The sequence below is a fragment of the Mercenaria mercenaria genome, chromosome 8 (genome assembly GCF_021730395.1).
Source record: "Mercenaria mercenaria strain notata chromosome 8, MADL_Memer_1, whole genome shotgun sequence".
Classification (NCBI taxonomy): domain Eukaryota; kingdom Metazoa; phylum Mollusca; class Bivalvia; order Venerida; family Veneridae; genus Mercenaria; species Mercenaria mercenaria.
This window is the reverse complement of record NC_069368.1, coordinates 61247058-61319146: the sequence shown is the minus strand read 5'-3', so window position 1 is coordinate 61319146 and position 72089 is coordinate 61247058. Positions and strand designations below refer to the sequence as shown.

Below are 72089 nucleotides of genomic sequence, written 5' to 3'. Positions count from 1 at the left end.
AAATTTCTATATTTATCATCAAAATAATTATTTAACTAATAGTCTTAACCTCAGTCAATATTTTTCTTATGGTTTAGTAAAATAATATTTAGAAGATAAAGCAGTTAATAATTTCTTATTTATATTTTTGATGTCAGCAAAATAAATAACAAAAAGTGCCAGTAATTGTTTATGATAATATCCATTTGTACATTACTTCCCTCTATTAGATATTTGTTATTTACACTCTTTTAAATTTTATTTTTGTATGTTTTGTGTTGCTATATTTCTCAATAATATTCAGTAAATTATTTAATAAGTCTATATTAATTGCTTTAAAGTTCTCTATTAGTATTTTCATCAAATGCTTGATATATTATTAATTCAGTTAAAATGTATGGAAAGTTTTATTACACAATGATTTTTCTTCATTAGAATTCTTCCTTTCCAAACTATTTCTTAAAACGTTTCTGTAAGAGATTCTCAAATTAATGTCTAAATAAAAGAGTCTACTCATAGTCCTAGTTTATATTCCATCTTAAAGAGAATTCCTATAGTTTTTTTTTCGTTCATAGAATTTTTTTAAATTCATATATATGATAGGAAAATTTGTGCTGAAAACAATGAACAAATAAAAACAATAGGTCACCAGGCTTGTTTTTGTGAAAAATTGTTTTGAACACACCCACTGTTGCTGAAACTGCCAGCGATTTTTCAACATTTTCATAATTTTCTGCTTTTTGTAAATACCAACCAAATATACATCCAGGCAGCACAATACAGTTTTTTTTCTTTTTACAGATTTTATTATATACATATTTGATACCATAGTCATATTTGTAATACTCTATCCTTACAATAATGGGAACAAATGAAAAAAAATATTGTTTCATATTTACTTTTGTGAACTTTTTTCAATGAAAAATACCCATAGTGAAGAATATTTTTTTTTAAATTTTGAAAAAACTCTTTCATAGAATTTTTTTCTTTTTCTTCTTGTTGAGCTAAAATACTTGGTTGTATACATGACAGTAAAATGATTTTTACTGTTGATGTGAGAAGTTTTATATATTTATATGTAATTCATTTTCCGTTGTAGTCTTCTTCCTTAAAACCTACCATATTTTCTCTTTGGCACACATTTCTCGAAAGGTATATTATATGTAAACATTTTGATAGTCAAAGCTTAAATTTAGATTTTATTGCTGCCTGAAGTACAATAAATGCATTTGCAGTGTCATTTTATAACCATTTACTCAACAATTTTTCTAACTCCTCACCTGACATTTGTTTTTATCTCTGTCACATTTTGACAGATTTGAATGAAAATTGGACATATTATAAAATGGCCATTTCAATTAAATAAACGCAATAGCGATATCAACTGCGCGTACATTCGTTGAGCCATGACAGTTCGAATACGGCAATCCAAAAATAAAAAGTCATGGAATGAATACAACATCGTGCTGGTCTCTTTGCGGCAAGTACTGCCATCTGCGTTATTAAAAAATGTCATTAATGTGGTGCCATTAATGACGTCACAAACCTGATATAAAATTAACATGTTCATAATGAAAATATTGACGAATTTTCCATTTAAACTCAACATAGTTGAAAGTCAATATATAAGAGTTTGTATTTCATTTAATTCAAAGGATTTAAGAGTACTTCTGTGATTTTGAATTTACTAATTATGTGAAATTTAATTTAAGGGTTACATTATTGTTACCCTTACGGTTAAATGAATTTAAAACAGGCTATGGTCGTTTTATGCTTTATCATAATAAAATAATCACTAAACATTGTGTAAAACATTCATTCAAGTCTGTCAAAATTTGGCGATAAATAGAAAAGAAGACAGGTGTGGAGTTACAAAAGTTGTTGAGTATATTATTATATATATCTCAGTTTGATACTATATATTATCAGTTTGATACAAATATCCAAGCATTAAAAATATACCATCTGAAGTCACATTTTCCTAAGATATTAGCAGACTAAATCTAACATTTAGACATTAAGTCAGTAAAAATGATCATTACTGGCAGTTACTAATACAGGAAATGCAACACAGACACAAAAGGAGAAAAACTGGCGGCCTTTTGGGTTTGCATTCCCGTAGGCTGAGAATTATTTTGAAAATCGTCAGAATTTATAGGCCAATGTATACAGATTGATTCTCAGCAAAAACCGTTTAGTCGAATTCCTTTGATTCCGACTAAACCAACATTTACAACAAACACAGTTTTTGCCTTCAAACTAAAAATGGGTAAAACAATTAAAAGTTAAAATACTTGGTTTGTCTTCGGTCGAAATAATTTGATAAATACAGAATGTAGAATATTGAATTTAGTCTACTGTATTCGGCCTGGGAAATATTTAGTCTGTTGTCAAGGAAACTATTATTGTGTCGCGTTGAACTCCACCAAAAGAAACAGTGATATCCAGTATTAAAATTATTCTTTCCAGCGGATACCTTTCTCTTTATTTCACAATCAAATCATAAAACGACGAGAAGTTAAATGATATGTTGTAAAAATAATTTAAGTTTTAAGAATCACATAAGAAAGAAAGAAAAAAAGAACAACATTATTGAATATTACCGAACTGCTATTTAAAATTACTTAATGATGCACAAGAGACCTTTAACTAATATGAAAAAAGTCTATAATTTGTAACATGGTTGAACGTTTGCTGTGTCTGCAAAAGGTCATGTGTTCGATTCCCAGCAAGAACTGGTTTTACTAATTTAAATGTATGTTTGTTTATTTAGTCTGTTACAAACATAAAAATAAAATGCATGCAACGGAATTACTTATAATCGTAAAAGTACATGTTACACATTTTTTTCATTAAAAAATACGTCAATAAATTGGATATTCGGTTTATGGTAAATTTGCGCATACAATTTTCTTATACCATAAACTTTATTATTTTCTAGATGGGTTTGCCCTAAAACCAATAATCAGTAATCTCTTTACGTTTAAACACTTTTACATACATGTTTGCATATTTCTGTAGTCACCAAATTAGGCCGCATTTATCATATATTATGACCATTCAAATAAAAAACAGTTCTATATTTCCTAATGAAGAAATGTGTTCATGTCCTCAGCTCTTTTGATGGTCATCTTCTAGTTTGTTGCATTGCCCACATCGTGTTTCTCCTGATGCTCTGTGTTTTCTTTCTTTTTGTTATCTTTTTTGCAAAGTCATTGGTAACATTACATATTGCTTACATGCGTAAGATTTATATGCGTTATAATGATATTCACAGGACGAGAATTTGTTTTGCCTATACTTGAAACATGAAGAGAGCGAACTTTGTACACACAAACGCATAAAGCTCGCGAGTGGTGTTATGCACTGATAAATCTGCTGGTTTTCTTTAATATGATACCTTTTATTATATTATATCTTTATACTTTTTTATCTTATCTTTGCATTTTATATAAATGTTATTCACCCATACATACTTACAACATTGCTTCAAGGTAATTGTGTTTTCCTATATGGAATGTGTCACCAATAATGATTTCGAATTAGTTACATTAATTTTGTTTAGAACATTTGTAAAATTTTTAAAGGAAGAAAAAGACAACTGCGTATTTGACAACAAACATCCTAGCCTGAGTAGTATATGGAATGAGGGTTTTGACGCAGTTTGACCTCACTTGACCCCTCACCCTCTTCTTAAAAATCCAAAGCCGGCCAATTCAAATTTAAAAAATCCAAAGCCAGCCAGTCTTAAAATACTAACTTGGTACCCTGAAAATCTTTGATGGACGTAAGGTTGGAGGGTCAATCTGACCTTATCTAACCTATAGTCCTTGGTAGGTACTGACCAATACCAAACAGTTCAAAAACCACAGGTTTTACTAAACTTTTAAAAAAGTTTTAAACACATATAATATAATGAGTTTACAGAATAAAATATATTGTTTGAAAGAAAGAAGATTTACTGATAATATAAACCCTCATTATGCTACAGCAAAACGGGAGAAAAATGATAATGTCTACCTGTTCATCTTGTGGAAAAATGAAATCAAAGTTTGTTAAAAGTACTATCACAGCAGGTAATTTAGATATCCATAAAACAATGTTACCTTTATTACCTAAAAAAGGTTTAACACTTCCAGGATATAACTATTGTGGGCCAGGAAATCCTTTAGATAATGGACCTCCTGTCAACGAACTAGACGCAGTATGTATGGATCATGACTTTTGCTATGACAACAGTGTAAAAAAAGTACATGTGACAGACAAATGCTTTCCAACTTAAATAACACTAAATCAAAAACATTTAGGGAAAAAATTGCAAAACATTTAGTTGTGAAACCTATAATTAAAACGAAATACAAACTTGGGCTGGGACAAAAGTCAAAAAACGGGAAAATGGGGTAGGGTACACCCCCGAAATAACTGTACCAAGCTACCGCTGGAGTGATGAATTAGCAGAAGAATTACACAAACCAATTAAACGAAAACTTAGGAAACGAAGAGTGATTGTTAATGATATTGATGATACTTGGTCTGCTGATTAAGTTGACTTGCAAGCTTTTTCAAAATACAATAAAGGTGTAAAGTACTCGTTAACCATTATTGATATATTCAGTAAATATGCTTGGGTTATTCTATTAAAGAATAAAACTGGAGAATCTGTTACTGAAGCATTTGAAAAAAAAACAATTTCTGAAGGTAGAACACCAACAAATTTATGGGTAGATGAAGGAAAAGAATTTTATGATAAAAAGTTTGAATCATTTTTGAATAAAAATAAGATTAACATGTATCATACATTTAATGAAGGAAAGACCGTGGTAATCGAAAGATTTAATAGAAGTTTAAAAAGAATAATGTGGAAATATTTTACAGCAAATAATACTTATACTTATTTAGATAATTTGCAGGATATGGTTGATAAATATAACAAAACAAAACACTCTAGTTTAAAAATGGCACCAACCAAAGCCAGTAAAAACTTAAATAAAGGTACTGTTTACTTTAACTTATATGGTAATTTAAAGGTACCAAAAAGTAAAGCAAAATTTAAAATTGGTGATCGTGTTCGCTTAAGCAAACTAAAAAGACATTTTGAAAAAGGATATACACCAAACTGGACAGAGGAGATATTTATAATTCATGGAATTAATAATACAAATCCCAGAACATACACTATTAAAGATTTAAGTAATGAAATAATTCGAGGTTCATTTTATGAACAAGAACTTTTGCATACTAAACAAGAGGTTTTTAGAATAGAAAAAGTTATTAGACGAGACTATAAGAAAAAACAAGCTTTAGTAAAATGGAAAAGTTACAATGAAAAATTTAATAGTTGGGTACCATTTAGCGAGTTGGAAGAAATTTAAATTGAAAATATGTTATATAAATGAATAATAAAAATCTAATTTCTAATAATGGAATAGAAACAATAGATCAATGAATTATTCACTTAACTAAACTAGCTGCCGCTTACAGAAAAAGTTATAAGTTTTGCGGAAGAGTAAATACAGGATTACAGATTACAGCAGGCATCTTTGGTTGCTCAGCTGCATTAGCACTTGTTCCAGCCATTCCTATATTTATAGCAGTTGCTGGTGTTGCTCCATCAATAATTACTATACTTATTAATAGACTAAAAGTTGAAGACAAAAAAACTATTTTAAAATTGCATCACCACAAAATAAAACAACTAATAACAAAAGCACATATCGGAAAAGTAAATAAAGAAGAAGAGACAAAAGTTATTCAGGATATTTTTACAATACTGTTAGAAATGCAGAAAGAAAAAAAAAATATTCAATGCCTTTTGAAACATATATGAAGGAATTTAAACTTAACGGATATAAAAGTAAAAAAGAAGAAGAGTTATATTAAAGACTTTTTCTATAAGTATTTTATATAAATGAGAAAAATTATATCAGTTGACGGTAATATTGCATCAGGAAAAAGTACGTTTTTAGATATTATTAAAGAATATAATCCTAATTTTAATATAATTCCAGAACCAATTCATGAATGGCAAAATGTTATGAACCCAAGCGGAAATTCATATAATCTTTTTGAACTTGCTGCTCAAGAACCTCTAAAATATTCATTTCCTTTTCAATTAGCAACTTTAAACAGTCACATAAAAATGTTAAATTCTGCTAAAAACTTTGATGTTGTTTCTTTTCTTGAATGATATTATTTAACTAACAGCAATGTTTTTACAAAACAATATCACGACAACGATGATATAAATGACCCCAAGTGGTCAGTATACAATCTTTTCTTAATTGATCATGTTATTAAAATACATGGAAAAACCCCAATTGATGCTTTTATTTATGTTAACACCGATCCTAAAATATGTTTCCAAAGACTTCAAGAAAGAAACAGAACTGAAGAAAACAAAGTTGGTTTAGATTATTTAGAAAAACTACGCAAATTACACGAAGAATGGTTAAACAGAATGTTTCAAGAAGGTATTAAAATTTTAACAGCTGATAACAATTTAGAAAATATAACTTTAAAATCTTATTCAAAAGATATAGATACTATTACCTTGTTTTTAAACGTTCTTTAGGTGTGTTTAAGAGATTTTTTTCTATAAGTATATTATATATAGATGGTTAATAGAAAGGTAGATAGAATGATTATGTCAAAATTATCTAGCACTTTAGGAGAAATAATGAATCCAGACAAAAGTTAATATAAAAAGGTTCTTAAAAGAAGAAATGTTATTAAATCAAAACTTGATCAAATAGTTAGCGATGAATATAAAAATCATGTCATTGATAATTTACAAAATGTTATAGATCCTTATCTATTAGAAAGGAATGTATTTGAATGGAACTGTGGTTGTCTATTAACTGAAGAAGAAAATGTTGAAAAGTTATGTGATTGTCCCAGACCAAATAATTATCGAAACAATCCTAAAAATGTTATTGCAACCGATTGTGATACTAATGAAGAAAAAACATATAAAAGCACTTACAAAGCCTTTAAAGACCTCGGTATTAATTCAGGGTTAATAAAAATGTGCTCTGAAGGGAAAAACAGAGTAAAAAGTGGAATATCAAAAACTAATGGAAAAAGATATAAATTTAAATATTTTATTTATTCTTAAACTTTATTTATTTTATTATTTTTTTTAATCCCTTTTTGCTTAACGAATTTTATTTTCTAAATATAATATATAGATGGAAATCGAGAGATCTACAAAGCAATATTATAAGAAATTTGAAATTAAGATTGAATATAGACAATATCCAAAGAATCAATGATATTTAACTATAAAAAACTCATTTGGTATTCTTAAATCCGAACTTAAATCTTTAAAAGGTATAAAAATAAATATCGTACTAAAAATAACTTTTGTAAAAATGGATAAAACTGATACAATATATAAATCAGCTTATTTTCAATCAAAGGCTTTCGAAATTATTAACACAAACGAAATAAAAAAAAAACACTTTACGTCAAGCTTTTGATGAAATAATAAATAGAATTGGTAATTGCATTTCAGAAGGAAGTGGCTGGAGAATAGAATCAGTTGATGCTCATTGTACAAATAGATATAACTATGCACCACTGGTTGCTTCAAGTTATTTAGAATTACCAAAATTATTACAAAATCCGAAGAAAGGATTAATAAATATTAAGAATGATGATAATGAATGTTTTAGATGGTGTCATTTAGCTTACAAATTTCCTGTTGAAAAAGATCCTCAAAGAGTTTCAAAATATGAAGAACATATAAACGATATTGATTATACTGGAATTAAATTTCCTGTTACATTAAATCAAATACCTAAAATAGAAGTTTTAAATGAAATATCATTTAATATATTTGGTTATGAAGAACCTATTGGAATTTATCCATTGTACATATCATAATATCAATACGAATAACACTGTGACATGTTATTAATCAATAAAGATAAGATAAATCACGACTGTAAATCACCAGGGACCTCGGTCCATCATTATGTTTGGATAAAAGACTTTAATAGATTAATGTTTAACAAAACAAAATGTAAAAATAAAAAACATTTTTGCAAATCATGCTTACAAAGTTGTTCTCAAGAAAGAATATTAAATGAACATATTCCAAATTGTTTAGCTATTAAATGCCAAAAGAGGGAAGTTAAGTACAATTTAAAAATTACCATAAAGGTTTAGCAGTACCTTTTGTAATTTATGCTGATTTTGAATCAATAACTATGAAAGTTTTAACTGCTTTACCATCACCTGAATCTTCATTTACTGAACCATATCAAAATCATATAGATTGTGGTTAAGGCTATAAAGTTGTTTGTTGTTATGATAACAGTTGTACTAAACTAACCCCGATTTACAGAGGCCCCGGCGCCGTCTACAAATTTATTGAGAAAATGCTTGAGGAAGAGGAATATTGTAAAGAAATATTTAAAGAGCACTTTAACAAAGAACTAAGAATGTCTAAAAAAGACGAAATTGAATTTAAAAAACAAAAATTTTGTCATATCTGTGAAAAAGAATATATAGAAGATTCAATCAAAGTACGTGACCACTGTCATATAACAGGAAAATTCAGAGGAAGTGCTCACTCAGAATGTAATATTAATTTTGGACTAACACACAAAATTCCTGTTATTTTTCATAATTTAAGAGGTTATGACGGTCATTTTATTATGCAACAAATAGGAAAAGTCAAAAAAGAAATTAATGTTATTTCTAACAATATGGAAAGATATATGGCATTTATGATTTCCAACTTGATCTTTATTGATTCATTTCAATTTATGTCCCAATCATTGGATAACTTAGTAAAAAATATTCCAGAATTTAAATATGTATCACAGGAATTTGATAAAAATATTGAATTATTAAAAACAAAAGGTATTTATCCATATGATAACATGGGTTCATTTACAAAAATCAAAGAAACAAAATTACCCCCTAAAGAAGAGTTGTATTCAATTTTAAACGAAAAACACATATTTAATGAAGAATATGAACATCCTAAAAATGTTTGGAATAAATTTAAAATTAAAACAATGGAAGAATATCGTGATCTATATTTTTCATGGTCATCACCTCTTTGTGAAGCTGTCTTTTCCAGTTCAGATTTATATTCTGCAAATTTATTTAAAAATGTATCGAGTAAATCTGGATGCTTTTTTGTAAAGTCAGTATTTAGTTTATTTATTTCTGTTCTGATTTCTAACTGATACATATTTTGTAACTTTTTCTCGGCTTCAATAATCTTGTCTTTTAGTTCTTCGTGTTTAATCATACTATCTTTTAATTCTTGAATTTGAGTGAATAAAATGTTTAAATTAACCCGAAATACTTCTTTTATGTGTTCATCTGTCAAATCAGATTTCTCTTCAAGTTCTTTAATAGAATCAACCATAGCTTTCATTTCTTCTTCAATTTTACCTTGTAATTGAACTATTAATAATGAATTCTTTTTAAAATCTTTTGTTAAGTCTTCAATATTCTTTACTTTTGCTTCTAGTGTCTGTTTTATACGTTTGATATCTTCAAGATTATAGTCATCTATTACACCTTGAACTTTTTTATACATAAACCGTCTTGAAACTGCATCGTTGGGTTTATCTGGATTTCCTAGGTTAATTATTTCATTACCTCCCATATCTAATGCTCTGTTCATTGTGTTATCAAGTTCCTTATTTCTGTGAAGATACGATTCCGGTTCTTTTTTTTTAAGTTTTTTGAATTGTTTTTTAGTAGCATAATCACTTAAATCAATATCAAATTTAACTTTACTTATACTGTCAGGTTCACTTATTTGTTTCACATCATTAAAAACTCCCATCTATATATTACCATTAAAGTTTTTTCTTAAAAACTTCCTTGGTTTGTCAATATATAAGAAATCATATTTTTGTTTTGTTGCATTAGCAAAAGAGTTAGGGTTAATATTTTGTTCATTACAAATCATATCATTTTCTCGTTTACTTGGACTTTCAATTAAAATATAATGTGAACAGTTAATCCAAAATTCTTTTGGTGTTTTATAGTAAGACTGACTTAAATAAATTACACAACAGTTTTTGTGACGTCCTTGGATAAAGTATTTTGTTATTTTATTTTGAACCTTTTTATCTTCACATACAAAATCATCAAATATTACTACTTTTTGTTTTTCTGATTCAAGATCATCACAGGGTTCAATTTGGTCGGAATCAGCTGAATATTCAAGTATTTCATTTGGATCTACTTTAATTCTTTTTGCAATTTCATTTAAGAAATTAATTAAATCCTGATATTTAGATTGTTCTAGGTTTTTAGCATATAGGTATAATTTATCATAATATATAAGAGGTTTTCGTATCATATGCATTAATGTATTTGTTTTTCCAGATCCAGAAGATCCACATATTAACATTCTAAATCATGAATCTGGCATAAAAGGATAATGTTGTTTAAAGTTATTATGCTTGGTATTACTTTTTGTATCATAACTTGGAATTTCCATTATATAATAATATTACATTATCTTGCATTATTTTACATTATCTAACATTATTATATAAATGCATTCAAAACTTAATGAAATAAGAATAAGAAAAAATTAAGTCGGACAAAAGATGAGAAATTTAAAAGAAGAAATAATGAGAGAAAAAATTAAAAATGGTACAAGTCGGGATATCTACACTGAAATTTATAAACCAATTTCTGAAGGAATAGAAAGTCAAAAAGAAAAATTAACAAGTCAGTTAAAAGCATTACCTGGAATCAAAGAACAATTAGCGTTACTTCCAAAAGAGTTTGTTAATAAATTAAAGGAAGTAGAACAACAACAAAAATTAGCAGAGTTATTTGAAGAACCACCCCCGGAGGAACTAGAACAACCATTATTACAGCCATTACTACAAACACTAGACGACAAAGAGATTGATAAAATACTGGAAGATTAGGAAAGATACAGAGAATTTTCACCAAATAAATATGAGGATTATCTTAGAAAAAAAGAATATGAGGATTATCCTAGAGAATTAGAATATGAGGTTTATAGTAGAGAAAAGGAATTTCCTGATGAATTGGGGGCAAGACCAAAAGAATTTACAGTTGATCTTAATAAAGACATTGATTTAGAACTTTTAGATAAAGAAAAATATAACACACCACAAGAAGTGTTTGACTTTTTTCACGCTGAATCTGAAAATCCTGCTGAAAAAATGACTAAGAAAGAAGTAGAGAAGGTCATAAAAAGAGTATCAAAGGATATAAGAAAATTGGGTAATGACTCTGGTACAATAACTAGAAAGAAAAACCCCACAGATCTTGATCTAAAGCAACAGGAAGCAATTATAGCTAAGTCGAATAATTAAAAAAAATATAGAGAAACGATCTATGATATTCTTAGCCAAGGAAAATATATGGGAAAAGGAATAAGATATCATAACCCATATAAAGTGTCACCAAATGGTCAATATGGAAATTTAATTATTAACTTAAATAAACTTTATGGTCAAAATAAATTAATTGCTAAAGATAGAATTACTTGAAAAGAAGTAATTAACACTAAAGTAGATAATGATTTGATTGATCTAATTAATAAAAGATATAACAATAATAAAAAACATTCAATCCATTCTAGAAAAATATTTAAAGAATTAACAGAAAATTAGGATTACCTATCAATAAAAGATCTATGAAATTTAAAAAAAGTAATTAGGGGACAGGGCTATGACGTTTGTTCATGTAATCCAGAAGAATTGGTTAATGACTTGGAGTTAATTTGTGGTTTATTTGATGCTGGAAATAATAATGAAGAACTAAAAAATGAAGGTATTAGTATAATTGATGAATTATTTAAAATGAATAAATTGTTTCCAGAACAACATGAAATGTTATATAAAAAAATATTTTTCTTGAATATATAAATGGAACAAAAAATAGTATTCTGAAACAGTTAAAGATGATGATAAAAATACTCCGAGTGATTTTACAATTAGATTTAGTCGCCCTTTAATTTTAGATAAAAAATAAAATTTATGCTGTTGGTTTGGATAGTATTAACACTATGACTTACTCTTGGCATAATATTAGTGACGAATACGATAATAAAAGAATTCGTTATAATAATGGTAAAGAATGGAAAGATATTATATTTACAAATGGTTTTTATAGTTACTCTGATATTAATGATTACATAAGAGAAACATTAATAAGTAATGATGATTTTGAATTTGATAAATCAGACATTGCTCCAATAAGTTTGGAATTTGATTTAAGTAGTTTTAAGATTTTGGTTTCAATTCATGATAATTTTATGTTGGATTTAAGAATGTCAAATTTTCATACATTGCTTGGATTTGAGAAAAAAGCATTAAGAAATACTGAATTGGGAACTACAACACCAAATATAACTAACTCTGTGGATACAATTTACATTCACTGTGATCTTATTGATAATTCACTTGTTGATGGTAATTTTAGTGATATTATCTATGCTTTAAGTACTGCAGATTTAACAAGAGCTTATCATTTTACAAAAGAACCAAACAGAGTTGGATATTCTGAAATTAATAAAAATATTATAAATTCAATAAGAATATATATTACAGATGTATTTGGTAGAATAATTAATTTTAATTAGGCTGAAACAAGTTTTACATTAATATTAAAAGAAATTAATTAAAATCTAGTTTTATATAATGTACAAGAAAGTTTATGACAAAAATAAAGGAATATTTATTTATGTTGATGCTCACACATGAGAAGAAAGTATACATGGTAGACCTGAGTTCTCCGAGGACGCAGTCCTTGGTACAGGTATCTTTGACACTTTAACAAAATTGTTTTCAAGTGGAGTTGCATCTGCTGGAAAAACAGCTCTGAAAATTGCAGGAAAAGCTGCGTTAGAAAGTGGAACAAAAAAAGGTTGGAATGGAAGTTGGAAATTTAGCTGATAATAAAATTGTTGAAAAATTTAAAAAGAAACCTGCTCCGGCAGTTGGTAATTTAATTGCTAAGGAATTACAAGAAAAGAATAACAGTAAAAATAATGAAGAGGATATTAATATGAGAATATATAGAATATTGTCAGGATCGGGGACGCGTAAACGTATTAACAGATTAATTTATAAAAAATAAAATAATATATAATATACATGTTTAGAACAAAACAATATTGTGAAAGATATGAATTAACTCCTATTCAATTAGATACTGCTTTAATATCTGTCTTGGGAAATAATGTTAAGCAACAAAAAACGGATATCACTTTACAATTAATGATAGAAGCTCATATTTTGATTGGTTTAATGGTTATTTTGAAGTATGTTTTACAGTTAATAAACTTGCTGATGGTGCTAATTATCTTGAAGCAGATCATGTTGCTTTAATTAATAATGCAACCTCAATAATTGATCAGTTAGTGGTTAACAAAATGGAAAAAAATTGTATATGATTGTAATAATTTATACAAAGTAATCAATGTAAAAAATTTAGTTGAACTATCTAAGGATTATGCAGAAACAACTGGAACAAATGAATTTATTTATTTAGACGTTAATGAAAATGCTGAAGATAGAAAAGATAATGCCAATTATAATCCGGGGTTTGCTATTAGAAAGGGATTAATCCAAGGTGGTAATGAGGTAAATGTTAAAATTCCATTAAATAATTATGCTTTTTTCGGGGTTTAGAAACTAATATTATACCTCCAAGTCAAATTCAAATAACACTGCAGCTGACGGATGATGATGAATTAATTTTTAGAGCTGGTGGAGATCCAGGTAGGGTAATTGTAACTAAATTAATTCTATGGGTTTCACGTTTAATTTTCAATGAATTTGGACTTAGTCTAATTGCTGAAAGATTTACAAAAGCAAGATGGTCATACCTTCGGGAAATGGTGACACAATCAACTGATACACAACAAAATAATATAACCTTTAGAATAACAGCTGTTATAACAAAACCACAACATGTGTTTGTTTATTTACAACGACCTGACAAAAGTAATTTACAAGAACATAACCCACATTTATTAGATACATTTAAAGTTAATGCAGCAAATGATAATTGCATTTTGAGCTCTTGTCGTCTTGAAGTTGGTAATGGTGTTTTTTATCCAGAAACAGAATACACAAGTATATCAAGAATATATGACGATGTAATTAATTATTATTATAAACAAAATAATAAGACTACTTGAAGTCTGTTAAATAGATCAAACTTTTATAGTTTATTTGGATTTGTTCATTTTAACTTGGAATATAAAAAGGAAGAAATAACAGAAGATCCTAAGCATATTACATTAACAGCTAAGTTAAATGCTGCACCAGCAGCTAATATTCGTGTTTATGCAATTGTATTGTATGAAGAAACAGTTGAAATAAATACTATTGGAAATGAACTTGTTATTGATTAAATAAAATTAAATCAAAATAAAGTAAAAATTAAAATAAATATAAAGTATGTAATGTCATCAAATTATATTGAATATAAGGTTAGCCTAACAGATGGGCAAAAGAAACATATAGCACAGGCTTATAATAATGAAATTCCACATACGTTTAGATTAAATCATGAACAATTACGTGGAAACATCCCTTTACTTTTAACAAAAACACAAATTAATCAAACTGAAAAGTCTATTAGAAATAATAAGGGATTAGAAATTACAATTTCAAAAAAAAACAAATGTCCAGTCAAGATCAAAATGGTGGATATTTAGGAGCTTTGGCTGGTCTATTAGATCGAACAGTACTTCCAATGGCAGCAAAAATAGCTCCAAAATTATTAGCTCCTCTAGATATCGGTGCTTTATCAGGACTTGCCAGTACTGGTGTCAGTAAGTTACTTGGAAATGGTATGATTTCAGTAGCTAATAATAAGAGAAACATGATATCATCATATATTACACCTAATCAAAGAAAGCAACTAGTAGGATCTGGAGTGATTAAATAAACACAAAAACAGAGACAAAATGGTGGGTTTTTAGATATGTTGGCTGCTAGTCTTGGAATACCTTTGATTACATCTTTGTTAAGTGGTAAGGGACATGGTCAGGGTATACAGACTGATTCTCAACGGAGACCTTACAGACGAATTCCTATAGTAAAAAAAAAAAAAAATTATAAACAAACCTATTTCTAACTTTAAAATTGAACAATGGGTTAAACAACTCGGTATAACAAACTTTAGGGGTGTATTTAGTAGAAATAATTTACCAAAATCAAAGTTCAATAATGAATGTGGAATTATAAATTTGGACGACTCTGTTGGGTCTGGAACACATTGGGTATGTTATGTAATTAAAATATATTTTGACCCGTTCGGACTTCCTCCATCAAAAGAAGTAATTAAATATATACCCGGAGTCAAGTATAACAACATACAATATCAAGACAAAACAAGTACACTTTGTGGATATTATTATTTATTTTTCATAAAAATGTTTCAAGACAAAGTACCGTTGTATGATTTACTGTATAAAATACTAAAAAATAACAGTCAAAGAGTAAATGAACAAACAATTATAAATTATTTTAATTAATAAGGACATGTTCTTCCGCTTTTTCTGTTTAATTGTTGTTTTTAATTTGAGTGGACCTTGGATTTCATTTTATCCCTTCAACCTTACGTCCATCAAAGATTTTCAGGGTACCAAGTTAGTATTTTAAGACTGGCTGGCTTTGGATTTTTTAAATTTGAATTGGCCGGCTTTGGATCTTTTAGAAGAGGGTGAGGGGTCAAGTGAGGTCAAACTGCGCCAGAACCCTCATTCCTTGTACTACTAGCCTGCTTGCATCAGCTTATGTACATCTTTTTCTTGCAACAAAATCAAATTGCTTTTCAGGTTGTACTCAAGCACACATATTTTTTCAATATCATGCTTTTATTTCAATTCCTACATGCTTATGTGAGATTAACTCCAAGACATTCATAAGATACGCATAAAAATGGCTTTGAAAATTTTTGACAGCTAGCAATGTTTTCAATGTAAATATGTTAAATTATGCTTCTTTGAAGATTATTTGACTCCATCCAATGCACATATTTACACTTGGTAAATATCTTCTTCAAGTAAAAGCTATAAAAATATAAAACATATTAGAAATTTATATCAGATCACTATCTGGATCCTTTCCATATGTCTCTACAACAAAAAACAAATTATACATTGGTTAAGACGCCTACTTTGAGGTTTTTTTTCTAAAAATCTCCTAGGAGTTCGATATCTTGAAAGTTGGATGAAAATCTTATCCAACGTTTATATTGTTCCTTGTTAATTACTTGCCCTCAGCTACTATCTGAAAAAATTAAAAAAATCCTATGAAAACACAGAATGGAACTTAGAAAAATAACAGCAGACTCGGCTTGATTGAGTCTGTTATTGAGAGGTATTGTATACATTATCAATCAATAACTGAAGAGTGTGACATAAAAATACCGTAATTGCGTTTTTTATAAAAGTGTGCAATACCTCTCACGCCCTCTATCAAAGCTTAAACGAATTCCTTTTACATAGAAATTCATGGCTTCCGTGATCTCAAAGCACAAGATAATACAACAACACTGAATCCATGTGTAGGGAGACTTTTAACAACCGCAACACGGCACTCAAAAATTACTCTTGTCATCTTTTATAAAATCTATAAAAAAACATACTTTGGACACATAAAAAACAACAAGGCAAAATAATAGCAGGCTCGGTGCAAAAGCCACTAAAACTTAAATGTCGAGCAAATTTTACATTAAGTTATCATTTATAACTTATATGTAGCATTGATAATTTAGTAGGCAGTGGCTACGATTACGAACCGTAATCCTAGCCTCCGGTTTTAAGATTACGGAAGTTCAGTAATTTTATACAACCCTATGAGGATAGGCTAGGATTACAAATGATATTAAAGAGGCATCAAATATGTGTTTTGAAATACATAATTGATGTTGTAAACTAACTTATTTCACTTAAAATAGCACATTTTTCACGCATGCCGTTTATTTTGGTGTTATCGATCCGCCATTTTGGGTTAGAGTTGATTTTGCTGGTCACTAGACATTTCAGAGAAGAAACAGGCTAAATTAACTCCCGTATACATATGTTTTTCTTTCTAAAAACATACTATATATATATGAAATTGGCAGACAAAGTAGAACTATATTCTTAATTTGATCAAAATATGATCATCATGTTACAAATAAAATGTCAGTCCTGAATTTGTGTGAAGTTAGCAGAATAGCAGAATAGAAGAATGGCAGAATAACTCCTGCAGAATAGCAGAACGGCAGAATAACTCCAGCAGAATAGCAGAATGGCAGAATAACACCATTAGAATAGCAGAACAACTCCAGCAGAATAACAGAATAGCAGAATAACTCCAGCAGAATAGCAGAACAGCAGAACAACTCCAGCAGAAAAACAGAATAGCAGAATAACTCCAGTAGAATAGCAGAATGGCAGAATAACTCCAGAGGAATAGCGGAACAGCAGAATAACTCCACCAGAATAAGAGAATAAATCATGCAGAATAGCAGAATGGCAGAATAACTCCAGCAGAATATCAGAATAGCAGAACAGCAGAACAACTCCAGCAGAATAGCAGAATGGCAGAATAACTCCAGCAGAGTAGCAGAATGGCAAAACAGCTGAATAACAGAATAGCAGATTAACTCCAGCAGAATAGCAGAATGGCAGAATAGCTCCAGTAGAATAGCAGAATAGCAGAACAGCAGAATAACTCCAGCAGAATAGCAGAATAACTCAAGCAGATTGGCAGAACTCATGCTGAATAGCAGAATAACCCCTGCAGAACAGCAGAATTACTCCAGCAGAATGGCAAAAATTAATTCCAGCAAAAAAAAAAAAAAACTCCAGCAGAATAAATTAGCAAAATAACACCTGTAGAACAGCAGAAAAACTCAAGCAGAATAACTCCATCAAAAGAACTCCAGTAGAATAGCTCCAGCAGAATGGCAGAATAATTATCATATTTAAAAGAGAAAAATGCTACATAAAATCATTGAATTTCAAGACCAATCCCCTATGCACGTCGGCAGCAAGATCGCCAAACGACGTTCAATTCATACATTACAATCATTCCTATTTAATGGCGTACGTTGACCATTAGCGGTCATCAAATAATTTTGGCTTTTGAATTATTTATCATGATTATTAGAAACATTGAATTTAATTAAAAGCCTCTTGATTCACATTCAAAGCTAGTAGATCTTTGTTGAACCTTTAAAAGCACTTTTAGAAAATCTGCTCACCTGTCTATATATAGTTTTATCAAATTGTGAATACTGTGTTCCTGTTAAATTGGCGGGAAACAACGTGTTAAAAATGTCACAAACTGACCGAATTTTCAGTCTCTATAAATTATTAAATTCAGAAACAGAATGTTACATAGATATATGTATGTGACAAAATCTCTCAAAATGTGCGTGAAGGACAGATTCTTTCACTTGGAGCTGCAAACTGTTCAGTTGTATTTTCAAGGTAATAAGACGTACGGAAAATGAATAAGAAGGAAAACCCACAACATTGAAAACAACATGTGCAAATATTTCTAATCGGCATACATACAGGCAATACAAAAAAAAGACATCATAAAATATTTAAGTATGCTTCCACACATTTATGAGTTACTAGTATATGAGATTAGAGTTAGAAATATCTTCACATTACATCCAGGATTGACACTCTATTGTCAAATATAACCAATCATCTGTAGACCTTTAATGTCAGTCAGCACAACACTAGAAATAACAATGTTGCTAATCGCCCCCGAGCAGGGAAACCACAGACACATTCATGAAAGGTAAACCATGATTCTGTATTGCCTAATAAACATTTCATGTCAACATAATATTAAAATAATTAAATATAGAAATAGATACATTGTAAAATTTAACTCACAAATTAGTTTGCTCATCAGTGTGTCGAAATATATTACAACAATATATATATTATGATGAAATTCATGAAAACAGTTTGAAAATGACACCAAAAGATTCTGAATACAATGTAAAATAAGTTTAGTCAAAATTGCCGAGGTCTTATGGTCAAACAGGTTTTATTTAATTGTAGCAAAGATCGGATGAGAAATGTTTGACATAGAGTGCAGACAAGATGTGTGACTGACAGATAGACACAGACAGAGACCGACAGGAGTAAATCAATATGTGTCCACACCACTGTGCTGCTGAAGACATAAAAAGGTGATCATATAAATTTTCCAACCCACTTATATATTAAACAGATACAGTCACATTTGAAATAACATTTTACATGTATCTGAGGATCACATTTAAGAGCAGTCTGTAACACCCTACCATTTACCTTAATACATACACAATGAGATATATTCAACAGATATTGAGACATAACAAATTATGTTGCTATAAAAACTATTGGAATTTAAATAACATTTTAATAAACAAGAGGGCCATGATGGCCCTATATTGCCAACCTGAGTACAATTTCTCTTTATGATAAGATCAAGTTTTGACATATATCACATAGGCATACACATTAAATATCATCAGGATACATATTTTCTTGTAACAGTCCCTTTAGACCTAAGGGTCGCGTAAAAGTCAAGACCAATCTCCATACCAAGTTTGAGGGTCCTAGGCTCAAATGCTGCATTTTTGTACTAGCATAACTATTCCTTGCCCTGGCAGACTTCAATAACATTTAAAACCAATCTAGTTAGAAGCGGCTATCGTATATTCATTTACATAAAAGATAAAGGGAGGTAATTTGTCATAAAGCCAGTCAATATGTATCTAAACTGATTGTCCAAGTCTATGTGGTGGCATAAATGAAATTTCAGATCGGTTTTTTCAATAGTTACGGATATATACCCATTTTAATTTGAAACAAAGGGAGGTAATTTGACATACAATCAGTCCATAGTCATCTACTCTGACAGGCTTAGTCCAACTAATGACAATAATGAAATTTTAAACGGGTCCTATAAATAATTACTGAGATAAAAACATAATTATTAAAATCAGGGAAGTTCATGCATAGGTATATGCATGTAGAAGATACAGAGTACAAGCCTTTACAACAATATTATTCTGCTGTTCTGCCATTTTGCTATTCTGCTGGAGTTATTCTGCTGTTCTGCTATTCTGCTGGAGTTATTCTGCCATTCTGCTATTCTGCTATTCTGCTGGAGTTTTTCTGCTGTTCTGCTATTCTGCTATTCTGCTGGTTTTATTCTGCCATTCTGCTATTCTGCTATTCTGCTGGATTTATTCTGCCATTCTGCTATTCTGCTGGATTTATTCTGCCATTCTGCTATTCTGCTGGAGTTATTCTGCTGTTCTGCTATTCTGCTATTCTGCTGGAGTTATTCTGCAATTCTGCTATTCTGCTGGAGTTATTCTGCCATTCTGCTATTCTGCTGGAGTTATTCTGCCATTCTGCCATTCAGCTATTCTGCTGGAGTTTTTCTGCTGTTCTGCTATTCTGCTATTCTGCTGGTTTTATTCTGCCATTCTGCTATTCTGCTATTCTGCTGGATTTATTCTGCCATTCTGCTATTCTGCTGGAGCTATTCTGCTGTTCTGCTATTCTGCTGGAGTTATTCTACCATTCTGCTATTCTGCTACAATTATTCTGCCATTCTGCTATTCTGCTGGAGTTATTCTGCCATTATGCTATTCTGCTGGAGTTATTCTGCCATTCTGCTATTCTGCTATTCTGCTGGAGTTATTCTGCTGTTCTGCTATTCTGCTATTCTGCTGGAGTTATTCTTCCATTCTGCTATTCTGCTATTCTGCTGGAGTTATTCTGCTGATTTGCTATTCTGCTATTCTGCTGGAGTTATTCTGCCATTCTGCTATTCTGCTGGAGTTATTCTGCTATTCTGCTATTCTGCTGGAGTTATTCTGCCATTCTGCTATTCTGCCATTCTGCTGGAGTTATTCTGCTGTTCTGCTATTCTGCCGTTCTGCTGGAGTTATTCTGCTATTCTGCTATTCTGCTGGAGTTATTCTGCCATTCTGCTATTCTGCCATTCTGCTGGAGTTATTCTGCCATTCTGCTATTCTGCTATTCTGCTGGAGTTATTCTGCTGTTCTGCTATTCTGCTATTCTGCTGGTTTTATTATGCCATTCTGCTATTCTGCTGGAGTTATTCTGCCATTCTGCTATTCTGCTATTCTGCCAAAGTTATTCTGCTGTTCTGCTATTGTGCTATTCTGATGGAGTTATTCTGCCATTCTGCTATTCTGCTAGAGTTATTCTGCCATTCTGCTATTCTGCTGAAGTTATTCTGCCATTTTGCTGTTCTGCCATTCTGCTATTCTGCTGAAGTTATTTTGCTGTTCTGCTATTCTGCTTTTCTGCTGGAGTTATTCTGCCATTCTGCTATTCTGCTGGAGTTATTCTGCTGTTCTGCTATTGTGCTATTCTGCTGGAGTTATTCTGCCATTCTGCTATTCTGCTGGAGTTATTCTGCCATTCTGCTATTCTGCTGAACTTATTCTGCCATTCTGCTATTCTGCTGGAGTTATTCTGCCATTCTGCTATTCTGCTGGAGTTTTTCTGCCATTCTGCTATTCTGCTGGAGTTATTCTGCTGTTCTGCTATTCTGCTGGAGTTATTCTGCCATTCTGCTATTCTGCTATTCTGCTAACTTCACACAGATCAGTCCTGAAATGTTGCAGACATGCCAATTTGATGTGTGAAAAACGTCAAGTATGAAACTAAATGAAAGGGCCTGGGGCCGTATTCATAAAGTATCTAAAGTATAAGTATAAGAAATTGATTATTTACTTAAGTATTACTTAGGTAAGAAATTTATTTTATTTAAGTATATTTGTTATTCATAAAAGAACATAAATAATTCTTAGCTGAAATAGAACTTAAGTATGTAAGAAATTCTTAAGAAAAAAATATTTCGTTCAGCCTAAGTATTTATGATATTTACAGCTTGAAAACTGGATAACCCGCATCTAAATATAGTAACGGAAGTACCTGCCTATCTTTATTTAGTAACAGAAGGAGGTTTTCTGTAAACAAAAAGAAAGCTGCATTTAATCCGCACTGTGTACAATCTGCAGCTCATTAGAGACTTTTAATTATGTTTGATTGTTAGAGTAAGTATGTTTTACAATTGACTAGCATATTGTCACTGTTATAGCGGCCGTAGTGGCAAAGCTCCGACTCGGAGATTGGAAATTTGGACGTTATTTTTTCACATTATTTCAGTGACAATCTCTTTTAATAAAAAATAATCAAAATTCAATTTTGAATGGTGCTTGGAATAACTGGCAAATGTGTCAGTATAATTGATATATTATGCAAATTCATATCCCCATCCCACTCGAATTATTATATCTGACTGTAATCTGAAAATGTTTAATTTCTCTCCAAATTTTGAAAAGTATCACAACACCCTGCCCTAGTACAAATAATAAGACGTTTCTAAAGAGACAGCGCGACAATTTTTGACTAATGCTTCACAGAACTCTGATCTCTTAGTGCCTGTTACTATATTCTTACTGATTTGGCTTATCGGGATCGCTTATTTTATTATTCTGCATGGTGTTAAATAGTTTTCATCCCTCTAACACATGCTAAACAATGACAATCCAAAACTTATAATGCTATCATTAACCTTAAATTAGTCTAATTATCATGAAAATTGACTGCGAGTTCAACTGCATATCAATTTTAGCCCCCCTGCCACCTCTGGATCCACCCTTATAAACTGTGACAAAGTCTGAAACCCAACAAACTGTATAATAATTTCAAGTGACCGTCACAATACCAATTAATAAATACAACAAATGTAATGTAGTCACTGTCCAAATATTGGGTGTCAATTTCACTTGTAAATCAAATTGGACTACGGCTCAAACCCGGTATCTTGTGGTGCCATTCTGATACTCGAATGAGTCAACAGACCATGTACTCATTGTGAATCATGTCTGAAACCGTGACATGATTTATATACTAATTTGATTTTTTTGTAGGCATGTGACATACCCCTCCTCCATGGCCAACCTTCATTCTACAAAATTGTTAATCTTCCTGTAACTACTTTCTTGTTTTAATCCCTTCTTTCGTTTTTTTTTTGTTCATGTCCAAAGAATTTTCCTCAATGCTTTCTTTATTAGTTCTCCTCCTTTTTACACAGACAGCTCCCCTCCTATAATTTTGTACTGCATCAACTACAATGTGATTATTTCACTGGAAATGCAGTGTAAAATATAGCTGAATAAAACAAAGGAAACAAACAGGGAAGAGTTTCCCTTTTAACTATAAAGTAGATTCTGGACCTGCAAAAGATAGGGGTTTGGGCAGCCATATATACAGTCCCCATCCAATTGTATCTGTATGCATGGTACATGTATAACAGTTAGATGATCTCTTACTCAACTTTTAATACATATTATGTGAGGAAAAAAAATAATTACACTTTTTGTGGACTTTAATACTATACAGTCCATCAGAGCATTTCCTTTAAAACTCTGTTTAGTTTAATGTCAACTGAATTTAGTATAGGTTTCAAGTTTGAAAAAAAAAAACACATGCTATTGTGTTTATTTTCTGATACCATTTTTCCTCATATATTTTTCAATTTTTTTTTTATCACATAGTACACATTAGTGTCAACTTATTGAATGACCTTCTGACTACACAGCAAGTCATGTGAATATCTAAACTTGATACTGTAATTAGTTAAATAACTACATGACATCAAAAATAAATTTTCACATATTTCAAGTTTTAACATTGGCTCAGAGAACATATGATGAATACATGGACCAGTGATATATGATTAAAAGGAGTCATACGAGGATGGGATCAAAAGTAATGCCACTGGCTAATGATAACCGCTATTTTTAGCGCGAGTACAAAATTCACCCCTTGTACGTCTTCCCCGTTGTAATAGCTTTCAATCGACGTATAAACTATGCATGTAGACACAATATCTCGCTCACTATTCACATTTGCACAAACCCTACTTGTAGGCGGTTAGGCAAAATGGTTGGTAAAAGTGTAAAAAATGCGAACAGAATTAGGTCTTACATTAGGTCTTGCCATTAACTCGGAAGAGGTTCAAAGGAAATTTATGCTGACATATGTGCTGTTTATGGTAGTAATGAAATGTCCTTTTCCACAGTTTGCAGATGGGTTAGGAAATTTTGTGCAGGCGTGGAGTCTGTCAAGAATGCGCCTAAAACTGGTCGACCTAAGTCTGCAAGTAGTCAAAGGAATGTTGAAAATATCAAACAAATAGTACTTTCTGACAAAAGATATACTTCTCAGCAAATTGCGGACATGGTTGGCTTTTCAAAAGCATCTGTGTTGCATATTTTGCGAAATATTTTGAAATTGAAGAAGGAAAGGTGGGTCCCGCATTTGCCCACTGATGAACAAAAACGCACGCGCGTTAAGATGGCGCGCAAGCTTTTGAAAAGGTTTCCAAGATACGATCAAAAAACATTTATGAATGTATTAACAGGTGATGAGTCTTGGATACATTTCTTCAAACGGCATCGAAAAATTAGTAACCGAGTATGGCTCACCAAAATTGCTAAAAGGTTGCATTGCCAAAAGGATTGCAAGTGTGAAAAAAGGTTATGTATGCCATATTTTTCCCTACTAAAGGTCTCGCCATCCAGGTTCCTGTACCTAAAGGCAAGTCAATGAATGACAAGTTTTATAAGAAAAAAGTTCTTAAAAAGCTTCTCAAGTATTTCCAGAAACGTCGACCAAAGACGGGTATCCAAGGCATCCATTTGTTACATGACAACGCCTCGAGTCACAAGGCTGGAATTGTGAGGTCGTTTTTGAATTAACAGGGAGTATATGTTCTGTCAAAGGAGATTAATTTGAAGGTCTGAAATAATGATTTTCTTAATCCAACCCTTAGTTGTCATTTAACACCATTGGTTGCATTACTTCTGATCCCACCCTCGAATTATACATGTCATAGAGAAATGTCTGTCATACTTTATTTCTATTCTAACGTTTCTTATTTTCTAAAAATAGTCTTCTTCCAAAGCCTGAATGCATTTAGTATTTAGTAGGCTATATATTACATACTTTAATACAGTACGTAGCATCATTTATTATTACAAGACCTGTTATATGAATCGCTGGTCCATAGTTTGTGCTGTTTCATCGGTCTATATTCAAGACATGATTTCTTGGCTAGTAAGTCAAACTGTTTAAAAGTAATCTGTGAAAATTAATTTCTCATGTCATATAATAAAACACTTATTGAATGGCTTTAAAACCAGTCATTAGTCAAAATTATTGACCCTCAGTCCTGTGGAGGTCAATAGTTTTGACTATTGACCGGTAAGCCATTTACTCATTAATACCTGCAGCCATATCGCCGCTTAATTACTAGTATCAATTTTCCGATACATTCCTGAAACACTTATCAATTTATCTGCTTTGTATGCCTGTGGATATTTACTGATAATCAATAATCGATAAGATCTAGGCATCCTTTGATCAAAATTAGGGATAAACATCTGTTTATAAAACATGAAAAAAACTGAAATTTTCACAACTGAAACTACAATTTATGATCTAATCAATAATTTAAAATTTACTATTATATTGATTTGCAAAATTGTTTTACAGGCCAACTGAAGTAACAAGAATACGGAAAACTGCAATATTCAAGAAAGATTGGACATAGAAAAACAGCCATTATTTGTTTATTTTATATTTATTTAAATATCATCTATCGCTAAACTTTATATCAAATTACATTATGAAAGAACACAATTATACTTATATTTAATGAAATTAAAAATACCGAATAAAAAAAGAAAGATTCTGCAGTATAATGGAATGAGAAGATAAAAAAGGCACTACCTAGAAATAACTTTCTTATTCCGATATTTAGTGATGAGTATATTAAAAAAAATATGCTTAAATAATAAATATTTTGATTGTTTCGATCGCTTCTGGGTTTTTTTAATCTTTAGACGGATAAATACGACATGCGGTACTCGATAAGAGTTAAAATGAACACATAAACGCGATCTGCGTCCTTAATGAGTTAAATAAGTGCTTATCATGACATCACTTTAATTCTTCTTCAATAATTATGAATTAGAAATATATTTCAATAACATATCATGCTAGCAATGAAGGATATCTAATAATACTTCGGAACATAAATATTCTCCACATTTTGTAAACCTGGATGCACGAGCGTACACCATAGTTTAAGTACGTGAACTTATGTTAACGACCGTGAACTTGGGTTTACGACCGTGAACATGGGTTTACAACCGTAAACATAGGTTCACGCTTGTGAACATAGGATAACGACCGAAAATCATTGTTTTGTTGGAGAAACTTAGTTTATGGAACGTACACCTAGGTTCACGTTTGTTAAGTATGGTTCACGGTCGTAAGCCGAAGTTCACAGTCATAAACATAAGGTTCTCTCGTTCGTAAACATAGGTTCACATCCGTAAACTATTGTTCACGGCAAGCCAATTATAACATAATTACGTTCTTGGTAAAACATCCAGGATTATCGAATACTACACTATATTTTCGAGCGAAAGCATTGGATAACGGGCGTAAACTTTAGTTTACTCTTATGGCACACCAATTGTTCTATTATTATGTAAACCCTAGCTCACGGTCGTAAAACTAGGATTAACGATCGATAAACCAGGTTTTTCGAACGTAAAACATCAGGTTTTTCGAATCGAACCATTCTTTTTTTCGAGCGAACCATAGTTCACGCTCGTAGACGTAGGTTCACATTCGTAAACAAAAGTTTACGGTGGTAAACATAGGATAATGACCGAAATTCATAGTTCAATCGAGAAACTTTGTTTATCGAACATAAACCATGGTTTAGGATTGATATTCTAAGATTATCAAATCAACTATCAATTTCAGCCCTAAACCTATGTTTGCGGTCGTGAACCTATGTTTACGAGGGTGAACATAGCTTTACGAGCTAAAACCTAGGTTTACGGCCGTAAATCATAGTTTACAGATATGAACCTTTATTTACGTGCGTGAATGTAGGTTTCAGGGCGTGAACCTATGTTTACGAGCGTGAAACTAGACTTCTCGAACAAAACTATGATTTTCGGTATTAAACCTAGGCTCACGTTCGTAAACTATTGTTCACGCTCGTGAACCCCGGTTCACACCTGTAAACCTAGGTTCATGCTAGTAAACTTAGGATAACGACCGAAATTTATTGTTCAATCGAGAAACCTAGTGTATCGAACGTAAATATGGGTTCAAGAAGGTAAATTATGGTTTACGACCATTATCCTGTGTTTTCCCTCGTACATATAGGTTAATATTTGATAATCTTAGTTTTTCGACCAAGAACCTAATGATTGGATAATTGGCTTGCCATGAACCATAGTTTACGGACGTGAACCTATGTTTATGAGCGAGAACCTATGTTAACTACCATGAACTTGGGTTTACGAGCGTGAACCATAGTTTTCGAACGTGAACCCAGGCTTACATGCGATAAACTAGGTTTTTCGATTGAACTATGAATTTCGGTTGTTATCTAATGTTCACGAGCGTGAACCTATATTTACTCTCGTTAACCCATGTTCAAGGTCATAAACCCAAGTTTACCGTCGTTAACATAGGTTCACGTTCGTAAATCATGGTTCTCGCACGTGAACCCAGGTTAACGCTTGTAAATATAGGTTCACGCTCGTAAACTTAGGATAACAACCGAAATTCATCGTTCAATCAAGAAACCTAGTTTATCGAACGTAAACCTGGGTTCACGAGCGTAAACTAAAGTTTACGCCAGTCATCTTATGTTTTCGCTCAAAAATATAGGTTAGTATTTGAAAAACCTAGTTTTACGTTGGAATAAACCTAGTTTATCGATCATTAATCTCAGTTTTTCGACCATGAACCTGGGTTCACATAATTATTGGACAATTGGCTTGCCATATACGCTCTTGAACCCCATTTTTACTTTCGACAAACTATTTTTTTCGATTGAGCAAGAACCTATGTTTACGAGCATGTACCTTGGTCCACGAGCGTGAACCATAGTTTACGAACGTGAACCTATGTTTACGACCGAAAATCTTAGTTTTGTTCAAGAAACCCAGTTTATCGAACGTAAACCTAAGTTCACGCTCGTATACCCAAGTTCACGGTCGTAAACATAGGTTCATGTTCGTAAACATAGGTTCACGTCCGTAAACTATCGTTCAAGGTCACATAAGGTCACGTCCGTAAACAGGTTCACGGCCGTTAACCCATGTTCACGCCGGGAATTCATAGTTGACTTTATTGTCTTAATGTATTGACCGTAAACCATGGTTTACGTTTGATAAACTAGGTTTCTCGGTTGAACAACGAATTTCGGTCGTTATCCTATGTTTACGGTCGTTATCCAATGTTTAAGCTCGTGAACCTATGTTTATGACCGTGAACATGGGTTTACAAGCGTGAACCTATGTTTATGAGCGTCACCTATGGTTTACGGCGTTATTCTAGGTTTTCGCTCGAAATTATTGGTTAGTATTCGTAAAACCTGTGTTTACGTTCGAAAAGCCTGGTTTATCGATCGTTAATCTAACCTTTTCGACATGAGCCTGGGTTCATCTAATTATTGGACAATTGACGTGCCATTCACGCTCGTGAACATAGGATAACGACCGAAAATCATAGTTTTGTTCGAGAAACCTAGTTTATCGAGGGTAAACGTAGGTTCACGTTTGTTAACTGTGGTTCAGGCTCGTTAACCCAAGTTCATGGTCGTTAACATAGCTTCTCGCTCGTAAACCAATTATCCAAGGATTACATTCTTGGTCGAAAAACTAGGATTATCGAATACTAACCTGTATTTTTGAGTGAAAAAAATATGAAAACGGGCGTAAACTTTAGTTTACGCTCTTGAACCCATGTTTACGTTCGTTAACCTGGGTTTTCGATTGAGCAAGAACCAATTTTTAAAGGCCTGAACCTTGGTTCACGAGCGTGAACAATAGTTAACGAACGTGTACCTATGTTTACGACAGAAAAACATAGGTGCACACTCGTATACCAGACACCTAGCCACTTCTATAAACAAATGTGTAACCAGTTGCTGCTGTTGATACAGCATGTATGGCAAAGCTGACAAGTGTGTTGTTTGGGCAACTCCATATTGATTTACTATTGTTTAAGTGTAAGAAACAAAAATAGAAATAAACTTACTTTTGATAGTTCAAAGCCTTGCGAGTCACGGTAGAAAATCGTTCATCTGTTCATATAGAGTCTACTTTCTGTTTCAATTTGAATATATTTGATCAGACAGAAGGGTCAGTTGCCGAGATAGAACAACTGAAAACTTCGGTTTCACTTTAAATACCGATAGGCATAAAGCGAAAGAAATTGTACACGAACACAAGATACATTAAATATCTATCCTTACTTGCTATTCTACAAAGAAATGATAGTTTTCCCAAATAAAACAAAGAAATGTTTCTATGCAGAAACTATGTCAACTTTGACAAGTCAGAATAAGTTATTTCCCTTGTTTATAAATAGCTTTTATTGTCGACGAAAACACTAAAAAAAACATAAATTTCAGACCGATAAAACATGCACAATTATGTTTAAAGTGCTTTCATCTGAAAAACTACAATTGAATCGTACTCATGACGCCATCTTGTTTTCTGATTTAAGAAATTCCTTAAAAGAAAAGACAGGGAGCTAGTTAACTTAACTTTAAGCAAAACATTGACCCTACTTAAGTCATTTCTTACGTATATTAAGTTTAAGATGTTTTATGAATAGGACTTACGTTTTTGACTAAGACTTAAGCTGAGATCATCACAAACTTAAGTAAAATCTTCAACTTAAGTCAAAACTTATACTTAAGATGCTTTTTGAATACAGCCCCTGGTATTGGAATTTCTCTGACCGAACTAAAGTTGTAATGTAACATAGATCATTAAGTACATATAACGTATTGCACAGCCAACTACATTGTTTTCGTTTAACATTTCGACTATAACCACACTGAATGTTATTAAAGACAATTCGTGCTGACTTGATGAAAAAATTGCATGTGTATATAACACACATAGATAATTCTATAATATTTCCGCGCGCCACCATTAATATGTAGTTTAAGTTATACTAACCCATTACGGCGGGTCGATAGCACGAAATAACAGCACATGCATGAGAAATATGGCCGACTGACTACATTTACGCTGTCATCGGTAAGTTTTCTAATGAGTTTTTAACGTTTGACTGAAAACATCCAGTGAGACAGGATCCCACAGGTGTACTCTTCCAGCCACAACACTTGTTCAGTGTATTTCTTTGTCATTAATGTAAACACTTCTGTACAGTTTGACGAGGAACTGCCTTTTTTTAGAATTTCCATCAAAAATGATAAATTCTTACCGATGACAGCGTAAATGTAGTCAGTCGGCCATATTTCTCCACCGCTTCTGTGACGAATCATCCACCGCCGCAGCGTTGGAACCACCGCTTCTGCGAAAGCTATGGCCAGTGTGCTCATAGGGTGATCTAGGAAGATGGAATTTCCGTTATCCTAGAATCGGAGGCTAGAATTACGGTAACGTATTCGTAACCACTGCCAATTTAAAAATAATCTATATAACAGCAAAACGAAAAAGCAAAAGTTCATGATACTAAACGCAATCGTTAGTTGCAGAAAAAGAAACCAACCAAATGATGGCGATTAGATCTTCCATTTGTTTTGTTTAATTTAAGAAACGAATATAATTGAGTCTTAAATATGGATCCCTTTGTCTTTGGATTAAAGAAGAAAAAATAAAGCAGATACGTGAAAGTATTCACTAAATTTAATATTTTGCCAAACAGTTAAAGCGTTTTGTGCCTCTCAAGCAGAATGAGCAAAATTTTATGTTTGCCCCGAAAACGTTCAGCTTTCTTTTACCGGAGGTTTGCTTCGCGTCTGAGAAAATTCACTTTCTTATTGATAAGGTACCTGTTATCAATCTTGATTACTGTAAAATCATTTAATTTCGTGGGCATAAAATCTCGTGGTTTCGTCAAAACGGCAATTTCGTTGGGATAAGAATTCGTGGATTTCAACTTTTGAGCATAAAATGAATGGGAATTTTACTCATTCGTTAGAATTAAATTTCGTGGATTGACTTAGCCACGAAATCCACGAATATTAGTCCCCCACGAATTTTAATGATTTCACAGTATATGTAAAAGAAAATCAGTTACCAAAGACTATTAAATAGTTGCTCCAGCAATTAAAGAAACAAAAAATGATATACAGGAAATATTGCTGCACACACTGACTTCTATATATTTCTTTAATCTCTTCGACACACTATATAACGAAAATCAAGTAAATACACATGCAATAAAATCGCAGATTTTCCCTCAAAGTTATACATATTAGTCAAGTGGTTTTCAAGTTTACAAAATTGACATAAATGTATTTGTAAAATACAGTTTTGAATTTAGACCAGCTTAAACCACCAAAAAACGTTGAATTGTTCTTACACTGATGTGGATTTATTTTCTATGGAAATTGAGTTGTGGTTTTATGAACATTGTATACACAAATACAGATACGGCACAGATTTGTATTCTTAATTTATGTAGGACATCTTTAAATCACCACCTAAATTTCCAAAGTCCATATTCAAATTAACCTGGACATTTTCCTTCAAATCTAATTTTAACTATGTTACCTATTGATTCTTTTAAACGAACTTAAATAATGTTGTTTTTCTTCTACAAAATTTCAGTTGTAGTTCTCATATTGTGTCAAAAAAAATTTCCATGGGACATTGCACAGAATATACACATGATTTATGTTTAAAGATCGCGCTTTATTAAAAGCAACCAAAATTATAATTATTCTTTATCACTTCGGTGGAGTTAACTTCATAAACTTCTTTTCTTCTTCTCTTTTCCAGAAACATCTAAGTATATTGGTACTTTCGGCAAATTTTCATACTCTATTTTCCACTCGGTCAGTAGAGGGTTTGAATCACCTTGACTTTTGGTTGAGTGTAAGCCTTTTTCTCTCCAATTACACGTCAGTCCTGTCCGATCTACAAATGGTATGAAAAACTCATATATGAAACATATTAAAATGACATCAACAAGGCTGTCAGAAAAAAGCATCATTAGGAACACTAGACAATAGAAACCAATTGTATCTTAACATATTAGGCATTGTAAAGAAAAATACCTACTTGAAAAGTTACTATAAAGTGTGTATTCGTTATTTTTCCAAGCATAATATATATGCCACATTTCCCACATCGTATTAGATCTTCCATTTTTTAAAAGTTCTTTATACCACACTGTCGCAAGATTTCCAGGAACATACGGTATTGTTGTACGGGCATCTCCAAAGTTATACCAGTCTATGAATTTTTCCCAATTGCTTTTTTTTGGTGAAAATCCCCAAGCACCAACAACTGGGAAAAGATAAACATAGCCCGAATTTGGTCCTTGAAGTATGTGTGGATTTTTAACATCGAAAGTTGTTGTATATCCTTGTAAAGCATAGCCATTAATATCTGTGTAGTTATCATACGTCTTATGAACCAATTTCAAATATTTCCAGAAGTATTTAGAAACAGTTAAGTCATCTTCTAAAATAACAGCAATTTCTGATGAGCACAATTTTGGCTTCCAAGTTGAAAACCATTGTCCATAGATTCCAACGTGATGTCGATGTAACTTTACATCGTATTCTCCATGCTTAAACACAAAGTTCCGAGCTGTTTTTAAAGTAGCTTCGTTGATGATGCCCTTTTCGGACCTATCAATCCAAACTTCAATTTTGATTAAATCAGAAAAATATTCTGCATCGTTTAGAGATTTTAGCAATCTGAGAAGTGAATGCGCCCTGTCATAAACAATAACAATGACGCGTAGATCATACTGTTTCTCTTGGTTATCAATGTTATTATCATTTTCATATTCAATACTGACATAAGAATTGTAGTGTTTACTTGGTTTAGAATGCATATATATCATGAGTGAAATGATCAACAAGAAAACACCCACATTGAATTTTCTACGGTAATATTTATCCACCTTTCTTAATATCATCATTTTATTGAATTTTTTTAACAAACATTTAACTGAACGCGAAAAAGAACTCTTGTGTGATTTCTTCACACATATCCGTTTAAAGCTGATTATTCAACAACTAGGCTCTTCTTTCAGCTAGTACTTCTATCAAAGTCTACAAGACGATAAAAATGTATAGTATATAGCTTAAACGAAGAAAACGTATGGATACCTAAATGAAACAGAACTTATTACTTTTTGCGAATAGAACTTGTTGCACCATAAAATTTTCTGTTTTTCTTATTATCTCAATATGAATACATATTTCTTCAAACAATGCCATGGTAATAGACTTGAAAAAAGCTGAAAAGATAGTCTAGGATTCTCATTCTCCAGTCTTGGTCCCAAGCATTACAGCGGGCTTTTGCAGACGACGTTAATACACAAAAACGTGTATCACCCCTATACTCAACAACATTTGCTCTGCAAGATTATCAAGAAGAATTATATGTTATACCAGCGCTGATATGTTAAAAAATGCATCATCCTATATTAGGTGAATTATTTAAATGTATTGACTTCTAGTGTTATTAGAAAAAAAAACTAACGTCACCTAATTTAAGCTAGCAGAACTGGCTCATGTTCTTGAACGAATACAAAGGCAAGTTTTTGTAGTTTGCCGAATCTGAATATCCTTTTCCATTATAATATCCAGTCTATATGTCTGTAAGATACAACCAATAAAGGCATATTAAAGACCGATTATTTATGTGGTCATTTGGTTCTATTAGAAATACGAAAACCTTATCAAATGTAAAGAAATATGTAAACAAAATTTTCAAGCAAATAAAACACTGACTTAATTAACTGTTTAATTAAGAAAATAAGCGGTAAGTCTATTTACCAACGTTGTTTTACATGTACTTATATGTCGTAGTGTCTTGCGCCATATTATGTCTTAGTCATATTTATCATGACAATAATGACTGAAGTTAAATAACTTATCAAATTGCTTAATGTACAGTTAGAAACCTGAAATAAAAATATGTACGGTGATACTTAAAAAATGATTCTCAAAACTAAAACGTAATGTGAAACTTAAAACAATCATTGTATGGAATAATGTAAGAAACTCATGACTTCAAAGTTCAAACCTTCGAGTTTATAAGTCAAAGAAAATTTGACTTTTGTTCATTTTTAAGATATGTGTCTACTGTTTAGATGCAGGGGTTCACTTTATGCTATTCAGCACACGTAACAACATATAATTACTATAAAAAAAATCGAAAACTCTCAACATAATAAAAGTGCATTCAAAATCAAGAACTTGAGAGATGCAAAAAAAGTACAGTTTACCAAACAAACGTTACAAAAAAAAAAAAAAACAATAAAAAACAAAAACAAAAAAAAAAAAAAAAAAAAAACATTTTCTTCAATTTGAAGCAATTCTTTGTAAATAATGTGTGTGTTTTTTTTTTAAAATTGTATCTTTGAAATGTACGTCGAGCAGAAATTAATTCCAAAATCCATCGAAACAAATGTTGCATCGAATCTGCATCACGTATTCAGAATTTTGAACCCCTGATAAGTAAATTTTTAATAGTCTATATCATTTTTTGACCCTTTTGTTAGATTTTATTTTCAAAAGAAAAAGGATAATAGGTTAGGCCATACCAAATTGATTTGTCGCTCGTCGGAACAACCGCATCAATGATTTCATTCCCGGGAAAAAGAAAAAAAAATCACCCGCCCGCACGTACATAAAAATCTCCGAAATATTTTTTTTCTGCTTACGCGGTCCGGAATGATAACGGCAACACAGGTTTTATGGCTGTTTTAATGCGTCAAAGTGATATTGATCGGAATTCATGCGTTCGTAATACATGTAGCTGATTACTCAAACTCAAAAAGTCAGGAATTATGATGTTGTTCATCATTTGTTTTAAATCTGGAGTGTCTGTGCTAATGCCACACATGGCCTTCGATGTGCCGGTAGGTGATGAAGTAGGCACGTTCTACGATTGTTCAATACAGTGAAAAGAACAAAGCCCGACTTGTAAGACGTGCACAGGGATTCAATTAAAACTATTTGGATTAAACATAGAAATATTGTTCAGATAAAGTTTTCAAACCATTTGTTATCAGTTGTTTAGTTCAGTAGATCTAGAGCCAAAGCCAGTGCTTTCTTAAAAAAAAAAAGTTTGTTCACAGATCCTGACTGATCCATCACATTAATTGTCTCGGGCCCAAATCGTTTCGAATGAAACTTCTTTAGTACTGCAGTCAGATATTCTATCAAAATGCATATATTCAATTTAAAAAAATATGTTTAGCTTTTCAAATAAGTAGTGTAGATATAAAAAAATAAATTCTGTCGTATTGTAACCCCAATTTTCCCTGTTTGTATATTACTTTGCTGTGAATGGATTGAAAGAAAGAATCTGAAAAAAACAGAACTTCCCAATTCAAAATTTCTTGGTCAGTCAAAGCACAACAAATAACACTTTTAAGAGTGGCCATATTGGGATCATTTTTTTTTGTCCGTCTGTTATCATTTTTGACTGAAATGAACCTCTACCACAAAAACTTAGGCTAGCCTGATCTGTTAAGAAATTATTCCAATAGGATTCGAGCAATGTCGAAGCATTTAAATGTGTGCCCAACTCAGTTTGATCTCATTGGTCAAGTGATTTATTACTTTCCCCTCACCTCTACCGTTTGGAGTTTCACTAGGGGCACAAAGTTGCTCATGTGTCGAAGTCATCTAACTGTGTTTCAGAAAATATGTTAATTATTCCACCTGGGTGCCCGTTTTGTCTTAAATATTCCTCATCCTCTGCCGTAAAATGGGTACGCCTTCAGATTAATGTAGAACAATCAAAATGAAACACAAGACACTCGTCCCTTAGTAATTATAAATACAAAATAAAAACAAAGTGATTCAGTGAGTTTTAGCAAGAATTTGTTTGCAAAACCATTCATGTAGTCTTTAAAACATATAGAAAAGCTATCTACTGTGTTAGTCACACTGTAAATGTTTAAGTTCTGTGTTATTCTTAAAGAAATTTTAACTTCATGTATAATCATATCTGACAAAAAAAAAGAGGAAATACCCGCTCGCTCCATGTAAAAGCTACCCGCCTCTGAAAAAATCAAAATTGAGAAAAAAAAAAATATTTCGCTCGCTCGCCCCCAATTTTTTTTTTTAAATTTTTTCCGAAGAACTATGAATCAATTTGGTATGGCCTTAGGGTAGATTTCTATGAAGCACGGAACACACACACACACACATAAAAAAAAACCAGCCTCAGAGCCATGCATTTGCAAAGAAGGCCCATTACAAACAGAACCTGTAATGGAATAACATAAAAGACGGGTTGCTTCAAAAGTCTAACAAGTACAATGTACATATAAATTTATGCCAAATATAGATAAAGGGGAAGGAAGTGGTAAGGGTTATAAAGGGAGAGGTGAAGGGGAAAGTAGAACAAGGATGGATATACAAATGGAATGCTACGTTCCTTAATTACAGTTTCACTACAACGTGAAACATAATAGCACAGAAAAAGGCCATATTAGAATGCGTTGTAACAAATTTGAACTATGTACTAGATTTGTTTTAAAACTGAAAACCGTTTGGATCGAGTATGAATTCGATTACCTGCACCTACGCAGCGAGCCAGGAAGAAGCCGACAACTGTGGCCTGGGATAGACTGTTGAAAGTAGCAAACCATTACAAATTCAATGATCAACTGAGGGAAAAATAATTGTCCATCGAAAATCAATATCATTATATTGATTCAAGGTGTACTTAAAACGATAATCCCCTGGATTTTCAAATAAGTAAATTTAAAATAATTCGAACATTTAAGCCGTATCAGGAATTTCGGATAGAAGAATATAAAGTTTGTAGTATCAGGTGTTCAATGTAAAATAGTAGTCATGTTAAGTAACTGTCTTTTCCATGATTTCCTAAAACTGAGAAATTGATATCTGAATATTTATCATAGAAACATCTTATATAAATTGGTCGGGATTGATTTCAACAAGTTGCAAAACCAAAATGGTCCGGCACAATCGTGGATGGAGAAAAATGTCTTATTTATTGTTTGTATCCCATGTTTGACACTATTATGACTACTCCCCATGAGCCGGACACGCTTACGCACAAAGATCATGGCATGGTGTCAGCTTTTGATGGTGGAGGAAGACCCAAGGTCACTCTGTGTGCATTAATTCATCACGGGTGGGCACCTGGGTAGAACCATCGTCCTTCCGTATGCCAACTGGATGGCTTTCGCTCATTAAGAATTCAACTACCCGAACACTGCACGAACCCAAATCGGTGAGTGATTCGAAGTCAGTGACCTTAACCACTCGGCCATGAAGGCCCCGGCACAGTACAGAAATACGTATATATCTAAAAAAAAATTTTAAAAAATCACTACATGGCTTTTTATGAAGCCCATGTCTTGACTCTTTGAACATGTATGTCAATGTATCAAGGAGGCAAAGGAACAATGGAAATACATTATAAAGCATTCCTTATAGTTTATTATGTCTATAAGGTTAAACGAATTGTCTTCATATCATTTTTTTACAGATATCATTTGCTAAGGTTGATATGGGTATATGACGGCAGTACATGTAAAAGTTAGTGACACTTTAATAAAATATAAAGTTGTAAGTTGTAAAGGTTAGGTCTAAAAATTTGTTAGATATACATGCCAATTTATTAACGTAGAAATCACATTCTTGCCGCAATAACAATACCTTACCTTCCACTAATTAGCATATAAGTTTTAATGTTAAGTGAAAATTATACATTTCGTCACAACTGGTAACACACTCAATTTCGTGTTTTGTGACATGTATATAAAAACCCTGATAACATCAAGCAGTAATTAAAAGTCTGATTAAAAGCTAGAATATATGACATCAGTTTGTGTTTCTTTGATGGAAACCTGACTAAAATTCGACAAAATCACCCTGTGTGGAACATAATAATGCATTATTAGAATTGTTTTTTTTATTTAGGCTTCGGTCGTTCTAAATGAACTCGCGCTTCAGATACATAGTGTCCACGGTACCACTTACTAGTTTGCCTATCATTTTTGTACTGACTTAAGCATTCTATAATAAAGGATTTTTAAAACTATATACTGCCAAAATCAAGTATGTGATTTGTTTCTGTAGTAAGCATAGTAAAATGACAAGGTACATAATTAGCTCCTTTCAAAGATTTGTTTTACGTTGTTAATGATTTTTTGTGGATATTGAAACTTTCTGATCTATTAAAGAAAATTGTTACGAGTTGAGGCTTTCCTATAGTAATAGTATTACGAAAAAAATTGCATAGTTTTATTTATTTTTTGTTTTCAAAAAAAAAAAAAAAAAAAAAAGAGCAATATAAAATATTGCTTGTAGCTTGAAAAATAGGTTTTATTTTCTGAAAAACAAATTTGTTTGGAAAAAATTCAAGGAAAGATTTAACTGATAAATTAATACTTTGTGCATGAAATGCTTTAGCTACAATGGCTTTATTACGGGGCGACCATTAAAAAAAATATGCATGGATATAAAAGTAAAATAAAAAAAAAAAACAACAAAAAAACATAACAACTGGATTTGCTTAAAAGATATAAACTGCATATTTATCTAAAGAGCTGCATTGCATATTTAAACTAAATATGTTTTGTGCATATATAGTTTTGTCAATGTACTTAAGGCTTTAACCTACAATTTGTCCGCCCGCTTACCTCAATAGTGAGAGCGCAGATTTATGGATTGGGCGTATGTTCCCTGTTACGATGTGATAAATGACATTGTGTACTCACTCTGACTCATATGGGGAAGTTGGCATTACTTGAGACGAATATATTTGTACTGGTGTAAAATACAGGGTCACTGGTAAGGTTAACTGCCCACCGTTACATAACTGAAATGCTGTTGAAAAACGTCATGGAACATAAAACAAACAACCTAGAATTGTTATAAGAGTAAGTACGATTCTTTCAAATAATTTTGATTTAAATTGATATATCCTATAAATCCACTGAAACGTTAGACCCGGTGGTAAGATATATCACACACCTATTAAAAAGAACGCAGATGCTGAATCTTAAAACAAATGACTTGATATCCTAAAGTTACCATGGTTCAAATCAAACGGTTTTGAAGCTAAAAAGAACGCCATAATGGTGTGTAAGACGTAGAAATGATACTATAACATTCTACAAGGGTACTGCTATGCATATTTTTTTTTTTACTAATCTAAACGGATAAATCAAACATCTCTAGGTTTCCTTACCATATTAATGGACCCATGTGTTTTAATATAATATAATATTGATCTAATCTTGTGAAATGATTTTACATAAAAAATGAACATTGCTTTCAGTGAAACTCAAACTATCAAGAGGGATCTTTAGGTCTATGAGAAATGTTTATTTTTAATAATGTCCACTGCCGTGCACTTAACCTAGTAGTTTGCTTTCAAAATGAAGGAACTCTTGTCAAATAATTCACTGCGAAAAAAAGGGTTAATATTAGTTTCGAAAATACGGGAGTATACGGGATATATATTGCAAATATACGGACTTAATATACTATCCCGTATTCGGAACATCTGGTATACGGGAAGTCCGTATATTTATCATGCATATACGGGATCTCGTGAACGCCAAATATACATATATGTATATTTCCCGTATATATATGTGCATTCAAAATTTTTCTATAGAAATGGTGTTTATTCGTGTCCTGCTGTAACATAAATAATATTTTCATTTATTCGAAGGGTCTTGAGACGTTTTTTCCCGAATACTTTCCGTATTTTAGAATATACGGAACACGTATTCGAGCCTGTATATTCCAGATATGCGTAGTATACGGATCCTGTATTTTTGTCATATACGGGCTGTGACTGCATCTAATATACGGGACATATACGGTCCTGTATTTTCTAACATACGGGCTTCGGATTTTTTCCATATATGCATGATATACTTTGTATAAGGATCCCGTACTTTTATCATATACGGGGAATATGCGAAACTGTATTTTTTTATATACGGGTTACGGACTTGTCCCGTATATGCATGGTATACGCAATATATGGATCCCGTACTTGTGTCATATACGGAATGTATTTGCATCTGATATACGGGGATATACGGACCTGCAGTTTTTGATATACGGGCCAGGATTTTTGCCCGTTTGTGCAAGATATACGTAGTACACAACTCCCATATTTGTGACTGTATTTTTTTTCGTATACGGGAAATGCACGTACCAGTATTTTAAAAGATAAGTTTACCAGACTTTTCCCGTATATGCACTATGTGAAGTATACGGATCCCGTACTTTTATGTGAACTAATTTCGCACATCGGCACACACTGAAGGTGACATAAAATGAAGGTTAAACATACCTACAGCAGAATACGATATGTTAGAAATAAAGAAAGACAACGACAGTGTATGAGAAAATGTCATAAATGGAGACAAGTCAGATTAAATTAACATTTCATTCAACTGAAATACTTTTTAAAACACTTTTTCATACGATTATGAACAATTTTCATTATCAAGATGAAATTAGAAGAAAATGTAAGTAATCAAAAACATCAAGCATTTCTTAATGTTCGTTTCTAATTGTAAAGCTAGCAATTTGCACATTTAATTCTGCGCCGTTAAAGCAACACATCTGTTTAGTATCACTTCCTTTTATCACTATTTGTACATGTTTTCGTTTTCCCATGAATATTGATTACCGCTATTAATACATGAGCCATAGGGTTGATTGGTACCATCTCGGGGGATTAATTCTCACAGTGATTTTTGGAAAGGTATACAACCCTGGAGTAAGATAATATATGATAGCAATGTATCAACGGTAGCTTTTGGTGTAATATCATCCTGTTATATGCCTACACTTAGATACAAGTTCGGGTGAGCTAAAATATATCCAATGTAGACATACGAATTATGGAACATATGCTATTTAGTTTGAATAATTGATGTATTTGTAACAAGTATTTTAGACCAAATAAATAAAATACTTCCTTAATTTTCGACATTTTTGGGTTTGCTTCTTTGAATAAATGTAAATTAGAATAATGATCATAAAGAACATCTTAACAGCATGGACAATTATTAAGCAAAATTACAGTTCATAATTAGATTTTCTTCAGATAGATGTTAGACCTTGAGGTACCATTTCCCCCTTCCTTCCCTAAAGAATTCAACATCATGGCTTTCGGAAAGTACATACTGAATGCTTTTTATTCCAACATAAATGCCGTTTGATTGTTAGGGTTTTGTAATTTACGGGACATTTAATATGCTTCCTAAAAATATTTAAGACGATGAAATAGTGTTACGCAATGATTAGGAAAAAGCGCATTCTGTAGTTTATTAACAGTCTTATTTAACCATTGATTGAATTTGCTTTGAAACAAGATTTCTTTCACGTACACGTTAACATCTAAATTAGTGTAATTTACGTAACAGTGATTTTATTACCAACATTATAGATATCGTACTCGTACTTATAACCCAGTAACCAAGATGTTACGATTCTTCAATACAATTGAAAGTACAGACTGAATAGTGTTTCTTATAACTATTTTTTCTGCGGAACTTTTCCATGATGTAATCTCCGTATACGTTTGTATGTTACCAGAATGTTACAAAACTGAAATTTCTAAAGTGAAGAAAATGCCCTACACAGATCGGGACAAAATTATAACATTTTATAATAACTACACATAATTTGTATTGTTGAACTAGATATTTACTTGAATGCAGTGACTCACCATCTCATTTCAATAGTTGTGCGATTTTTACGTTACAATAATATGTGTTACCGGAATCAGTACAAATCAATTATAAATGTTCAAGAACATAATTGTACATGTATATATTGTAATACGTTTTAGAATTAGATTTTAAACAAATAATAAACAAATAGATACTCATTAGAACACCATGGCTTCATAGTGACACAATCATTCTTAGTTTAAATGTTAGAAATCTTCTGACACTTACTTATTAAGAGATGACACATATATTCAACCATAATTATTTGACCTTCAACCGATGTTTATTTAAACAAGTAGAGGAACTTGCTGACAATCTCCGTATAAATGTTCAAGAACATAATTGTATATGTATATATTGTAATACGTTTTAGAATTAGGTTTTAAACAATTAGAAAACAAATAGATACTCATTAGAACACCATGGGTTCATAGGGACACAATCATTCTTAGTTTAAATGTTAGAAATCTTCTGACACTTACTTATTAACAGATGACACATATATTCAACCAAATTTATTTGACCTTCAACTGAAGTATATGTAAACAAGTAAAGGAACTTGCTGACAATCCAAATCTGTTGAAAGTCAAACAGCGTTCAAAGAGTACTTTCAGAAGTACCAACACTTCAAAAGTGTCAGAGAGAGACATCATGGAAAAGGGCACACTTCTGTATATACTTTATTGATATCATTCATTATATACTGGCCACAAATGTAAACGACATAGATGTGCATATTGGAGTCTGACACAAGTATGGCCACTATCATTTGCGTCCGATCATCTGAACGATGCAATGTATCTACCTGCTTATCCGTTAGTTTATACTTGCTCGATTGTAATGAAAGCTTCAAGCCTATTGGTATCACTGTCGCGTCCGCTTCCTGTAAAACCAGTACTGGTGTCAATAGAAAAGACATGGCTGTGACCCCAGTGGGGCTCGAACCAACGAATCCTGAATTGAGCCGACACCTTATCCACTAGACCATCGCTCCATTATCTGTTCCTTATGATGAATCTTGAAGTAACCCACCCTTGTGCAGAAAAGCTTTTGAGAGGTCATGGCTTCATTGTTTCTAGATCAGCCGTACCAGCATCACAAAATGCTGTAAAATTTACTATAGAACAGACTATCTACCTTCATGCCAAGAAAAAGAAAAGCATCATACGTTTCAGCAGAAAATGTTCTTCATTCTACAGGTGTTGTTTGACACAGCACATGCGAGCTAAATATGTTGAAGCTACACAACCAAAAGCAGACATGACTTAAGAAGACATATCCACACAAAAAGAAGTGGAACCTGTGCAGATCAAAGTGATGGCGGTTGTAGAAAAATTTATGTTTCCATTCAAAGCTGAAAGAAATGTGTCTGGACTATTCGTGATATTAGTTGTTGAACGCGCATGATGTAGACATAGAATTTCCTGTGTCCTTGGCAAACTACGGAAACAAATACAGACAAAGTCAAACTATTATACTACGTTGAAGGAAGTATCGAGCTGCAACAATCATACCATTCTATTGAAAATGTATCTCACATCATTGATGGCGATGTTTTCATAGTAGATTTCGTTGCAGATTCATACTTTTCCAAAACAATCTAGCTTGTCGAAAGAAAACGACGTGGAACTGCACAAACACGTCTGTTTTACCGTCAAAAATATCAAAACATCCGCAGAATTGGAAATATTTCATGAGCAATGATGACAACAAAACTCAATTATGTTCAGACAGCTTAACAGGTGGGACGTCAACATGTATGCTCCGACGACGTTTTGGAGGACGGAGAATCATTTGTGTTTGCAGTATAATGGTCATCCAAATATCGGAACATCAACAAGGTTAGGTACGAAATGTTTGTCAAGAAGAACGGCAACCAAGACGGCGTTCTTGATAGTTCCGATGGCATAGACATGACCTTGTTGCCACCATGTCAGACCAGTCAGCTATCAGTTACTTATTCATTTATTTATATTAATCTACAAAATTTTTAATATACATATTTGCGTAGCTATTGTAAAAAATAGGAACACTTTATTTTTAATAGACGCAAATTTCATACAATCCCTTAATGTCTTTTTACATTAAATTAATACTTTTGTAGTTTTATTCATATAACATTAAACGACCTTGATCTTTTCTTTAAGGTGTATATTTAGTTACATGCCCATGAGAATAGCCTTTATCTTCTTGGTGTTGATAAAAATTGCTGCGACTTGATGACGAACAACAGTTAGTGTACAACTTGAGGACAAAAAAAAATGTTCCTGATAAACTTGTTGACATATTGTGCAACACTGACATAAACGAAACCAGTGAAATTGATGAAGATTATGAGCTAACCAATATTGACGATATCTTATAAGATTCAGACAGTGATGGAGAGTCATAACTATGAATGTTCTAGTATACTGAATAGATAGAATATATGGTTTATTGAAAACAAAGAATAACCTTGACATGATATACAAAGACAATGACTGAAAATAATAACAGCAGCATTGTGACAGGATGGACGTACCGGGGACAATAACTATCAGAACAAATCAACACCCATTACAATATTTACAAATTTATTTACATCAAATGATTATTAACAATGAATAAATAATAAATGAAAAAAAAATCTGATTATAAGAAAGAAAGAAAATCTGAGCTCAATATCTCTAGATATAAAGTTCTAACACTGACAGTTCCGTTTTAACGTGACGTAGCACAGTTGTTTCCGTTAATTTCGAACTTTAAGTAGCACAAAAATACAACATATCTTCAAGTAAAGTCCCTTTAAACCGTGAATACGTTGACTCCGTTTTGGCTCCCTATGATGGAAGGTGATTGGATCCCTGAGCTGACTTCAGTGGATCACAAAAGTCATCGACTTTGCGGTTTACGGCACAACCATGGGACGAAAGCTCTGCGCTGGGAAAATCACATCCAGGCGAGTGAAGACAAGTGAACCTCGGGCATTGTACTTCCGGGTTGTGACATCATCACCAGGTAAAAATCGTCTGGCGGAAGCAGCTAAAATATATAACATATGGTAAGCTACATAGCAAAACAAATTAATCAGGGCATAAAACTGCTCCTTTGGGTACACCATACCTCCGTAGGCTCCCATAAATAACACGTGCTACTTATACAAAATATATGTGCTACTAAGTTCATACGTCACGTGATTAAAATACGTCAATTATTACCTGCATTATTTCTAAATTGAATTACTTAAAAGTCTAAAGTCAACGTATGGAAAAGATATGAAAAGTTTATGATGAAAAATTCTTGATACGAAAAAGATAAACTGCAGCTATTATTTACAACTACAAATTTGCACAATACAATGCGAATTGAAACGATATACAATAGCTGGTATCAATATAATATCAAATGCCATACAACAAAACGGACACTGTTTAGATGTGCTATAGACTGGCACACAATTATTTCAAATTACAATAACATGTTATATACATGATACTAGACTTGCCACATAGATTTATACATTACAATGCAATGCAGATATGGCGTTTCATAATTAACAACGAAATGTTTGACATATGTTTTTGACAAAGAGTACTTTACAATTATCACGTTACACAAATTTCAGTACAAATCTTACAGCTTATATAAACGAAACATTTTAGACTCCTCTTTCGGGATAATTTACAAAAGTCTAAAAAAATTTAATAAATTATCCTGACATACCGAAACTAGCCAAAATCACATGCCGAAAAATAAATGTTACAGAATTCTGTAGAATGACCAAAAATTTACTAAATAAAAATCGTAATTCCAAAATTATACAAAAATCTAACAAATAAACTTTTTACCTCGTTCGAGCATAAATTTCTACCAAGAAAAATAAATTTGAAGTAGATTTGTCTAATGTCGAAATGTGGTGTGCGCTAGGCATATCTAGACCAGTCTATTTGCAGGGTAATGTCCCGCCAAATACTAAATTTCATGGGCTTCACGGCTTATGCGTGTACTCCGACTGTTTTTATTTCCACGGAAATCACGATATAGCCGGGAAATCTGACTACTTTGACGCGGATTGAAATTGACAATTTAAGGCCCGTTTAGTGGTTTTGGGGATAAAAACACAAATTACTGAAGTCTAAAAAATATCATCTTTCTTATTACTGAACCGAATTTTGAATGGAAATTTAAGTTAGGAAATACAGAAAAACATGAGAGGTATTTTATACGTAAAGTCAGACATTTACCTCAATAAGTAAAACATTTACAAAAAGATGATACAATGCCTGCATTTACACTACAGATACAATGAGGCCCGTATGTCAGTTTGTGACAAGCATATTACCGATTACGGTAACATATTGTAACATAAATTACACTTTTCCATTCAATTAATTAACATGACATTTGATATCTAATTGTAGAATGATTTTATTGATTAGTTAAAAAGTTTCTTTTCTAAACATAATACTAAATAACAACCACTTTATCATGTTTAAATGAAATATTATGAAAATCTTGATTTTATGGTAACGTATTTTACTGTACAAAAGTATCATCTGTTATTATTCAGCATAAAAATGTTTACTGTTTAAGCATAAGAACATTGATACAGAAGTAGGCATGAGTATGCAACTTTTAGACAGATCAAATAGTAAAACATCATGTTTAAATAACATATTTTGGTGTTTGCGTCTACACGTGTATTGTCACGTAAATAACAATGCCAACAAGGCGACTTTGATAATAAAAAAAATGGCATGCCAATATCTGTCTAATTATAGATTAAACATATCAAAACTAGTTAAGAAATTGCTTTGATTTAACGATATTCATACTTTTTTGTTCCATATCATTTATAGAAGTACTAATTAATTTCAAACAAGTAGGTAACGCACATTGATAGGCCGTAAATTACAAGCGCCCCAACAGCCAATGGCAGACAATTTGATTTTGTGATCTGTAGAATTCTACTGCCTTATACTCTATGTATTTTAACATGTCATACTAGTTCAAGAATGAGCAAAACATCTTTCTAACTGCATATTATGAAATAATATTTGTGTTCTTTAATTATGTTTAAGCACTGGTCTATGTGTGTCTGTAATTGCAATCACTAAACGCTAAAGAGGCAATTGTTCAACCACAGTTCTATAAAATACATAAAATACATAAACTGAGCTGTTTGTCTATCAATTTCCAAGCAAATATAGTCAAAAATAAAAGAGAACCATTAGTTTGAAATAGAAAGTCTTCTGATGTATAACAGAAGTTCGATGAAAGTCTATTTTGGGATGGGGTTACTGCTAATAACTCACAAAAAGCTACCACCAATGCAATGCCATCACATAGTTTCTGAATTGTCAGATATCCAAAAATAGCATTGAGTTTTAATCCCCTCGGATGGTTCCGCTGGCCAAAACTACTGGGTCTGGCTCATCGACTATATAGGCTTTTCGATTTGCCGTCTACCGAGAAGAGCTGTACACCCCTTCTAATGTCCGAAGATGTATTCAAAACGAGCTCCTTGAAAAGACGCATGTTGCTTCTGGGTTGGAATTCGATATGTAAGCAGGTTACAAATGATGCCCGCATGGAAATATTCATTTTTCTGATCTCGATAAATATATGCTCATTCGGGCTGTCTGTCAGCATCTGTTGATCAAACTAGTAGAAACTCTTAACTTTCCCTGAATATAATATACGTTGTTTGTAAACACCAGGACCATCTCCAAAACTTCCAACGTGTTTATCTGAAATGTTTAACAAACAGAATCCGTTCTTATGCTAAGAAGAAGTTTGCTTTGTTTTGTTAGACAAACTTAGGTGAAGTGAACCGTATTTCAAAGTACAAAAAACTACTAAATCATGAGATATTGAATTTATATTTTAAGAAATAAAATGTAAAGATGTTGAAAGGTTTGAAGTTCAAGACCATTGTTTTGAAAAAATCTTACGAAAGATGAATTACCGAACAGTTATATTTTGTAGTTATTGCATGTCTTTGTTGAAGATTTGCCGTCTTCTCTTCAAGATTAATTTATCGTCTGTTAGTTTCCAGGCATATTTTACCCCTAGATTAATGTAAATAATAGACATGCCTATCATAAATGAGTGGAGTTTTGCAGCTAGAAGTATTAATGACCAAGCCAGCATCGTTAAAAGAAAACGTTTTAAAACTTATATTACGCTGAAGTAAAAAAAAAAGTGACTTGCGAAATATTTCACAAATTTTCCTTAATGTAACCAGTCTTAAATTATTTCCATTATAGTTTTAACATTATGGAGGCAAAACGATCACAAGTTGTTACTTTCACGCTTAGCAATTTTAGGCACTGGTCTCCAGATTTTCGCTTGAAGTTCGGTCATGTTTTGAACATTACAACACGATTGTTTTGTTTCTTATCTGTCTTAAAATGCCAAATCAAGAGAGTAGTTTTAAACCTTAAGAAATATAGCAATAATTCTTAATATCTATTTTTTTTTTTCATTTTTGTTGTCGTACGATCTGGAGGTCAAAACGTTTAAAACAGGTTTACTAATGTACTGCGTGAAATCATTATTTCTAAAACGGATAACTAAATTTCCTTAAGTCATGTCCAAATAAATCACAAGTCTTGTCGGCGCCAGGACATGAAGGCATGATACATGTATGTTTTAATTAAGTCACACAACATGATTCTTCCGATACCAAACTGAGCTAGATCGCTATGTATATTTTCGTACACTGTTCGGAAAATTTTTCCTTATGTTTGGTTGAACACACCTACAGATTTAAACGTCAAGATCGAAACGTAATGGATATCCGGCTTGAATACGAGCATGCGTAAATATCTTCTTGACAGATACGGGAGCAGATGTTTCTTCTTTGTATTTTGGCGGAAAAACAGCACGTGCCTTCCATGATGTTCTTCGGTATAAAAATTACGTATATTTCATGTTATTGTAAATAAAATGCTCTACAACCAAATGAAAATGCATTCTTATGAGCTTGAATTTATATCATGTGTGTTCGTCCATCACAGGTTCTTATAATTTCTTTTTATTCGAATTCTTAATAAATTCATGGTTTCAGCAATAAGAAAGGATTTTAACGTTTAAACACTAACAGGTATGAAATGACGATACGCTTGTTTCACTGGTTCTTTTGACTCACTTCTTGAAGTAATTTGGCGAATCTTCGACATTTTTGAGATGTAGAAAGGGAAAACGGTAAATTCTTCAGACATCGGTTATCACAATAGACCTCTCCATGTTTCGTTTTTTTGTGTACACTTAATACTGGGGGAAGTGCGGTTGGAAGAAAATAAGAAAATATGGGTGGTGTTTTTCTTTTCTTCAAAAAGTGCCTTCCGACACTCCCATACAATTGATTCTGAAACTGTCCTTATAACATTCACTTATTTTTATCAACTACATGTACGTATGCGCACGATTCGATATCAAAGTGTACAATTAATTTACTCTTAGTTATATTTGCTTATTATGTGTTCTCCTTGTAGAATGAAGAACAAACACGTATACATATATCAAATTGCATGTGACGCTTTACGTTCATAGCATCTAACGTCAAAACGTTTAGTTATACGTCCAAAATTCGGAAGGACAGTTTGTCTTCAACACAATATTGTGAAAAACTGAAAACACAAAGTTCCATTTTCTATTTGACATTTCATTTGCAAATTGATCACTTCTGCTGAAAATCAGACTTTTAATGGGCCTTTAGTTTTCTAAAGATGTCACTTTTGCGTATATTTGCCGATTTTTTTGTCAAAGTTTTATATCAGAAGGAACATGGGTTGATTTCTTAAATGACAAATATCCGTTGAAATATGATGCGATACCACTTATAAATACACTAGTCCTAATATAAATTAAATAAAGTTTCAAAATGTAAAGTTTCGCTGATTTTAAATTGTAATTAGGCATTTTAGAAGACAGAAAAAGGCGGATTTTGGGCATTTTGGCGCCCTAAATTGTGACATTCGTGGCGTCATCACTGATAACGTGTTGTTGACAAGAGCGCGGAAAAGTATTAAGGAAACATAATGATACAGTTGGACCAAGTTTCATCAAAATCGGAAGGAATGTCATATTTGACGAATAAGGTATCGGCTCCCCTTAAAGACACCACAAAGAAACGAACTGTGGCCAAAAACATGATGAGCATCTAACCTCACTCATATTAAAAGCAGATGGTCCAACTGATAGTGAAGACAAAGAAACGCAAACAATAAACAAGATGTTAATGGGAGCACAGTCTTGGAACGGTCAGTAACGTAGATAAAGGAAATTTCGGGTTTAGAAACGTTTAGAGCATGCCACCCACGCACTTACCCTATCTTCAACAAGTTAAACAATACAGTGTAAATAAGTTAGACAATGCAGTGTAAATAAAGCAACTCCGTGCTGACAAATGCCCTAACATTAGTGACAACATACCGAGAAGTATATATAAAACAAAACATATTGGAATATAACTTTTAAAGGCACGTCAAAAGAAGCTTAAATTTCCACTGCCTCCGTCAATTCTACCGGATATATGACAGAAAGCTTCCTTATCTCTTCCATCATCGACTCATTTGCGTTTATGAACCCCCTTCCTTTTACTATGAGTGAGTTTGTTTTAGGTCATCCCTAGGCGGTGACGCACTGTATACCTACTTGTCCGTTTGCTTAATCTGTGTGATATTCAATAGCGGAAATAATGAAATATGATGCCTTTTCTTCACATTTAATAATTTTAATCCAGTTGAGTAGCAAAACATGATGTAAAAATATGTCATCAGAAGTCATACTGCACTGTTGGCGTTAGTAACTTCTTTTGAGCATTTTGCGATGTGCCCTCTAGTATAATATCTAATAGTACATTTTAAATTCCTGTAATATGCTAATGACTTGGATAGTAACATACCTTAAAGCAATGTGATCAGCAAAACAAACCTTTAAAGAAAAGTATCAACGCATTTACTAGTCCTTCACCCGTGACGTGTTCTGTTTTTGTTGCCTTTGGACATCAACCGCCTGTATTGGTAGTTTCCTCTTCCGCATCTTTACATAACTGGTAAAAATAAAGTTCAAGTATTAAAGCATTAAAATAAGAGAAAGACACTACAATCTAAATTTTGGCGTTTACACGTAATGATTGTTTTTAATTAAGTAAGACCTATTTCCTGAAAATATTCATGGAAACCATTACGTTCTTGTTAAAAAGCATCATCAATCGACGCTTACATTTTTTGATCTTGCAATACATTAAACCAAAAATTAAATGCGACTTGAGGGTAAGTGCGAGGTTGGCATGCCCTAAACGCGTTCAAACCCCCAGTTTCCTTTATTTAAGTTACTGACCGTCCCAAGGCGGTGCCCCTAACGGGTTGTTTTGTCTGACTTGTATTGTCTGTTGCGTATGTTTTCTTGTTTGTTGTAAGCATTTTTCCTCCGCCCCACGCCCCCTATTGCCCTCTCTTTTCCCTTGCTTTTACGCTACTTGTTGCATCTCCCCCACTTTACTTTTAGTAAGTTTTCGTGGCACCCCTTTGTTTTGGCAGCCGAGTCCCAAGACGGTACTTGATTGTTTTTCCTACGTGTTTGGGTGCGTTTGTATGCTTGTAAGTCTATAACGGTGCCCTATTGTTTTCTTATGTGTTGCTTGTTTGTGTCTCTATGTTATTCAGTTGATCGAAGCTGTGTGTTTATCTTTGGTACATAAGTGTCTGCGCTATTGTGGTTTACGTTGTAGTGCGACTATTTTTAAAGAACATGGCATTCCTTTGTATATTCGTCCTTCTTCAACTTTTCCCTTCTGATTCCTACCTCACCCGCACCCCATCCCCCCAAACCCTACCCCGACCCCATTTCGCTCCTTGCCGTTTCCTTCCCATCCATCAATATTTAGCATAATTAAATATGTACTTGTTGGATGTTTGAAGCAACCCGTCTGAAATATTTTTCCATTACAGCTTCTTTTTGTTGTGGGCCTGCTGTGTAAATGCGTGGCTCTGGGGCTGTGTTTGTGGTGCTCTGTGTTTTCGAGAAATCTACCCTTACCTATTATCGTTTGATATTTGATCTTTGATCCTATATCTGAAATTGTTTAATTAAGGGATAATGGGTGTTGCACTTTCCACTACTTGTCACGAACAGACCCTAACAAGCCAAGTGTGGTAAGTTGGCCCAAAGGGTCCAACAAATTACAAGTTACCTTAATACCTACTGGTCAAAATTCTCATACATTGTATTGGTAATTTTGTTCACAAGAACGATATGAATGTAAAATTTGCGACTGTTTAAAGCCGAGAAGCTGTCGTAAAATAAATATAAGAACCTTTTTATATAATTCAATGTTTGAGAGATTCTAGTATGTCATTGGCGAAGTCTGTATCTAAACTTGTAAATAATTTAAGGCCCTACTGATGGAAGTAAAACAAAAAATATTGCCAGACAATATCGAGGCGGTGCTACAATGATTAATATATGTCTAAATCAATTAGTTTCTTATATGTAATGTTGGATAAATTCAAAACTATGCTTTCTTGGATGTACTATAGAAAACTCTCCGGTTTTTATATTGCGTACCGGCAAATATATAAATTATCATTAGGTAGTCATAAACAAGATGCTTGTTGTACGCATCTCAAAAGTTTTTTTTTGATCGACTGCTATACAGGCTAATTTTATCCAATGCGATAGTTTTGGGAATTTTTGTCAACGGCCGTTTTATTGATACCTTCGCAGGCATTTTGTTTCGGCTTCGGCCAGTTTTATATGGTTGCCGTTCGCATAATGATAAAATCAATTTATTTGATAAACCCTGATAGTGAAATATTTGGAAGGACTGTCAAGCGATTTTGTAATAAGTATGATCATTGAGACAGGTAGCCGCATTTCGACTGTAGTTAACCTAAAGTTCAACAAATTTATTAGAAGTATTTTAGCGTGTGCAGTTTTGTACCTCGTAGATCTTTCGTTACAATATTCGCTAGACTAGTCCTCTGTGCTCCCTTTTGCATACATGTCTTCGATTTTGTTGAATAGTACCCTTGACCCTACCACCCCAAGAATGTGAAAGTGTTCTTTGTGTAACAAGTAGCATGCAGTAGATATGACAGATCTCGTTACAGATATACAACTACATAATTTTGTTGTAAAGAATATATAAGCTTTATCTTCATATATCTATTGAGCATGTCCAAGGATTATCACATGCTTTTCTATATATCTTTTATACTTAATCGATTTGTATAAATCAGGAATGTATAAACTTCTACTGCTAAAATCGGACTAACAATATATTTGGATAGATTAATAAGAAATGCATAAATATCTTTCTTTTTCAAAGGCTTGTCAATATACATTCAAAGCATAAACTGTTAAAATAGTCACACTCTTAAGTCAACATTCTACTAAATACATTGAGAGAAAGTTTTTGAAATTAAAATTTTATTTTAAAATTCATATAAGCATGTAACTCACTATACTTCAGTATTAAAAGAACTGCAGAGACTTATATTACTGAAGTTCATATTCGAAGTAATGTTCATAAGATTGCTTTTCATTAACCCTGGTTTTGAAACTAGTAGATCAATAGCGCTGTTCTCGTCTCTTGTTTTTCAGAAAAATAACAAGAACGATTCTACTATGGGTTCTCTTCCTGTACGTTTCCTCCCACCTCATCAAATACAGACATGAGTTATTCAAGTAAATGAGTGGCGAGTGAAACATATTTTTCATCCTGCTTAAAGGTTCCTGTTCTGCCAGTTAATTTTCTTTTTATCCACCATTTTTGATGATGAATTGCAACTTAAATTGGTGGAACGTTGCAACTGTTGTTTTTAATGTTATGTATATGTCATCCTCCACCCACCGCCCCCCACCCTTAGGCATTTTTTATTAGATTGGCTGATGACTACACTTTCACTCATAAAGTTTCCTTCAACAAACCAAAATCATTTCAACAAGAGACCCTCTTTTCCATTTAATAATTTTAGGTTCTCATCTGGTAATAATTCTGATACAGGAAGTTCGCAAAAGCTAAAATTTTTAGGTGAAACACCTGCTGAAAATACAGATAATAAACCTGCTGAAAAAGCCTTGTCTCTATCTATTGCAGTTATTGCAAGAAACCTGGACAAATTTACTCGCAATGTTTTTTCTATAAAGAGGAAGCAGGGAAGAGATGAGGCAAGAACATCAGACCTTACCTCTTTGAAGTCTAAATCCCAGCCTTGTACTGAGATTTATACTGTTATTAGGGTCAAGGACACCGATTCGGGTCCTATTATGAAGGTTTATGAGTTATTTATATCTGATGGTTCTATATCACTTATCAGTGATTCTACCCTGTCTACTCCTATTAAAGTCCGAGGGATACTGGAGATTCTCACTCCTGATCGTGCATATGTCCTGCCTTTTTCTGAGAAGACTTTCTGAGAAGAATACAAATGTACTTATCCAAGGGGTGGAGTGTGGTTTTGTTTTTGTACCCCTCCATAATGTTTAAATAAAGCCAGATTTGGTTATTTGCCCGTGACTGCGGTTATAAGACCTGATTCACAATTAAAAATGTTCACTTATTGTTAAGAAATGACCTAGTTGGAGGTAAGGTTGTTGTAAATATGACACACCTTGTTTGGATCTAAAACCTTATCCTGTTGATCCGGATAATCCTGACCTTTACCCTTCTTGTGCAATTACCCGTTCTATGGCTAAGAAAGCCTTTGAGAGTTATCTTGTGTCAGACATTGATTTGTCTGATACTTTTATCAATGAAACATTTAATTCTGAGACAAATTATTTGTTTCTTCAAATCTGTCTGTTCAACAAACAGACTCTGACAACTTCTCTGATCATTCCTTTTTTAATGGCCAAGGTCATAACTCGCTGTCAAGGTTGCGGCTTATTTATGAACAAAAATATGATCCTGACGTTTCATTATTATCTCAAAATGATGCTAGTGTAGAAGAAGCTTCACAAGTCACTGTCTGCTTTTTTATTAAACATGGGATTTTGATGAGAAAATGGCGGCCACAAGATGTCCCTGCTGATAATCAATGGACTGTTAGTTATCAAATTGTGGTCCAAAATGTTTAACGTCAGGAAATTATTTCCCTGGCTCATGAAACAGCCATGTCAGATCATTGCGGTGTAAATAAAACATATCACAAACTCTTGAATCATTTTTCGGGGTCTAATTCAAAATCTGATGTGTGCTGATTTTGTATGTCTTGTCACACATGTCAAATGTTAGGCAAACCAAATCAGAAAATACCTTAGGCACATCTTCAGCCAATACCCGCATTTGATTAACCATTCAGTAGAATCATAGTACACTGTGTTAGTCCCTTGCCTAAAACCAAATCAGGGAATCAGTACCGTCGACAATCATGAGTGCTTCAACAAGATTTCATGAAGCTATTCCTTTAAGGAACATTAAAGTTAAATCCATTGTTAAGGTTTCTACTGATTTTTTCACATTTGTTCGTCTCACAAAATCTGTTCAGTCTGACAAAGAATCTAATTTTATGTCTAACATATTTCAAAAAGTACTGTGTAGCTTGGGCACAGAACAGTACAAATCTTCAGCCTATCACCCAGAAAGTCAAGGTGCCTTAGAAAAATGCCATAAAACATTTAACAGTATGATCAGGACATATTGTTTTGATACAGAAAAAGACTGGGATAAAGGTATTCATATTTTGCTATTTGCGGTCAGAGATGCTGTACAAGATTCACTTGGCTTCAGATAATTTGAATAAGTGTTTAGGCATACTGTTCTTGAACCTTTAAAATTATTTAGAGAAAAAATTATTTCAGAAAATGACAGAACTAAGTTATTAAAAGCTTTTGAAATGGCACATTTAAATTAACAATCTACTCAAAACAGAATGAAACTAAGATATGATCAATGTGCTGAGGAAAGAACTTTTAAACCAGGTAATAGTTTTGGCACATTAACATATCCCTGGTAAACCATCACAAGCTAGATATTATTGTCCTAATACTGTTTGAAAAGAAGTAAAGTGATCATAATTACATCATTAACACTCCTCGGAGGCGCTAACAAAAGCAGCTGTATCATATAAATATGTTAAAAGAATACATTGATAGAGATATATCTGTCCCACATCCTGTTATTGTTAGTGTACCTGTTCGTGAGGAAATTGAAAATTCAACTGAATGCTATTTTCGAACAAAATAACATGACTATCCATGATTCAATAAACCTTCAAAATTTAGACATTCTACAACACCTGGCTGAGAATCTTTCGTATTTGGAACCTAAACAAAAAGAACAACTGAAAAAGCTTATCAATGAATAGAAACATTTGTTTCCGGATGTACCTTCAAGAACTAACAATATTTTTCAAGACATGGAACTTACAGATTCTACTCCAATTAAGCAACATCCATACAGAATGCACACACACACACACACACACACACACACACACACACACACACACACACACACACACGCACGCACACCCACAATCAACAGATTAATCTTAAAGAAGAAATTCAATAATTGTTGGACATTGATTTCATTGAACTAAGTAGCAGTGAATGGAGTTCTCCATGTATTATTAGAGAGTTTGAGATTTCAACCTTCGCCTTCCTCTTCAACGTCTCTTGCGAAGTTAACGTATGAAGTTGAAGTTTGATTAAAATTCCTTGAGATTTCAAACATTAGAATGAACCTTACTTCTTTTAATCCGCCCATTCAATGTATCCGTAATTATGATCGTTTTTTTAGTGCAGTTTGATACCAATTGTCCGAAAGGGCAGGAATTTTACAAAAGGTTTTAAAAATGAAAATAATGAAAATTAAATGAAAAAAAAAAAACATTTCAACTAATATAATCATCGCATGGATATTAGAGCGATTACCTAAAAAAACACGATAAAACAATGTGAACAATGTGTTGCTCCAAACATTTAGGTTTTATATGAAATTATGTCAGTATAGTCAGTATACAATGCGCGGCTGTAAATCATACACGAGAGGAAATAAAAATGATTATTACATACCTAAAATCATTTTCCATTGGGTTTCAATGGACCGCGATCGTGCAATATTTTTCCATATCACGACGTTGAACGCTTTCATATCGGACTAGTCCCAATCCGTGACTCTAGTTACCTCCCCTGACGGTCCGTCCATTGCGAATCTCGTTTCTTTAGATTTTTGTTGCTATTGTGTATTTGTTTAATTTGTAATTTATGCAACATTTTTTTTACTTTTACACTTTGATTAATCTGACCTATTAGATACTGGCACGTAGTAATTTATCAGACTGAAATGAAATGAAAGTTATTATTACGTCATGAGTTGGACTAATATAGGACGTGGAATGTTTTCTTAACGTTGTAATGGAAAGAATCGCGTGATGTCCATGGCGTCCACGCGCACGTTGCGACAACAAGTTGATGTCATTTTCGCGGAAAATGTAATGCGCGTCAGTTTGATTTGTTTATTGCATTTTAGGATAATTTTTTTCCATATTTTTTCCTGTCTTTCGTGATAGAACGATAATTTAGATATAAATTAATCATTTGATAGTGGATATGTAATAAAAAGGTTATCAACTTTGTATGTGGATATATGCACTCGTTCTTTCGCGGACAATATTGCGCACCTAAAGTCGCGCAATATTACCGCTGCAGAACTCGTGCATACATCCACATACAAAGTTAATAGCCTATTATGAGCATATCAAAGTGATAATGACACACTGTATGACTCTGTGTAATGCCAAACTTTCAGACAGCACAATATGATTTTAATATACTATTTTATAGGTAAAGCATCTGCGGATCAAGGACTTTTTGTTAGAGGGACACCAACATTAAAGAGGGGGTCACCCATATCAGCGGGGGGGGGGAGGGGGTGGGGGGAAGGGGGAGGGGGGAGTGGGGTAGGGGGTAGGGGTAGGGGAAGGGTAGGGTCACACCGAGTTTCAAGACTGACTTTCTTTGTAAAACGTAAAAATCAAAGGGGGGATTAACCAACAATGACTCTCTGCCAGGATCTGGTTCCGTGCCTTTAAAAAATGGAGTTATCCCATACGGCTAACAGGAAAAGTCTGTCATCATGATATAATTAATCTGAAATGGTCTGATACTTCAAAAGAATGTTCCGTCTTTCAAGTACCATTTTATGTTTATAATTAAAACGCAATTATCGTATTAAGTGCCCGACAGAAACAGATTGATTTTATTTGGATGTGAAAATAAAATGTTCCACCAAATGATAATCGCGCGTAATTATTTATTTTTCAAGTAAAATGACTGTCATGCCATGTGCCTCCATCCAGATTTCAGTCTTTGATGCCGAGTATGTGGACAGAGTAGATGTAAAAAGAATGAAGTTTCGAATCTCGTGATATCACATCTTCGGACGTTCAAAACTTCACTTCATACGACAAAAAGGCCCATCTGGTATAATCGAAACCGCCTGGGGACACAAATATGCCGTAGAAGTTAAAGTTTGAACAAAATCTCAAAGTTTCTCAAAATCAGTTGATAACTTTATACTTCCAGGTTCAATTCAATGTATTTAGTTAAAATCACTAGCCATACAAAACTTCATTATTCTTATACCTATTGATAGTGTTTCGCATCAAATTTAGTCTAATTATATATATGGATAATCAAATAACTTAATAAGTAGAAATCCTGAAACTAAGCTTTTTTATTTCGCATAGAAATAAAGCGGAGGCTTAGGCTTACGTGATATTACATGGAAAACATTAGTAGCAACGTGTGATTTTAATAAAATACACGCATGTCGGTGACGTCTTACCCAAAATATATATGAGAGACGTTGAAGGGGAAGGCGAAGTTTGAAATCTCAAACTCTCTGTTGTTCCAAATCTGACAAACGTTATCGCTTATGTACAGATTACGGGAAAGTTAACGGCGTCACAAAAACTGATTCGTTTCTAATACCTAAAATTGATGATTGCATCGATAACATTGTACAGGCAAAATTGTAAGGAAATTTGATTTGTTAAAAGGATTTTGGCGAGTTCCTCTCACAGAAAAGGCTAAACAAGTTTTGGCCATGGTTACACCGTTTGGATTATTTCATTACAAAGTTATGCGATTTTGTATAAGAAATTCGACTGCAACATTTCAACGACCTGTAAATTCCATCAATTCTGAACTTAAAGGATGTGATGGATACATTGATGATGTCATCATACATCACGGCAAAGTCATCTACAGACGTTCAGGTACTTCTTCAAGAGAGTCAGGGAAGCTAAGCTTACAATCGATTTATCAAAAAGTGAATTATGTCAAGTTTTTGTTACTTTCTTAGGACATGTTATGGGTGTATCAAGTAAAACTCGTTGATGCTAAGGTTGAGTCAATCTCTGATTTTCCAGTTCCAACCAACAAAAGACATATAATGCGGGTTTTTTTCTCGGCATTGCTGGATATTACAGTAAATTGTGGCCAAATATTTCTACCGTTGCTAAGCCTTTTACCAATTTACTTCCTAAAAAGTCATTTTTTCTGCAATGATAAATGTCAAAAATCATATGAAAATTTAAAGGCCTTACTCAAGAGTGAACACGTACTTTTGCATCGAATTTTGTAAAACCTTCTAAGTTAGCAGTATATGCTAGTGATATTGGAGCTTGAGGGGAATTGCCACAAGAAGACAACTCCGGGATCCATCACCCTCTCTGTTATTTCTCAAAGAAGTTCAGTAAACATCAGAGAAATTACTCTACTATTCGAAAAGAATGTCTAGCTCTTATTTTGGCTATGCAGCACTTTGAAGTATATTAAAGTGCAGTCACATACCGTATTGTTGTCTTCAGTGACCACAATCCTCTCACTTTAATTAACAAAATGAAAAACAAAAATCAGAGATTGCTTAGATGGAGTCTTTCACTCCAAGAGGAGTCTATTTTGGATATTCAGTATCTCAAGGACAAACCCAGTCTTGTAAGAGATGCCCTATCCTAGATTTGAACCAAGGTTTCTATATCATAAAATAATTGTTATCTAAAATATTTGTTATAATTGTAAAATGATATATTTAATGTACTAAGTAAAAGTGCTGAAATTGTTAAAATAATATATTTCTTTTTTATGCATTCTGTATGTTTAATCTATATTATGTTGTAAAATTAAAAGAAAGTTTTATTATTTTTATGCCCCCGAAGGGAGGCATTTCAGTTTTCAACTGTTTGTCCGTTATATTGTTCGTTCGTTCGTCACAACGTTAACTTTTTGCATGAAGGCACGTTACTCACGAACCACTGCATCCAGGAACCTTCAAATTTCACATGCTAATAGTACTTATTGTGTACACGACTTACTGACTTTGGGATCACCAGGTCAAAGGTCAAGGTCACAGGGGCCAATGTTAACATTTTGCATGAAGGCACTTTACTCGCGAACCACTGCAGCCAGGACCTTCAAACTTCAAATGCTGATAGTACTTATTGAGTACACGACCTCTACCGATTTTGGGGTCACCAGGTCAAAGGTCTAGGTCACAGGGGCCAATGTTACCTTTTTGCATGAAGGCACTTTACTCGCGAACCACAGCACTCAGGACCTTCAAACTTCACATGCTGATAGTACTTATTGAGTACACACCCCTACTGACTTGTGGTCACCGGGTCAAAGGTCATGGTCACAGGGGCTAAGGTTACCTTTTTGCATGAAGGCACTTTAGTCGCGAATCACTACACCCAGGACCTTCTAACTTTACATGCTGATAGTACTTATTGATTACACGACCCCTATTGACTTTGGGGTCACCAGGTCAAAGATCAAGGTCACCAGGTCAAAGGTCAAGGCGCTGCGGAGGCATTTGTCACCATTAGTGACAGCTCTTGTTCTTTAGGTATATGTCATTTGCCCCTTAGGCAATTTTTGTTTACTAACATTATTTTAAGGCATCATGTAAATTTTAATCTATAACTATTCTATTGTGTCATGTAACAATATTATACTGATAAACAATGTATGAAATTATTTTTTAGAAAATATTGTCCTTGATTTTTCTAGAATGTTCTTTTTATTGTCATTGTTACATGAACATTCTGGAACCTTCCATGAAACAATAAATAGGTTGATGTCTGACGTTAGAACTAGAACCTACAGTATAAAACTAAGATTAAAGATACTGATGAATTTTTTCTGTATTTTAGTAACAAATTATTACTATTTTGGATACCTAATATTTTGAAGGATTTCTTGAAGTATTTACTAAAATTTCTGAATTTTAGAAGTTATTTTTGATGACAAGAATTATATTTTTTGGATATTGAACAGTGTGAAACATTGTGGAATTTATTATGATTAGATTTAAATTTGACCTGGGCAGGATTTGGATTATTTTTAGATATTAGATTGGACTTTACGGTTCTTTTACATTTTTAAAGGTATTGGTATTGTTACTTAATTTCATAAACAACATTTAGTTATTGTCAATAGTTGCCGGTTTGTCTTTCTGTCACTTTTATTTACTGTACACTCCAAAATTTCCTAACCGTCATTTTATATTGTATTACTGTAGTATATATATATATATATATATATATATATATATATATATATATATATATATATATATCACCTGTATAATTAAAACCAATGCTAGTTGTGGGTATGTTTTTCTATTTGTGTTGTTTCAAAAAGTATGTGTGCTATATACTGCAGTTTAAACCGAAGCTAGGGGATGCGCAGTCTTTTGCATACTGCTTAAACTCTCATAACAAGACTAATAAATCCAAGTCTGTCATTGATTAGCAAAATTAATTTCTATGCTTACACAGGGTCTTCTTGCAGATATTACTGATCAAGCAATCGTTAGTTGTCTGCAATATCTGGAGTATTTCAATGACAAAAGATATTTAAAACACACATATATTACTGTTTATAAATATCATTTCAAACATTATGTTATTAAGATTGTCGGGTAGGTAACAAGAGAAAATGATACACAAAATATACCAATAAATCTGGTCTTCATTTAATTATAATGTAGGATAAATTATATACTACTGGATTACCGGTTAAATGCAATAATACATATTTGATGCAAAACTTTCCATACACTAACCTAACGAAAGTGCAGAAAGTATATTTTTAGACAATTCAAAACATGAGATTTACCTCGAATGAAAATATAATGCAATTTCTTTTTTTTTTCATATTTACTACACAATGAAAGTAAACATTTTGGAAGTGTATGTTAGCTATGCAGGTAAGGTGTTGACATTTATTTGAGCAAAAACATTCAGTATTGAAATGCACTATTTTAAGCTTCATACACTTTCTGTCGTTTGGCCTAAATATTTCCTGAGTCATAATAAGGAGGTAGGTTACCTTGTTACAAGGGTAAATTCAAGTTAGTTTAACCACAGCATTTGTTTGTATTTCGCGTAATATGAAGTTTTACCTGCTACAGTTTCAACTGTTTGTCTCTGTCCCTTCAAATTCAATTTTATCCAGGTTTTAAGAACATGACCCCCTAAAGGTATTTCATATTGAATGAAGAAGGAAAATACGGATATTTAACACTTTTCAGTGTATTTTAGTTTCATTGAAATCATTAGAAGTCTGCATAATTGATAATTTTACTAGTATGCACGTTAGCTTTCTAATATAAGCTTTAAATGTATAAGTCGCGGGGCTCGTGTTTCCATGGTAACGCGTTTTCTCTCATTTTTAAAAATACCAAGCACTTTACATTGTACCCTATTTTTCTTAAAGTTTACAGTAACCATGGCAACAGAGATGTTTAAAATAGCTTATATCTTGCTTTTTGTCGTAATTTCTTATAAAAACTATTGAATAGGATTATCTTTCTAGTTAATGTAGCTTTAAAACATATTATTTTTAACGTAAGTTATATTTTCTTGTTATTTGCATTGATTCAAACAAATTTCACAGCTTAGAATACATACGGCAGTACCCCTCGTGTGGCATTTTTCATGGAAAAATCGTTCAGCATGCTGCTATTATTCTCATGGATATTGTTGAAATGAAAATAAAAAGCCGAAGCTGTGTTTCTTAAATAGACCAGTGTCAACGCTTTTGAATTTTACATTTAGATACATAGGTCACGGGCTTCGTTTCCATGGTAAAATCAATTAAATTCAAGAAACCACATTTTTCTACTGAAATTTGAACAATTGTATATCTTAGATTAAGTATATAAGCAACAAATTATCAACGGAACCTGAAAAATAGGTATTACAAATCAAACTGCTAGATTTTTTATTTGAAAATGGCCGTTACAAGTAACCTTTCATCCAACTATATTCCAAATAACATTGGTTACCATCATCCATTTTCTAACAATCAGCATAACGTTTCAATATAACTACATAAAAGAAGCAAAATATTGATGATTATTCAGAGCAAAAGATTCATAACAAATATGTCAGCAAATATTGGTTATTTGAAAATAGTTAAAATAAAGAAAATGCACAGAATTACGTACTTTCAAGATAAAAGCTATTACTTTTGCGCGGTAACTGACACGTAACGTCATGACGTCAATGACGTCATTTTAAGGCAACATTGTTTTGAAGCGTTTCTGCGGCAATTGATTCATTATTTCTGCATTATTAAACCAAAAAGTATCAGATCGGAGGCAGGTTCATGATTTGTTTTCAGGAGAATGAATATACAAAACATTTAATTTGTCGTAAACGTCGTCGTAAATCGTCACGTTAGCTTCCGGTTGGACATGCGCACATACAAATATGAAGGTAACCTACCTCCTTATGCAAATATGGGAACATTAGCCTTTATATATCCGATATATACTTAACATTTACTTATACTCAATACTTGTTTTGACAAAAAATAAAATCGAAAGTAAATTCATTAAACCGTGACACTTATAACACGGTCACACTAAAAATGAAATGTCATGAACCGCGTAAATGTCTTGCTTTTTTGTATGATTGAAAAAACCCAAAGTCTTGATTAGATTATGTTCAGAAAAAAAAGCACAGCAAACACCGTTAGGGACACATTTCGATAAAGATGTCATCACCAAAATATGAACTGTAGTATAGAATATAGCAGACGGACAACCTTACACTCCAGAGATAAATTATATCCAGAATCTGATAAGGAACACTGGTATGTCTAATTGTAACAGATTTTATTTTATTAAGAATACTAAATGTAACGGAAAAAAAACAACAAGCCACAGTTGACAATAACAAAGTGTGTTATGAAAAATAGAAATAAAATGCATTAAAAATGTAAACTATTCGTAAGGGCCAGTCTATTATGCAAGACCAGTCCAGATCCCGTCTTAATCAAATTGAAATCCAATAAGTAGTAATTCCAAATTATCCATAGAATCCAAACAGAATTGAGTACATTTCAAAGAATATAAATGCTCCCTGATATTAAGGAAAATCTATTAAATGTTAAATGTCTAGACTAATAGTATTTCGTTGTTAAGAAATACAGGAAAGTTTTTCAATAAGATCTTACTAAGGATTTGCTCTGTCCTCGGACAACTTCCAATTTCAAGCATCGGGGAAGGTTCCAGCATTTTCATGTATCTCCAATACTAAAAAAGATTCACGAACAATCCAGAATTACCCAGACTTTAAAATAATTTAAAAAAAAAGACATTTTACGATTTCAATTACCATTCTCCTATAACCTAATAAGTACCTCAGATTATATATACATCTCTCAATATTTTGCAATACAATAACCCAGGTATGTACAATGTACTCAGATTGATATATAAATCAGTCTAGATATTGATCACTACATGCAGAAACCTACCGTCTGTTTATACATGTCCTGATCTATACACTATAAAGTGGTCAAGGTTGATATGAAAACGAATGGGCAATTTCAATGATACAGGGTGGACAATAAGTTTTTATTACCATTTGATGTTTTTTCTGTGCAGTTGTTATTGAAATTTATCTTAAAGTCTTAAATAAAACACCCGACCGCTTAGCTCATTAGGGAGAGCGTTGGTCTACTGATCGCGGCGTCGGAAGTACGGTCTTCGGACGGGGCTATGTTCTCCGTGACGATTTGATAAAAGACATTGTGTCTGACATTGTTCGTCCTCCACCTCTGGTAAATCATGTTGGGAAGTTGGCAGTTACTTGCGGAAAACAGGTTAGTACTGGTACAGAATCCAGGAACACTGGTTAGGTTAGCTGCCCGCCGTTACATAACTGAAATACTGTTGAAAAAAAGAAAAAAAACGGCGTCAAACCCAAAACAAACAAACCAAATTTAAATAAAACATATTTTCTGCTAAACTATATATTAAATGTGAATAAAATTGTATTTACTTAATCCTAGATTTTTACTAAATGAAAAAAGTCCTCAAAAATACATTTTACAAAATCAACCATTGCTAATTTAATCTTGTTACTTTTCTTTTAATAATCGAAACTCAAAGAGTTATTCTTTTAAATATTCATGTTTAAAAATGAGGACCAAATACCAAAATATCTAATCGTACGATGCCCTTGTATCAGTTTTGGTGACGGAACCTTCTAGAAAGCTATAGAATATAAATAAAGAACTTATTGATATAAATGATGTCTCAAAACTAGGACAGCTTTTGTGTCAACAATTAGTTATCGTTATAAAATAATAATAAGAACATATGTGAAATTGACACGCACATTAGGCCTACTGATACTATTTTCTTTGCTTTCATTTGGCGGTTATATAAACTTGATGGGGCAAAACGCATCAAATGTTCAGGAAACACTTTGTGCTCATTTCATGATGCAAAGAATATAACAATTGTGTTGCAATTTTATATCAACATATAAAATGATACGCACACATTTGGCTTATTGATATTGAAAACTGTCGACGTTGATATACGGTGACATCCATTAAAATTGTATGATTGTTGACGTAAGGTACCAGATTTAAACACTTTAAAAGAAAAATAATCGCTACACAATGTTGAGAAGTAAGAAATGAATCAGTTAAATCAAGATGTAACGTTATTTTTGACAGAGTAAGGAAGGAACGGACAGATTGATTGTACAGTGTACGTGTCAGTGAGAACTGGAAAAAGAACTGACAAAGGAAACAAAAGTGTAATGTTGAAAATGTATTGCTTTGATTATCATGGCTGAATTTTGTGAAAAAAGTTGCGGAAACATATAATGCTAACCCTCGGAAAAATCAAGTTATTTGCCTTTAACCAGCACAGAGATATTTTTAATTCTTTGCATATTTATTGCTCGACTGTTCTATGTTACAACTTTATTTGAATTACAACACCACTGTGATCTTAAGTGTTTTCTTGGTTTCATTATATGCTTCAAAAAGATCTTCTAATAGTGTTAATTACAGGGATGTAGTTAGTTTTGAAACCTTAAAGACAGGTTTATTTTCAAAGGCATTGAATTGAATTTCTAATTATGCAGATAGACAGTCTAATAACATCTTAAAACTATAAAGCATTTCCTACTCAAATACATAATAATACTGAAATGAATTCACGCAACCTTACCATCTGTGGCAATAAGATGACACAAATGGTTTGAAAGATTATGTAAAAATGTTTCTTTTTAAAGAATCAGTATCATAAATATATAGGTAAATTGTCAATATCTAAGATACTATAAAGGTACCTTGAGGTTTCATTTAAAGCTATTAAGTTGTGTTTTAGTGCTCTGTGCTTCCGAGAAATCTACCTTTACCTATTATCATCAGTAAGATCAGACTTGTCTTAGCGGTCACATGAAGAATAAAATCGCGTTCATATAGATACAGAACTTTAGTTTGATATCCAATGAAATTGGGGACAAAATTTATTTATTTGCTTGTTACAGTACATAATTTGATAAATATGTTGCCTAACGTAAACTGCAGCGCTTCACCTACTTGACAACCTGTCTACAAAATGTATTAATTAAGATATGTTTATATTACACAAACAGAATTGAAGACAGGGCTTAAACCATCACATACAACAGGGAACTATCTGAAGTCAGAATATGGTTTTTAATTAAGAAAACGGGCGTTTTCAAATATGTTTTTGTTCTGTGACGTCATGTATATATTTTATCCACGCTTGTCAAACAAAGGAAAATATACATACCGTTGTATTTGTTTCTTTTTACCATAAATAAATTCATATATGAGCCATGCCTGCATGTCTCACTTTCAAATACGAGTCATGCCTGCATGACTCACTTTCAGAGTAGAGCCATGCCTGCATGACTCACTTTCAGAGATGAGGCATGCCTGCATGACTCACTTTCCGTCATACGGAGACATCCATGGATGACTCACTTCTGTAAACGAGCCATCCATGGATGACTATGTAGCCGTGTCATCCACGGATGACTCGCTAACAAGGTTGACATCCACGGATGACTCACCTCTGTAAACGAGCCATCCACGGATGACTCACTGTGAAAGTTGACATCCATGGATGACTCACTTTCAAGAATGACATCACTGAATGACTCAAGTAATGCCTGTTATCAATTGATGTCTTATATGTCGAGTGACGAGCCATGCATGTATGTCTCAATTAAAGCACAGTCGGTTGATCCCTAGGTTTCATATGAATTTTTAAATACTGAATCTGAAAATCTCCTGTTACTTCGATTACGATGGGTTAAAGAAAATCATTCAAACTGGTATCAAAGTTTTATTATAATTTGGAGACAAGGGGTGTTGATCAGGAAGCAAGTCCAAGAAATAATCATAGATGATGCCATTTTGGGTATCATATATGTCGTGCTTTAGCCTACATTTTTTATATATTAATATCTACTGATTAATTTCATTGTTACACAACAAATCTTCTTTTTTGAAGTTGCAGCTCAACCGGAAATATATAGATTTAATCAGAATACTTTAACCACAGTAAGTTTTGATGAAATGGAAACACATGTTCAGTGGCAAATCTAAACATGCACATTATATCTCTTTGTATATCAAGCGAAAACCAGTTCAGTTTTTCAAATCTAATTGTTTATAATATTTACTATACAACATACTTATAGACAGAGCAAATCCTTAGTAAGATCTTATTGAAAAACTTTCCTGTATTTCTTATCAACAAAATACTACCAGTCTGGACCAGTCATTTAACATTTGATAGATTTTCCTTAATATCACGGAGCATTTATATTATTTGAAATGTACTCAATTCTGTTTGGATTCTATGGATAATTTGGAATTACTACTTATTGGATTTCAATTTGATTAAGACGGGATCTGGACTGGTCTTGCATAATAGACTGGCCCTTACGAATAGTTTACATTTTTAATGCATTTGATTTCTAGTTTTCATAACATACTTTGTTAATGTCAACTGTGGCTTGTTTTATTTTTCTGTTACATTTAGTATTCTTAATAAAATAATATCTGTTACAATTAGACATACCAGTGTTCCTTATCAGATTCTGGATATAATTTATCTCTGGAGTGTAAGGTTGTCCGTCTGCTATATTCTATACTACAGTTCATATTTTGGTGTGACATCTTTATCGAAATGTGTCCCTAGCGGTGTTTGCTGTGCTTTGTTTTCTGAAAATAATCTAATCCAGACTTTTGTTTTTTTCAATCATACAAAAAAGCAAGACATTTACGTGTTTCATGACATTTCATTTTTAGTGTGACCGTGTTATAAGTGTCACGGTTTAATGAATTTAATTCCGATTTTATTTTTGTTAAAACAAGTATTGAGTTAAAGTAAATGTTAAGTATATATCGGATATATAATGGCTAATGTTCCCATATTTGCTAAATATGACTCAGGAAATATTTAGGCCAAACAACAGAAAGTGTATGAAGCTTAAAATAGTGCATTTCAATACTGTTGAATTGTTTTTGCTCAAATAAATGTCAACACCTTGCCTGCATAGCCAACATACACATCCAAAATGTTTACTTTCATTGTGTAGTTAATATGAAAAAAAATAAGAAATTGCATTATATTTTCATTCGAGGCAAAATCTCGTGTTTTGAATTGTCTAAAAATTTACTTTCTGCACTTTTGTTAGGGTAGTGTATGGATAGTTTTGCATCAAACATGTATTATTTCATTTAACCGGTAATCCAGTAGTATATAATTTATCCTACATTATAATTAAATGAAGACCAGATTTATTGGTATATTTTGTGTATCATTTTCTCTTGTTACCTACTCGACAATCTTGATAACATAATGTTTGAAATGATATTTATAAACAGTAATATATGTGTGTTTTAAATATCATTTGTCATTGAAATACTCCAGATATTGCAGACAACTAACGATTGCTTCATTAGTAATATCTGCAAGAAGACCCTGTGTAAGCATAGAAATTAATTTTGCTAATCAATGACAGACTTGGATTTATTAGTCTTGTTATGAGAGTTTAAGCAGTATGCAAAAGACTGCAGTATTTAGCAAACATACTTTTTGAAACAACACAACTAGAAAAACATACCCACAATTAGCACTGGTTTTAATTATATAGGTGATATATATATATATATATATATATATATATATATATATATATATATATATTACAGTAATACAATATAAAATGACGGTTAGGAAATTTTGGAGTGTACAGTAAATAAAAGTAGCAGAAAGACAAACCGGCAACTATTGACAATAACGAAATGTTGTTTATGAAATTAAGTAACAATTCCAATACCTTTAAAAATGTAAAAGAAACCATAAAGTCCAATCTAATATGTAAAAATAATCCAAATCCTGCCCAGGTCAAATTTAAATCCAATCAGAATAAATTCCACAATGTTTCACGCTGTTCAATATCCAAAAAATATAATTCCTGTCATAAAAAATAACTTTTAAAATCCAGGACTTTTAGTAAATACTTCAAGTAATCCTTCAAAATATTAGATATCCAAAATGGTAATAATTTGTTACCATAATACAGAAAAGTTTCATTAGTATCTTTAATCTTAGTTTTATACTGTAGGTTCTAGTTCTAACGTCAGACATCAACCTATTTATTGTTTCATGGAAGGTTCCAGAATGTTCATGTAACAATGACAATAAAAAGAACATTCTAGAAAAATCAAGGACAAAATTTTCTGAAAAAAAAATTCATACATTGTTTATCAGTATAATATTGTTACATGACACAATAGAATAGTTATAGATTAAAATTTACATGATGCCTTAAAATTTGGTCAGTAAACAAAAATTGCCTAAGGGGCAAATGACATATACCTAAAGAACAAGAGCTGTCACTAATGGTGACAAATGCCTCCGCAGCGCCTTGACCTTTGACCTGGTGACCTTGATCTTTGATCTGGTGATCCCAAAGTCAATAGGGGTCGTGTAATCCATAAGTACTATCAGCATGTAAAGTTTGAAGGTCCTGGGTGCAGTGGTTCGCGAGTAAAGTGCCTTCATGCAAAAAGGTAACCTTAGCCCCTGTGACCATGACCTTTGACCCGGTGACCACAAGTCAGTAGGGGTGTGTACTCAATAAGTACTATCAGCATGTGACGTTTGAAGGTCCTGGGTGCTGTGGTTCGCGAGTAAAGTGTCTCCATGCAAAAATGTAACATTGGCCCCTGTGACCTTGTCCTTTGACCTTGTGACCCCAAAGTCGGTTGAGGTCGTGTACTCAATAAGTACTCAATAAGTAATATCAGCATTTGAAGTGTGAAGGTCCTGGGTGCAGTGGTTCGCGAGTAAAGTGCCTTCATGCAAAAGGTTAACATTGGCCCCTGTGACCTTGACCTTTAACCTGGTGATCCAAAAGTCAGTAGGGTCGTGTACACAATAAGTACTATTAGCATGTGAAATTTGAAGGTTCCTGGATGCAGTGGTTCGCATATAAAGTGCCTTCATGCAAAAAGTTAGCGTTGTGACGAACGAACTAACAAACTAACGGACAAACAGTTGAAAACTAAAATGCCTCCCTTCCGGGTCATAAAAATAATAAAACTTTCTTTTAATTTTACAACATAATACAGATGTAACATACAGAATGCATAAAAAGAAATATATTATTTTAACAATTTCAACACTTTTACTTAGTACATTAAATATATCATTTTACAATTATAACAAATATACTAAATAACATATTATTTTATGATATAGAAACCTTGGTTCAAATCCAGGACAGGGCATCTCTTACAAGACTGGGTTTGTCCTTGATATACTGAATATCCAAAATAGACTCTTGGAGTGAAAGACTTCATCTAAGCAATCTCTGATTTTTGTTTTTCATTTTGTTAATTAAAGTGAGAGGATTGTGGTCACTGAAGACAACAATACGGTATGTGACTGCACTTTAATATACTTCAAAGTGCTGCATAGCCAAAATAAGAGCTAGACATTCTTTTCGAATAGTAGAGTAATTTCTCTGATGTTTACTGAACTTCTTTGAGAAATAACAGACAGGATGATGGATCCCGGAGTTGTCTTCTTGTAGCAATTCCCCTCAAGCTCCAATATCACTAGCATATACTGCTAACTTAGAAGGTTTTACAAAATTCGATGCAAAAGTACGTGTTTACTCTTGAGTAAGGCCTTTAAATTTTCATATGATTTGCGACATTTATCATTCCAGGAAAAATGACTTTTTAGGAAGTAAATTGGTTAAAGGCTTAGCAACGGAAGAAATATTTGGCCACAATTTACTGTAATATCCAGCAATGCCGAGAAAAAAACCCGCATTATATGTCTTTTGTTGGTTGGAACTGGAAAATCAGAGATTGACTCAACCTTAGCATCAACGAGTTTTACTTGATACATCCACAACATGTCCTAAGAAAGTAACAAAAGCTTTACATAATTCACTTTTTGATAATTCGATGGTCAGCTTAGCTTCCCTGACTCTCTTGAAGAAGTATCTGATGGACTGTAGATGACTTTGCCAAGTGTCGTGTTGTATGATGACATCATCAATGTATCCATCACATCCTTTAAGTTCCAAATTGATGAAATTTACAGGTCGTTGAAATGTTGCAGTCGAATTTCTTATACAAAATCGCATAACTTTGTAATGAAATAATCCAAACGGTGTAACCATGGCCAAACTTATTTAGCTTTTTCTGTGAGAGGAACTCGCCAAAATCCTTTTAACAAATCAAATTTCGTTACAATTTTGCCTGTACAGTTTTATCGATGCAATCATCAATTTTAGGTATTAGAAACGAATCAGTTTTTGTGACGCTGTTAACTTTCCTGTAATCTGTACATTCACGATAACGTTTGTCACATTTAAAACAATAATACATGGAGAACTCCATTCACTGCTACTTAGTTCAATAAAATCAATGTCCAACAATTTTTGAATTTCTTCTTTAAGATTAATCTCTTGATTAT

At 32.6% G+C, this 72089-nt stretch overlaps 1 protein-coding gene and 1 long non-coding RNA gene across 2 annotated transcripts; both read right to left on the bottom strand.

The window, feature by feature from the left end:
- Positions 1-30747: 30747 nt before the first annotated feature.
- On the bottom strand, positions 30748-35301 carry LOC123565702 (uncharacterized). The gene is made up of 2 exons (XM_045359514.2): positions 32146-35301; positions 30748-32001 (listed from the first exon to the last, which is right to left on the bottom strand). The coding sequence occupies exons 1-2, from the start codon at positions 33014-33016 to the stop codon at positions 31832-31834; spliced, it is 1041 nt and encodes a 346-aa protein (XP_045215449.1). The 5' UTR covers positions 33017-35301; the 3' UTR covers positions 30748-31831.
- An 8024-nt stretch (positions 35302-43325) lies between these two features.
- Positions 43326-64638, bottom strand: LOC123565703 (uncharacterized). Its single transcript, XR_006689206.2, has 3 exons — positions 64262-64638; positions 50717-50834; positions 43326-47526 (listed from the first exon to the last, which is right to left on the bottom strand). It is a non-coding gene; the product is annotated as an uncharacterized LOC123565703 (long non-coding RNA).
- Positions 64639-72089: the final 7451 nt, after the last annotated feature.

Excerpts from the sequence above, each read along its gene's own strand:
- LOC123565702 (XM_045359514.2), bottom strand. The coding sequence starts at position 33,016 with ATGATGATATTAAGAAAGGTGGATAAATATTACCGTAGAAAATTCAAT. Across the intron at positions 32,002-32,145 it reads ACTTTATAGTAACTTTTCAA|ATCGGACAGGACTGACGTGT; the intron begins GTAGGTATTTTT and ends TACCATTTGTAG.